The 72,089-nt window shown below is 48.4% G+C and overlaps 1 protein-coding gene across 1 annotated transcript; it reads right to left on the bottom strand.

Moving 5' to 3' along the window:
* Positions 1-45,789: 45,789 nt before the first annotated feature.
* ASMT (acetylserotonin O-methyltransferase) lies at positions 45,790-71,419 on the bottom strand. Its single transcript, NM_001032940.1, is given in 8 exon segments — positions 45,790-46,014; positions 47,496-47,618; positions 54,326-54,466; positions 55,926-56,044; positions 58,478-58,546; positions 61,742-61,871; positions 63,561-63,735; positions 71,315-71,419. Coding segments are annotated over 8 exon segments (1,038 nt in total). The 5' UTR covers positions 71,384-71,419; the 3' UTR covers positions 45,790-45,802.
* Positions 71,420-72,089: the final 670 nt, after the last annotated feature.

The following is a 72,089-nucleotide window of genomic DNA, read 5'->3' as shown; positions in this document are numbered from 1 at the left end:
CCTCCCGAGTAGCTGGGATTACAGGCATGTGCCACCACGTCCAGCTAATTTTTGTATTTTTGGTAGAGGCGGGGTTTCAACATAGCAGCCAGGCTGGTCTTGAACTCCTGGACTGAACTGATCCACTCACCCTCAGCCTCCCAAAGTGCCGGGATGACAGGCGTGAGCCACCGCGCCCAGCCACCATGCATTATATTCCTGAAAACCACTAATAGAGTACATGTCAAGGGTTCTCTCACAAAAACGATAAGTATGTGAGGTTATTCAAATGTTATTTTACTCAATTTAGCCATTTCACGATGTATACATATTTTAAAACATCATGTTGTATGTGGTACATCTGTACAATTGGTGGTCAATTAAAAAGTTAAATCATAAACAGTCCGGGTGCAGTGGCTGACACCTGTCATCCCAGCACTTTAGGAGGCCAAGGCAGTGTGATAGTTTGCTGAGAATGATGGTTTCCAGCTTCATCCGTGTCCCTGCAAAGGACGTGAACTCATCCTTTTTCATGGCTGCATAGTATTCCATGGTGTCTGTGTGCCACGTTTTCTTCATCCAGTCTACCATTGATGGGCATTTGGGTTGGTTCTAAGTCTTTGCTATTGTGAATAGTGCCAAATAAACATACGTGTGCATGTGTCTTTGCAGCAGCATGATTTGTAATCCTTTGGGTATATACCCAGTAATTGGATGGCTGGGTCATATGGTATTTCTAGTTCTAGATCCTTTAAGTTCGTGCTCCCTTGCTAACCTCATGCATCACTTCTCTTCTAACAACAAGCAGCCAGATAAAGCAAACCATAAAACACAAATAAAACAGCTCAGGCCCAAAGGGAGGGAGAAAAATTTCTTGGGTAACCACCAAACTTCAAACTCATACAATGGACCCCAGTAAACAGAGGGCCCTAATAAAAACCATCCCTTCCTTTTAAGTGCACTAAAATTAAAAAGCAGAAAGGATACTTGGGGGTGGGTATGCCTGCAGCTGCAAAAAAAAAAGGAAAAAAACAAACAGGCCTGGCACAGTGTTTCACACCTATAATCCCAGCACTTTGGGAGGCCGAGGCGGGCGGATAACCTGAGGTTGGGAGTTCGAGACCAGCCTGACCAACATGGCGAAACCCCGTCTCTACTAAAAGCACAAAATTAGCCGGGCGCAGTGGTGCGTGCCTGTAATTCCAGCTACTCAGGAGGCTGAGGCAGGAGAATCGCTTGAACCCGGGAAGTGGAGGGTGCAGTGAGCCGAGATCACACCACTGCACTCCAGCCTGGGTGACAAGAGTTAAACTCCATCTTAAAACAAACAAACAAACACAAACAAACAAAAAACCAACAAACACAAAACTCTCCCTCCCAAATAAGCAAAACAAAACAAAACAAAAAAAACAAAAACATTCCAAGCCTGTAATAAGCTCTCCCGCCCTAAACCATTAAAAACTCTTAGTTTGTAACGTGCTCCTAACCAAAATCGCCTCTCAGGTTTATTCACCAAAATAAACGTGACTTTAACTGTTAAGCCGCTTTTCCTGTTTCTTTCCTTTTTTTTTTTTATTATTATACTTTAAGTTCTAGGGTACATGTGCACAATGTGCAGGTTTGTTACATATGTACACATGTGCCATGTTGGTGTGCTGCATCCATTAACTCGTCATTTACATTAGGTATATCTCCTAATGCTCTCCCTCCCCTCTCCCCTCTCCCCACAATAGGACCCGGTGTGTGATGTTCCCCTTCCTGTGTCCAAATGATCTCCTTATTCAATTCCCACCTATGAGTGAGAACATGCGGTGTTTGGTTTTCTGTTCTTGCGATAGTTTGCTGAGAATGGTGGTTTCCAGCTGCATCCATGTCCCTACAAAGGACACAAACTCATCCTTTTTGATGGCTGCATAGTATTCCATGGTGTGTATGTGCCACATTTTCTTAATCCAGTCTGTCACTGATGGACATTTGGGTTGGTTCCGAGTCTTTGCTATTGTGAATAGTGCCTCAATAAACATACGTGTGCATGGGTCTTTACAGCAGCATGACTTATAATCCTTTGGGTATATACCCAGTAATACCATTCAGGACATAGGCATGGGCAAGGACTTCATGTCTAAAACACCAAAAGCAACAGCAACAAAAGCCAAAATTGACAAATGGGATCTCATTAAACTAAAGAGCTTCTGCACAGCAAAAGAAACTACCATCAGAGTGAACAGGCAACCTACAGAATGGGAGGAAATTTTTGCAATCTACTCATCTGACAAAGGGCTAATATCCAGAACCTATAAAGAACTCAATCAAATTTACAAGAAAAAAAACCAAACAACCCCATCAAAAAGTGGGCAAAGGATATGAACAGACACTTCTTAAAAAAAGACATTCATACAGCCAACAGACACATGAAAAAATGCTCATCATCACTGGCCATCAGAGAAATGCAAATCAAAATCACAATGAGATACCATCTCACATCAGTTAGAATGGCGATCATTCTTTCCTCTTTAACTCTTACAGCCAGGGGCTGTGGGAGGGGAATGGGGAGAGACTGGTCTTTTGTTTGTTTGTTTTTGTTTGTTTGTTGAGAGGGAGTCTCACTCTGTCGCCCAGGCTGCAATGCAGCAGCACGATCTCGGCTCACTGCAACCTCCGCTTCCCACGTTCAGACGGTTCTCCTGCCTCAACCTCCCGAGTAGCTGGGATTACAGACACCTGCCACCACACCCGGCTAATTTTTATATTTTTAGTAGAGACGGGGTTTCACCATCTTGGCCAGGCTGGTCTCGAACTCCTGACCTCAGGCGATCCACCTGCCTCGGCCTCCCAAAGCACTGGGATTATAGGTGTGAGCCACTGTGCCTGGCCCTGAGAGTGTTTAATGAGGACGTAGTTTCAGTGGGGAAAGAAACAAGCTTTGGAGATGGAGAGTGCTGAAAATTGCACAATAATGAGAATGTCCTTAATGCTACTGAACGATACGTTTAAAAATGTTTAAAAACAGGAGTTTGAGACCAGCCTGGCCAACACGGTGAAAACCCATCTCTACTAAAAATACAAAAATTAGCCAGGCGTGGTGGCAGGTGCCTGTAGTCCCAGCTACTCAGGAGGCTGAGGCAGGAGAATCACTTGAACCTGGGAGGTGGAGGTTGTAGTGAGCCGAGATTACGCCACTGCACTCCAGCCTGGGTGACAGAGTGAGACTCCTTTTCAAATAAATAAATAAAAATGGTTAAAAAGGTAAATTTTAGGTTATATATATATTTCACTCCAGTAAGAAACTCATTCAAGAATTTCAAAAAATTCAGAACTAAGCAGTGTGTACCACCTCCTTTGTTAACTCCACGTCACGATCTTCTGACCAGCATTCCTGCAACCATCTCCTATCCTACCAGCTTACACAGTTGTTCTCTACAATTTACTCTTTTTTCCCCCGCTGAGACACAGTCTGTCACTCACGCTGGAGTATAGTGGCACCATCTCGGCTCACTGCAACCTCCGCCTCTCGGGTTCAAGCGATTCTCCTGCCTCAGCCTCCTGATTTGCTGAAATTACACGTGTGTGCCACCACACCCGGCTAATTTTCGTATTTTTCGTAGGGACGGGGTTTTACGACGTTGGCCAGGCTGGTCTCGAACTCCCGACCTCAAGTGGTCCACCCACCACCACACCCGGCGAATTTTTGTATTTTTCGTAGGGACGGGGTTTTACGACGTTGGCCAGGCTGGTCTCGAACGCCCGACCTCAAGTGGTCCACCCACCACCACACCCGGCTAATTTTCGTCTTTTTCGTAGGGACGGGGTTTTACGACGTTGGCCAGGCTGGTCTCGAACTCCCGACCTCAAGTGGTCCACCCACCACCACACCCGGCTAATTTTCGTATTTTTCGTAGGGACGGGGTTTTACGACGGTGGCCAGGCTGGTCTCGAACTCCCGACCTCAAGTGGTCCACCCACCACCACACCCGGCTAATTTTCGTATTTTTCGTAGGGACGGGGTTTTACGACGTTGGCCAGGCTGGTCTCGAACGCCCGACCTCAAGTGGTCCACCCACCACCACACCCGGCGAATTTTCGTATTTTTCGTAGGGACGGGGTTTTACGACGGTGGCCAGGCTGGTCTCGAACTCCCGACCTCAAGTGGTCCACCCACCACCACACCCGGCTAATTTTCGTCTTTTTCGTAGGGACGGGGTTTTACGACGTTGGCCAGGCTGGTCTCGAACTCCCGACCTCAAGTGGTCCACCCACCACCACACCCGGCTAATTTTCGTATTTTTCGTAGGGACGGGGTTTTACGACGGTGGCCAGGCTGGTCTCGAACTCCCGACCTCAAGTGGTCCACCCACCACCACACCCGGCTAATTTTCGTATTTTTCGTAGGGACGGGGTTTTACGACGGTGGCCAGGCTGGTCTCGAACTCCCGACCTCAAGTGGTCCACCCACCACCACACCCGGCTAATTTTCGTCTTTTTCGTAGGGACGGGGTTTTACGACGTTGGCCAGGCTGGTCTCGAACTCCCGACCTCAAGTGGTCCACCCACCACCACACCCGGCTAATTTTCGTATTTTTCGTAGGGACGGGGTTTTACGACGTTGGCCAGGCTGGTCTCGAACGCCCGACCTCAAGTGGTCCACCCACCACCACACCCGGCTAATTTTCGTATTTTTCGTAGGGACGGGGTTTTACGACGTTGGCCAGGCTGGTCTCGAACTCCCGACCTCAAGTGGTCCGCCCGCCTCGGCCTCTCAGAGTGCTGGGATGACAGGCACGCACCACCACGCCCGGCTAATTTTTGTATTTTTAGTAGAGATGGGGTTTCACCGTGTTGGTCAGGCTGGTCTCGAACTCCCTGAAGGGGCGGCCTGCCCCTCCACACCCGTGGGTATATCTCGTCAGGTGGCACGAGAGACTGACAAAGGACATAAGACTCAGAGACAAAGTATAGAGAGAAACAACAGTGGGCCCGGGAGACCGGCACTCTGCACACCAAGGACCTGCACCGGCACCGGTCTCTGAGTTCCCTCAGGTTTTTTTTTTATTATTATTATTTTCATTATCTCAGCAAGAGGAATGCGGTAGAAGAGCAGGATCATAACAGGGAGAAGGTCAGCAAGAAAACACAGGAGCAAAAGAATCTGTGTCATAATTAAGTTCAAGGGGAGGTGCTATGCCCGGATGTGCACGTCGGCCAGATTTGTGTTTCTCTCCGCCCAAGCATCTCAGTGGAGCAAAGGATAACAGAGCAGCATTGCTGCCAACGTGTCTCACCTCCCGCCACAGGGCGGTTTTTCTCCTATTTCAGAATTGAGCAAATGTACCATCGGGTTTTATACCGAGACATTCCCAGGGGCAAGCACGAGACAGTGGCCTTCCTCTGTCTTAACTGCAAGAGGCTTTCCTCTTTTACTAATTGTCCTCAGCACAGACCCTTCACGGGTGTCGGACTGGGGGACGGTCAGGTCTTCCCCATCCCACGAGGTCATATTTCAGACTCTCACATGGGGAGAAACCTTGGACAATACCCGGCTTTCCAGGGCAGAGGTCCCTGCGGCTTTCCACAGCGCGTGGTGCCCGTTATTGAGACCAGAGAATGGCGATGACTTTTACCAAGCATACTGCCTGCAAAATTTTGTTAGCACGGCATATCCTGCATAGCCCTAGATCCCTTACACCTTGATTCCATACAACACATAGGTTTCTGTGAGCTCAAAGTTGGGGCAAAGTGGCAAATTAACAGCATCTCAGCCAAGCAATTGTTCAAGGTACAGGTCAAAATGGAATTTCTTACGTCTTCCCTTTCTACATAGACACAGTAACAATCTCTCTTTCTTTTCCCTACACTCCCGACCTCAAGTGATCTGCCCACCTCGACCTCCCAGAGTGCTGGGATTACAGGCATGTACCACCACACCTGGCTAATTTTTATATTTTTAGTAGAGACGGGGTTTCACCATGTTGGTCAGGCTGGTCTCGAACACCCGACCTCAGGTGATCTGCGTGCCTCAGCCTCCCAGAGTGCTGGGATGACAGGTCCGCACCACCTCACCCGGCTAATTTTTTGTATTTTTAATAGAGACGGGGTTTCACCGTGTTAGCCAGGATGATCTCGATCTCCCGACCTCATGATCCACCCACCTCTGCCTCCCAGAGTGCTGGGATTACAGGCGTGAGCCGCCGTGCCCGGCTTCTAATTTATTCTGGACACCGCTGCAAAGGAATCTTTTAAAAACCGTAGTGAAAGACATGTCAATGGTCTACTCAAAAATCGACAACGTGTCCATCCAGCGATGAGTGTAGTGACTAAATGGAATTGATTCACGTATGACTTCATGTAACTTCACGTACCTACCAAAGTCCTCATCTTCAGATAATCATCATGGTGGACATCGCGGCTTCCACATACGAATTTGTGGAGTGGATACAATTCAGTCCACTCGATGGGGTCTCCTCAAAAAGATATAAGCAGGTCCTAATTCCCTAGAACCTGAGAACGGGACCTTGTTTGGTAGAACACTCTTTGCAGATGTGGTCTAGTTAAGGAATTAGGGATGAGAACATCCTGGCTTAGGGTGACGAGTCCCAAGTCCCCTATTTCTGTCTTTTTTTTTTTTAAAGATGGAGTTTTGCTCTTGTAGCCCAGGCTGGAGTGCAGTAGCGTGATCTCGGCGCACTGCAACCTGGCCGCCCGGGTTCAAGCGATTCTCCTGCCTCAGCCTCCCAAGTAGCTGGGATTACAGGCACACACCACCATACCCAGCTAATTTTTGTACTTTTAGTAGAAACAGGGTTTCATCATGTTGGCCAGGCTGGTGTTGAACTCCCGACCTCGGGTGATCCGCCTGTCTCAGCCTCCCAAAGTGCCACCATGCTCAGCCTTTTTTTTTTTTTTTTTTGAGACAGAGTCTTACTCTGTCGCCAGGCTGGAGTGCAATGGCACGGTCTCAGCTCAAGGCAACATCCACCTCCCAGGTTCAAGCAATTCTCCTGCCTCAGCCTCCTGAATAGCTAAGATTACAGGTACCCACCACCACGCCTGGCTAATTTTTGTATTATTAGTAGACACAGAGATTCACCATTTGGCCAGGTTGGTCTTGAACTCCTGACCTCATGATCTGCCCACCTCGGCCTCCCAAAGTGCTGGGATGACAGGCGTGAGACACCGTGCCCAGGCTTTGTTTTTTGTTGTTGTTGTTTTTTTTTTTTTTGAGAGATGGAGTTTTGCTCGTCACCCAGCTGGAGTGCGGTGGCGTGATCTCAGCTCACTGCAACCTGGCCTCCCAGGTTCAAGCTATTCTCTTGCCTCAGCCTCCCAAGTAGCTGGGACTACAGGCGCCCACCACCATGCCCGGCTAATTTTTGTATTTTTAGTAGAGACAAGGTTTCTCCATGTTGGCCTGGCTGGTCTTGAACTCCTGCCCTCAGGTGATCCACCTGCCTCAGCCTTCCAGAGTCCTGGGATTACAGCATCAGCTTCATACCATGCTGTGCCTGGTTTTTTTGTTTTTTGTTTTTTGAGACAGAGCTTCATTCTTGTTGCCCAGGCTAGAATGCAATAGCATGGTTTTGGCTCACCACAGCCTCTGCTTCCCAAGTTCAAGCAATTCTCCTGCCTTAGCCTCCCGAGTAGCTGGAACTACAGGCATGCATCACCCCGCCCAGCTAATTTTTGTATTTTTAGTAGAGACGGGGTTTCACCACATTGGCCAGTCCAGTCTCGAACTCCTGACCTCAGGTGATCCACCCACCTCAGTTTCCCAAAGTATTGGGATTACAGGCGTGAGCCACCGTGCCCGACCCTGGTTGGCATCTTTCTAAGAGACAGGTGAAGAGACACAGACCCACAAAACTCTGGTCAATGTGAGGGGTTGAAGAGTTAAACCCCAAAATTTGTTATGCCAAAGGAATTCGCCAAAACGTACCTCCCTTATCCTGCTCCTACATTTCAAAATTGGACAGTGATGGCTGGGCGCCGTGGCTCACACCTGTAATCCCAGCACTTTGGGAGGTCAAGGCGGGTGGATCACGAGGTCAGGAGTTCGATTCCAGCCTGGTCAACCGGGTGAAACCCTGTCTCTAACAAAAATTAGCCGGGCGTGGTGGCACCTGCCCTGTAATCCCAGCTACTCGGGAGGCTGAGGCAGGAGAATCGCTTGAACCCGGGAGGCGGAGGTTGCAGTGAGCCAAGATTGCGCCACTGCACTCCAGCCCGGGCAACAGAGCCACACTGCATCTCAAGAAAAAAAATGAACAGTGACTCTTGCCAGGAAGTTGAATGGATGACGACCTTCAGAAAGTCCTCAGGTGATCTTTGCAGAACGCTGTATAGCTCTCCAAAGCCTGCCTTCTGATCCCAGGATCTCGGTGTTCTCTGGGTGACATGGCTTCGAATTTTCCTCCTCACTGAAGGAGCCCCAGCTCCCATCTCCAGAACTTCTTATTTACTGATGACTCATTGCGCCGGATTGCACCCGTATCACTGAGATTTTCACTAGGAGAGCAAAGTCTGTTTCAGCGCTTGTCTGAGTATATGTTAATACATCTAGAATTCCACACGTTGCCTAAGTCTTTATCATCAAGAAAAATAGCTGTCCGAGAGCAGAAACCCCTGATGAATTTGTCAGATGCTTTAGGAATATTTCGCCCAGCAGGCATTCGGAGGAGGAGGCAATAGCTTCTTCGAGAGAGCACTGACCAAAACAATGACTTTCTTTCCGATGTGTTTACCTTTGATGTTGCTCAAAACTAGAGCAGATTTTCAGGCAAGACTGAAGTGGAGAAAATAAGTCCTCCTGTGTGGGCTGGTGGTCCCTGCTGTCCTAGGAGAAGAGTTAAATGCACTCTTGAGGACTGCCAAGAAAGCTTCCTGTTCTATGCTGCTATGACTCCTTCCACCGTCAAATAAAAGAGGCAGGGAAAATACGCTCCCTCGAGTGTTTTGTAAACCCCCAAATCCCTGGAGAAATCACACAGTCCCAAGAATAATTCTAAAAATTGGCACGTGCCATGGTGTTACCGTAGAGGAAATCCCAGATGCTCAGAAACAAAATGGACAATGAAAGAAGATAATTATGTGGAAATGGAGTCCAGACAAAGAACGTAACACAGTCCCAGAATAAACCATCGCCCCCGGCTCGCACCGGGCATTCAAGACGTCCACAGACGCGGTCTGAAAATGAAACCCCAGCTGTCTGCCTTCTCTCCTTTCTTTGAAATCTCTCATCCATCAGCAACTCTGTTGGGCCATCCTTCCCAACACAGGCACCTTTTATCTGAGTGAACTCTCTGGGGCTTTTGCTAGACAAGGGATCAAGAGAGCTTTGTCCTCATTCAGAAATGATGAATGTGGCTTTCAGGATTCCTTGGAAAGTATCAAAGCTGTCAACAGGACTTACCGCAAATTAGCCATGATACCTGATACCACAGAGCATGATTCAAGTTCACACCAATGACACGGACACATTCTAGATACATCTGCAGTACTGGCCCAAAACGAAACAGCCACTGAATACCCCACATAGCTCTCTGGTGGGCTAAGACCTGAGACAGACTAGAAAAAGCAGATTGCTAACATCCTGTGAGGAAAAAATTACTACAGAAACCTCCTCCCTCTAGTACCTTCCTGGGGCTACCATAATAATTGAACAAAACTACAGGCTTAAGGCCAGGCGAGGTGGCTCACACCTGTAATCCCAGCACTTTGGGAGGCCGAGGCGGGCGGATCACGAGGTCAGGAGATCGAGACCATCCTGGCTAACACGGTGAAACCCCGTCTCTACTAAAAATACAAAAAAGAAATTAGCCGGGCGTGGTGGCGGGCGCCTGTAGTCCCAGCTACTCCGGAGGCTGAGGCAGGAGAATGGCGTGAACCCGGGAGGCGGAGCTTGCAGTGAGCCGAGATCGCGCCACTGCACTCCAGCCTGGGCGACAGAGCGAGACTCCGTCTCAAAAAAAAAAAAAAAAAAAAAAAAAAAAGATATTTATTTTTAATAAATCTCCAAACCCATATCAGAGGTCATAAATTTCTTTTTCCAAATAATACACTTCGGCATCTCCGTATATAAATAACCTTCGTTATTCAGGAGCCTGAAAACAGCAGCAGGGATGAAATGATTCAAACTCAAACAGCAAAAGAGAAGAAAATGAAAAATGCAGGTTTCAAAGTTTAGAAACTGGAAGAGAAGAAATGCATTGATATATTCTGACCACAAAAGAAACCGAGAAGGAAGACACGTCTGACAATGAGTGTCCACCATCTCTTGAAGTGAACGTCAGAATAACAGAAATCATGCAGCTGCGTGTGAAGCTAACGAGAGGATTGGGTGAGAAGATGACCAACCTCCACCCCCGACTGGCTCCCTGACACGGGGTGGGAGGGCAGCCTCTTTGACTATCTAACCCTTCCCTGGATGATACGTGAAATGGGAATTGGCTGAGACTCATTGTCATATGTAGAAAACTGAAACTGGATCTCTTCCTTACACTTTATACAAAAATTAATTCAAGATGGATTAGAGACTTAAACCTAAGACCTAAAACCATAAAAACCCTAGAAGAAAACCTAGGCAATACCATTCAGGACATAGGCATGGGCAAAGACTTCACGACTAAAACACCAAAAGCAATGGCAACAAAAGCCAAAATTGACAAATGGGATCTGATTAAACTAAAGAGCTTCTGCACAACGAAAGAAACTACCATGAGAGTGAAGAGGCAACCTACAGAATGGGAGAAAAATTTTGTAATCTATCCATCTGACAAAGGGCTATTATTCCAGAATCTACAAAGAACTTAAACAGATTAACAAGAAAAAAACACACAACCCCATCAAAAAGTGGGCAAAGGATATGAACAGACACTTCTCAAAAGAAGACAATTATACAGCCAACAAATATATGAAAAAAAGCTCCTCCTCACTGGTCACTAGAGAAATGCAAAGCGAAACCACAACGAGATACCATCTCACGTCAGTTAGAATGGTGATCATTAAAAAGTCAGGAAACAACAGATGCTGGAGAGGTTGTGGAGAAATAGGAACACTTTTACACTGTTGGTGGGAGTGTGAATTAGTTCAACCATTGTGGAAGACAGTGTGGCGATTCCTCAAGGATCTAGAACCAGAAATACCATTAGACCCAGCAATCTCATTACTGGGTATATACCCAAAGGATTATAAATCATTCTACTATAAAGACACATGCACATGTATGTTTACTGTGGCACTGTTCACAATAGCAAAGACTTGGAACCAACCCAAATGTCCATCAATGACAGACTGGATAAAGAAAATGTGGCACATAGACACCATGGAATACTACGCAGCCATAAAAAAGAATGAGTTCATGTCCTTTGCAGGAACATGGATGAAGCTGGAAACCATCATTCTCAACAAACTATCACAAAGACAGAAAACCAAACACCTCATGTTCTCACTCATAAGTGGGAGTTGAACAATGAGAACACGTGGACACGGGGAGGGGAACATCACACACTGGGGTCTGTCAGGGAGTCAGGGGGCTAGGGGAGGGAGAGCATTAGGAGAAATACTAAAAGTAGATGATGGGTTGATGGGTGGAGCAAACCACCATGGCACATGTATACATACGTAAAAAACCTTCATGTTCTGCACATGTATCCCAGAACTTAAAGTATAATGAAAGAGAGAGACAGAGAAAGAAAGAAGAAAGCTAGCTCCAATTGAAAAAAAAAAAAAAAGATAGACCGATTATTTTTTTTTCCACCTCCTAAACTTTGAAACCTGAACCTTTCACGTTCGCCTCTTTTGGTGTCTCTGTTTGAATTATTCCGTCTGTGCTGCTATTTTCCCTCTCCTGAATCAGGAAGGTTATTTCCATGTTGAAACGCTGAAGCGTATTATTTGGAAGCCCTTAGGTTTGTGGGTTTTCCAGAAGAATTAGCAAAAGTCAGCATGTAGTCACATTCGCAGCTATGATTTATTGTAGCCGAAGCACACGAAGCAAAATGAACAAAGGGAAAGCGCACACTGAGAAAGGTTTGGGGAAAACCGAGGGACAAACTTCACTGTCTCTACGTCGGATCACACACAAAATACCCAGTTCTCCCAGCAACCAGTCCTGATCACACACGTCAAACGCTGTCTACCACGGAAGCTCATCGGAGACTCAGCTTAATTAGGGGCTGTCTATTAGGGGCAGGTGCCATAGGCAACCACCACCGCCAAGTACCTCCCCAAATTCCATGGTCCCACCCAGAAGGAAAGCAGGTGTTCGACACAAATCACATTGTTTGTGAAAAGAGTTTCCACATGGTGAGGCACGCGTATCATTCAGGATAAGCTTCCACACACAAGTTCCCAGACGCCAGCCGGGAGCCAAAGTACCACACTACCCTATCTAAAGAGAGGAGGATTTTTGCTGTTGCTTTTTGTTTGTTTGTTTGTTTGTTTGAGATGGAGTCTCGCTCTGTCCCCCAGGCTGCAGTGCAGTGGCACGATCTCAGCTCACTGCCATCTCCGCCTCCTGGGTTCAAATAATTCTCCTGCCTCAGCCTCCCGAGTAGCTGGGATTTCAGGCACAGGCCAGCACGCCCAGCTAATTTTTGCATTTTTAGTAGAGACGGGGTTTCATTATGCTGGCCAGGCTGGTCTTAATCTCTTGACCTCGTGATCGGCCTGCCTCGGCCTCCCAGAGTGCTGGGATGACAGGCATGAGCCACCAAGCCTGGTCTAAAGAGACCAGTTTTCTATATTCTTTATTTTTTGAGATGAGACGGATCAAACAGATTCTTTGTAGCAATAAGATACCAAATCCTCACAGGACAGATAGCCCTAAAGGAATCAGCATATTTTTCTGCAAAATACATTGTCTCTCACGTATCTTGGAACCTGTCTGCAAAGCCGTCTCTTGTGGGGGGAATTTGCATTCTGTAAAGAATCCCTACACAAAAAGTAACGCGGGGGCAGGTGCCTGTCATCCCAGCTACTGGGGAGGCTGAGGCAGGAGAATGGCTTCAACCCAGGAGGCGGAGGTTGCAGCGAGCCGAGATCGAGCCACTGCACTCCAGCCTGGGTGACAGAGTAAGACTCTGTCTCAAAAAAAAAAAAAAAAAGAAAGAAAGAAAACAAAGAATCCCTGTATTAGTCTGTTCTTATGCTGCTGATAAATACAAGCCTGAGACTTAGTAATTTATAAAATTATTATATTTTTTATAAATTTATATAATAATATAAATATAATAATATATAATATATATTATATATAATTATATATAATAAATATTAAATAATATTAAATAAATATTAAATAAATATTAAATAATATATAATTATATAAAACATAATATTTTATATTATTACATTTTATATTATTTATAAAGGAAAGAGACTCGGTAATTTATAAAATTATATTTTTTATAAATTTATATAATAATATATTATTATATTTTATATTATTTATAAAGGAAAGACTCAGTAATTTATAAAATTATTATATTTTTAATAAATTCATATAATAATATAAAACATTATTACATTTTATATTATTTATAAAGGAAAGAGACTTGGTAATTTATAAAATTATTATATTTTTTATAAATTTATATAATAATATAAAATATAATAATATATAATTATATAATTATATATAAATATATTATATATAATTATATAAATATATAATTTATATTAAATAATATATAATTATATAAAACATAATATTTTATATTATTTATAAAGGAAAGAGACTCGGTAATTTATAAAATTACTATATTTTTTATAAATTCATATAATAATATAAAACATTATTACATTTTATATTATTTATAAAGGAAAGAGCTGTAAAGGACTCACGGTTTCACACGGCTGAGGAAGCTTCGCAATCACACGGTGGAAGATGAAGGAACAGCAAAGGGACGCCTTCCATGGGAGCCGCCAAGACAGAGCTTGTGGAGGGAAACTCCCCTTTCTGAAACCGTCAGCTCTCGTGAGACTTATTCACTGTCATTAGAACAGCCTGAGAAAAACCTGCACCCATGATTCGATGACGTCCCCCCACACCCCTCCCAAGACAGGTGGGGAAAATGGGAGCTAGGATTCAGGGTGAGATTTGTGTGGGGACACAGCCAAACCGCATCCATCGTCTTCCTGGATGAGGTCTCCTCTGGAGAGTCCGACACCTTTGAAGGTCTGAGAAAGACACATTTACCCCAGCCTGGCCAACACGGTGAAACCCCGTCTCTACTAAAAATACAAAAATTAGCCCGGCTGGGTGGCAGGTGCCTGTAGTCCCAGCTGCTTGGGAGGCCTGAGGCAGGAGAATGGGTTGAACCCGGGAGGCGGAGGTTGCAGTGAGCTGAGATTGTGCCACTGCACTCCAGCCTGGGTGACAGAGCAAGACTCTGCCTCAAAAATAAAAAGGGAATGACATTTACCATCCATTCTCTCTAAGCCTGCTACCTGGAGGCTTCATCTACATTGCAAGAACCTTGCCTTCCACAACCTCATGTAAACTGAAGTATTTCTTTCTGCTAAATTGAACAGCATATCAGAAAATCATCGAATTCACATGTGACTGGAGGCCCCACGTGGAGATGTCCTAACTTTCTGGACCAAACCACCGTACGCCTTCTATGTATGGATGTATGGGTTCGTTGCAACGTCTGTCTCCGTAAAATGTATAAAATCAAGCTGTAACCTAACCACCTGGGGGTAACTGTTCTCCAAACCTCTGCCACGATCCTTAACCTTGGCACAATAAATGTCATTATTGATGACACCTGTCTCAGATAGTTTTCGATCTACAGTTTGTAGATGGCTGCCTTCTCCCTATACCTTGATAGGATTTTATCCCTCCGTGTGTGAGCTCCAATGTCCTTTTTTCTTCTTCTTCTTCTTTTTTTTTTTTTTTTTTTTTTTTCTGAAACAGAGTTTCACTCTGGTCGCCCAGGCTGGAGTGCACTGGCGCCATCTCCGCTCACTGCAACCTCTGCCTCCCGGGTTCAAGCGATTCTCCTGCCTCAGCTTCCCGACTAGCTAGAATTACAGGCACGCACCACCACGCCCAGCTAATTTTTGTATTTTTAGTAGAGACAGGGTTTCACCATGTTGGCCAGGATGGTCTTAATCTCTTGACCTTGTGATCCGCCCGCCTCGGCCTCCCAAAGTGCTGGGATTACAGTCGTGAGCCACCGCGCCCAGCCGTTTTTGTTTGTTTGTTTGTGGGTTTTTTTTTTTTTTTTTTCCGAGAAAGTAGTGTTGCTCTGTTGCCCAGGCGGGAGTACAGTGGCACAATCTCGGCTCACTGCAAGCTCCGCCTCCCGGGTTCAAGCATTTCTCCTGCCTCAGCCTCCTGAGTAGCTGGGACTACAGGTGCCCACCACCATGCCGGGCTAATTTTTGTATTTTTAGTAGAGACAGGGTTTTGCCATGTTGGCCAGGCTGGTCTTGAACTCCTGACCTCGGGTGACCTGCCCACGTTGGCTTCTCAAAGTGCTGGGATGACAGGCGTGAGCCACCGCGCCCATTCCCAATATCCTCTTACAAGAACGTCAGTCCTATTGAATCAGGGCCCACCTTAATAACCTCATTTTACTTGAATAACGTTATTTTACCTTAATAACCTCATTTTACCCTAATTACCTCTTTACATACCCTATCTCCAAATAAAGCCACATTCTGAGGTCCTGGGGTTAGAGCTTCAACCTAGGAACTTTAGAGGGGACACAGTTTAGCCCGTAAACAAAAGAGGATCGGCCGGGCACGGTGGCTCACGCCTGTCATCCCAGCAGTTTGGGAGGCTGAGACGGGCAGATCATGAGGTCAGGAGTTCGAGGCTAGCCTGACCAACATGGGGAAACCCCACCTTTACTAAAAATACAAAACTTAGCCAGGCATGGTGGCGGGCGCCTGTAGTCCCAGCTACTCAGGAGGCGGAGGCAGGAGAATGTGTTGAACCCGGGAGGCAGAGGTTGCAGTGAGCCGAGATCGTGCCACTGCACTCCAGCCTGGGCGACAGAGCGAGACTCCGTCTCAAAAAAAAAAAAAAAAAAAAAAAAAGAGTATTACTCTGCTTTACCATCGAATCACCTGAATCACGGAGGAACTCCTGGCCACACCGCAGGCTTCTGAACTGGATTCTCCCGGGCAGGCCTGGGAATCTGCATTGGAACATGTCTCTCTAGAGAGTAATTCTCCTGGAAAGAACCCAGCCCCAGCCTGAGGAACGCTGCTCTAGAACTCCTCCCCCCCGGCCCCCACCCACCCACAGGGGCCAGGCTGGCGCTCGGGGCCCGCAGGTTCTCCTGTCTTCCCGAACTTTCACCCACAGTGCAGATAAACGCTGAGTGCCGAGGCTCATTGCTACCACTGCCACCTGCTGTGGTTGGCGCTGATGCTCACACAGGAGGATATGCTTCTCCTCGTCCTTCTGTGTGCTGGGTCGGGGGCAGAGAGGCAGTTGAAAGCTCCCGGCCTCCCATGGGAGGGAAACTCTGAGTCCTCCCGTCCCTTCCCGGAATCCAGGCACCCATAAGTCGTCTGTGACTGTCCCAGTCACCCCGCAAACCCTCTTGTTCTCTCTCCTTGGGTGGGGGCGGATATCAGACAGGGAAACAGAACCAATAAGATGGAAAAAACCAATAGGAGGTAGATAGGGTTTTTTTTTTTTTTTTTTTTTTTTTTTTTTTTTTTTTTTTGCTTTGTTTTGTTTTGTTTTGTTCTGTTTTGAGATGGAGTCTCACTCTGCGGCCCAGGCTGGAGTGCAGTGGTGCGATCTCGGCTCACTGTAGCCTCCGCCTCCCACGTTCAAACGATTCTCCCGCCTCAGCCTCCTGAGTAGCTGGGACTACAGGTGCCCATCATCACACCCGGCTAATTTTTTTTTTCATTTTTAGTAGAGATGGGGTTTCCACCATGTTGGCCAGGCTGGCCTCGAACCCCTGACCTCGTGATCCGCCCTCCTTGGCCTCCTAAAGTGCTCCGAGCTTCATTGCTACTGCTGCACCTGCTGTGGTTGGCACCGATGCTTACACAGGAGGATATGCTTCTCCTCGTCCTTCTCTGTGCTGGGTCTGGGATTACAGGTGTGAGCCACTGCACCCGGCCTATAGGTAGATGTTTTATACATACGTATCGACAGATATGTAAACACACGTGTAGATAGGTTACAGAAAGATTTTAAGAAATTGGCTACTGGTTTTATACATACATATAGATATTACATATATACACACACACACATACACATACACACACAAAGAGAAATGTAAAGAAATTGTCTATATAGGAGATACATATTGGTTTTAATCATACTTACATAGACACAGGTAAATAGATGATAGATTAGATAGATAGATAGATAGATAGATAGATAGATAGATAGATAGATAGATAGATAATAGAGAGAGAGAGACAAAGAGATTTTAAGGAATTGTCTATGTAGGAGGTATATATATATTTTTTACATACATATAGATATATAATGTCTATATAGCTATATATATATAAATATACACGAAGACAGATATATTAAGAAATTTTCAATATAGGATGTACATACTGGCTTTATCCATACAAATCTATATAGAGATATATAACAGCTACGTATCTATATCTAGGCCTGGCACGGTGGCTCACACCTGTAATCCCAGCATTTTGGGAGGCCGAGGCGGGCAGATCACCTGAGGTCAGGAGTTTGAGACCAGCCTGGCCAACGTGGTGAAACCACGTCTGTCCTAAAAATACAAAAAATTAGCCAGGCGTGATGGTGGGTGCCTGTCATTGCAGCTACTTGGGAGGCTGAGGCAGGAGGATCGCTTGAACCCGGGAGACAGAAATTGCAGTGAGCCGAGACCGTACCATTGCACACAGCATGAGCGACAGAGCGGGACTCCATCACAGAAAAAAAAAAAGAGAGAAAGAGACAAAGAGATTTTAAGGAATTGTCTATATAGGAGGTATACGTTGCTTTTTTTTTTTACATACATATAGATATATAATGTCTATATATGTGTATATATAGATATACACAGAGAGACGTTAAGGAATTGTCAATATAACAGGTACATGATGGTTGTATCCATACATATCTCTGTATAGATATATAATATCTATATATCTATATCTATATATACACACAGAGAAAGAGAAAGATTTTAAGGATTTGTCTATATAGGAGGTATGTATTTCCTTTATACATGCCTATCTATATGAAGACATACAATATATCTATATGTCTATATAAATCTGTATACACAAAGAGATTTTAAGAAATTAACTATGAAGGAAGTATATGTGGGTTTTATACATACCTCTAGATATTTGAGGAAGAGACATTTTAAGGACTTGGCTAAGTAGGAGGTATATATTGGTTTTATACAGACATCTATAGGTCTTGAGAGAAAGGGAAAGAAATTTGTAGGAATGGTCTCAGTAGGAGGCATATGTTGGCTTCATACAAACATATATTGATATTTGAGAGAGATTTTGAAGAGATTGGCTAAGTAGGAGGTTCATGTTGGTTTTCTACCTGCATATATAGATATGTCAGAAAGACAGATTTTAAGAAATTGGCTATGAAGGTGGTATATGTTGGTTTTATGCATGCATATAGGTATTTGAGAGAGATTTTAAGGAATTGTCTAAGTAGGAGGTATATGTTGGTTTCATATATACATATATTGATATTTGAGAGAGAGAGATTTTAAGAAATTGGCTAAGGCCAGGAGTGGTGGCTCATGCCTGTAATCCCAGCAGTTTGGGAGGCCGAGGCGGGCAGATCACCTGAGGTCAGGAGTTCCAGACTAGCCTGGCCAACATGGTGAAACCCCGTCTCTACTAAAAATACAAAAATTAGCCAGATGTGGTGGTGGGCGCCTGTAATCCCAGCTACTCGGGAGGCCAAGGCAGGAGAATTGCTTGAACCCAGGAAGCAGAGGTTGCAGTGAGCCGAGATCGCACCATTGCACTCCAGCCTGAGCAACAGAGCAAGACTCTGTCTCAAAAAAAAAAAAAAAGAAAAGAAAGAAAAAGAAACTGGCTAAGTAGGAGGTTTATGTTGATTTTATGCATGCATATAGATATTTGAGAGACAGAGATTCTAAGGAATTGGCGATGTAGGAGGTGTATGTTGGTTTTATGCATGCATATAGATATTTGAGAGACAGAGATTTTAAGGAATTGGCCATGTAGGAGGTGTATGTTGGTTTTATGCATGCATATAGATATTTGAGAGACAGAGATTTTAAGGAATTGGCGATGTAGGAGGTATATGTTGGTTTTATGCGTGTGTATATAGATATCTAAGAAAGGGAGGTTTTAAGGAATTGGCTCAATGATTCTGGAGGGGAAACACTAAAATTTTCAGGTAGACCAGCAGCCTGCACATCCCAGGAAGAGTTAAGGCTGCAGCTGGAACCTGAATCCCAGGAGGCAGAATCCCCTTTGTCCTTGGAAAACCTGGGTCTTTGCTCTTCAGACCTTCAACTGATTGGACGAGGCCCACCCACACTGTGCGTGGTCACCGGCTTCATCCAAACTCTGAACAAAACGTTCATGTCATCTGAAAGATACCTTCACAGCACCGTGTAGCCCAGTGTCTGACCACATCCCAGGTGCTGTGGACACAAACTTCACTGTTTCAGGAGGTTCACACTTCAAGATGCCTCATGTGGCTGGCGCCTCACCACCGCCACCTGGTGTTCATCGAGAATATTACACCCAGGAATGCACCTGCCTCCTTCATACGTTTGTGGGGGTTGGGTTTTGTTTTGTTTTGTTTTTGTTTGTTTGTTTTGTTTCTATTTTTTGTGTGTCTGTTTGTTTTCTGAGACGGACTCTCACTCTGTCGCCCACGTTGGAGAGCAGTGGCGCAATCTCAGCTCACTGCAACCTCCACCTCCCGGGTTCAAGAGATTCTCCTGCCTCAGCCTCCTGAATAGCTGGGATTACAGGCGTACACCACCACGCCCAGACGATTTTTGCATTTTTAGTACAGACAGGTTTCATCAGGTTAGCCAGGCTAGTCTCGAACTCCTGACCTCGTGATCTGCCTACCTCGGCCTCCCAAAGTGCTGGGATTATAGGCGTGAGCCACCGCGTCTGGACCCCTTCATACTTTTCAAAGCATTTGCAAGTTCCCAGAAGAGCTGAATCTCATCTCAGCCTGAGCTCAAACCCTGCAATGGAGATTGTGACTTCCCTTTGGACACAAAGTGAGGGGAGAGGTGATGCAATTCTGTGGTAGGCAGGATTCTACTAAGATTTATTTTTATGAAAGGCTGGGCATGGTGGCTCACATCTGTCATCCCAGCACTTTGAGAGGCCGAGTCGGGTGGATCACTTGAGGTCAGGAGTTTGAGACCAGCCTGGCCAACATGGTGAAACCCTGTGTCTACTAAAAATACAAAAACTTAGCTGGGCTTGATGGCACATGCCTGTAATCTCAGCTATTCTGGGCGGCTGAGGCAGGAGAATCACTTGAACCCAGGAGGCGGAGGTTGCAGTGAGCTGAGATGGTGCCACTGTACTCCAGCCTGGGTGACAGAGTGAGACTCCGTCTCACACACACACACACACACACACACACACACTCACACATGAATTGTTCTTATGAAAGTTAGGACTCAGGGCCAGCACACTGGCTCACACCTGTAATCCGAGCACTTTGGGAGGCCGAGGTGGGAGGCTCACTTGAAGGCCAGGAGTTTGAGACCAGCCTAGGCAACATAGCGAGATCCTGTCTATAAAAAAATTATTTTATTAATTTTATTTAAATGTTATTGCAGACAGGGTCTTGCTCTGTCACCCAGGCTGGAGTGCAATGCCATGATCCCAGCTCACTGCAGCCTCGATATCCTGGGCTCAGGTGATCCTCCCAACTCAGCCCCCTGAGTAGCTTGGACCACAGGTATACGCCACCACACCCAGCTAACTTTTGTATTTCTTGTAGACATAGGGTTTTGCCATGTTGCCCAGGCTGGTCTCGATCTCCTGGGCTCAAGTGAGTGATCCACCCGCCTCGGCCTCCCAAAGTGCTGGGATTACAGGCGTGAGCTACCGCACCGGGCTGTTTGTTTTTGAGATGGAGTTTTCCTCTGTTGCCCAGGCTGGAGTGCACTGGTACGATCTTGGCTCACCGCAACCTCCGCCTCCCGGTTTCAAGCGATTCTCCAGCCTCAGCCTCCCAAGTAACTTGGATGACAGGTGCCCGCCACCCTTCCCGGCTAATTTTTGCATTTTTAGTAGAGATGGAGTTTCGACATGTTGGCCAGGCTGGTCTCGAACTCCTGACCTCAGGTGATCCACCCGCCTCAGCCTCCGACGGACAGCCTGTCCCAAAGACAGGTTATACCTTTCTTAGCCTTTTCCTGCTCACAGGCAAGTGTCCAGAAAGCCTCCTAAACGTTGCTGGAAATGAAAATCATCTTTCTTAGCTTCAAAAAAAGAGAAGCCAGAGGGAGTGAAAAGTGAAGGGTCCGCCACGCCCCGGGGTCTGTGGTGAATGACATGTCAGGCTTCCAGGTGTAAACCGGTCCCCTGCGGACATCAGAAACCATCTGTCCACCCCTCAGCCTGCAAATGCTCAATCAGACAAACAGAACGTTGGGGCAGCTTTGATCTTTCTCTTTAATGGTCATTGAACATCACGGCCTTTGATTTTAAAAGTCCAGGACCTGACTTTCATCCCAGGAGATGTCACAAGCAAGATAAAAATCCTGTAATCCATGCCAAGGGAAGCATGCCGATTCACCAGGCACAGAAATAATGAATTTCTCTAATTGTTATTAGGATCCTTATTATTATTTGAGACGGAGTTTCGCTCTTGTCGCCCAGGCTGGAGTGCACTGGTGGATCTCGGCTCACCGCAACCTCTACCTACTGGGTTCAAGCGATTCTCCTGCCTCAGCCTCCCGAGTAGCTGGGATGACAGGTGCATGCACCACTATGTCTGGCTAAGTTTATATTTTTAGTAGAGATGGGGTTGGTTTCTCCATGTTGGTCAGGCTGGTCTCAAACTCCTGACTTCACGTGATCCGCCTGCCTCAGCCTCCCGAAGTCCTGGGGTGTGTCTAAATTATAAAGCACAGAAGGTAGAAACCACTATGGACAGGTTTGTTCAACAGCTCTCAGAGCTCCTCACTCGGCTCGGGAACATTTTAGAGAATGCTTGATAAACAGGAGGAATGATCAATTCTATGAATGAAACGACCTCACTTCCTTCCCTAATCCAGACACTGTACTGGGTGAAAACATACCCCCCCTTCCAAAAAAATTCGCATCTACCCAGAACCTCAGAGTGTGTCCTTAATTGGAAGTGGGGTCTTTCTCCATGTGATCTAGTTAAATATCTGGAAATACGATCATCTTGCATTTAACGTGGGTCCTAAATCCACTGACAGGTGTCCTTGTAAGAGACAGAAGAGGAGACACAGACACAGAGGAGGAGGCCATGTGGAGACAGAGGCAGAGACTGCAGTGATGTGGCCACAAGCCCAGGGACGCCTGGAGCCCCCAGGAGCTGGGAGAGGCAGGAAGGAGCCTCCCCTAGAGCCTCCGGAGGGAACCGAACATGACTGCAAAGGTTTGAATGGTGATCCCCAAAAGAAATGTCCACATCCTAATCCCCAGAACCTGTGAATCAGGCTTCATCTGAAAATAAGGTCATTGCAGATGTAATTAGTTAAGGATCTGGAGATGAGATCATCCTGGAGTAGGGTGGATCCTAAATCCAGCGACAGGTGTCCTTGTAAGAGACAGAAGAGGAGACACAGACACAGAGGAGGAGGCCACTTGGAGACGGAAGCAGAGACTGGAGTGATGCGGCCACAAGCCCAGGGACACCTGGAGTCCCCAGGAGCTGGGAGAGGCGGGAAGGACCTTACCCTAGAGCTTTATAAAGGAACTGGATGCAATTAAAGTGGATTGAACTAGAGTCCAGCAAAAGATACGTGGCAATCCTTCACGCACGGTCCCTCTGTGCATCTTGAAAGCCAGCCGCGTAGCCTCTGCCCATCTGTCAGTCTGACCATGCCACCTCCTCTTCTAAGGACCCTGTGAAGACACTGGGTCCGCCCAGTCATACAGGATCATGTCCCATCTCAGGATCCTTACCTTCATCGCACCTGCAACGTTCATTTTGCCATGTGAGGTCACACGTTCACAGGGGCGGGGATCCAGGAATTAGGATGTGGCCATCGTCACGGGTGTCATTTTCGCTACCGTCCTACCCTAATCTGAGGAATGAACGACAGCTCTGAAGTCAGTGATGATGACAAGATTACCACCTACCCTTAAAAATGTCACATGTATTGACTTTTAGAGCTTGCAGGGGACTATTCCCTCAAGTCCAAAGACACAAAAAAAGGGTCCTTGTCTTGACAAACCCCATCATCCTTGCCTTTTGGAGGGTTTTTTGTTCGTTTGTTAATTTGTTTGTTTTTATTGAGACGGAGTCTCGCTCTTGTTTCCCAGGCTGGAGTGCAGTGGCATGATCTCAGCTCACTGCAACCTCCGCTTCCCGGGTTCCAGCGATCCTCCTGCCTCAGCCTCCCCAGTAGCTGGGATGACAGGCACCCGCCACCACACCCGGTTAAGTTTTGGATTTTTAGTAGAGACGGGGTTTCACCGTGTTGACCAGGCTGGTCTTGAACTCCTGACCCTAAGCGATCCGCCCACGTTGGCCTCCCAAAGTGCTGGGATCGCAGGCGTGAAGCACCACGCCCGGCCAGTTTGAATGTTAATAGCTGTATTTGTGGTATTTGAAGATGTATTTTTTGTGAAGCTGACCTGCAATTCCCTACAGCATTTTTTAAAAGCCTGCTTTATCAAATCTGAAGTCGTATGGAGGACGGTGATCTTTTGGGTCCTTGCTGCAGGTGTTTTTTATTTTTTAATGTCTCTCAAACTGACACACAAATGCCCCACTTTAAAAGGATTGAATAGTGAAATGTTCATGAACGCAAAATACAAATACTCCTTGACCTGAAATGGCTTACGTCCCGATAAACCCAGTGTAATTGAAAAGATCCTTTGCTGGAAAAGGCATTGAACACAGCTAACCTTCCAAATATCATCGCGTAGCCCGCCTTAAACACAGTACTCACGTTTGTCTACAGCTGGGCAAGATCACCCAACACAAAGACGGTTTCAGAACACAGTATTGACTGTCTCACGTAATTTATCAAATGCTGTTCATAACATCAATTTTTTGTTGGTTTGTTGGTTTGTATTGAGACAGAGTCTCTCGCTCTGTCGCCCAGGCTGGAGTGCAGTGGTGTGATCTCGGCTCACTGCAACCTCCGCCTCCCGGGTTCAAGCGATTCTCCTACCTCAGCCTCCCAGGAGCTGGGATTACAGGTGCCCACCCGAGTTCACACCATTCTCCTGCCTCAGCCTCCCGAGTAGCTGGGACTACAGGCGCCGCCACCACACCCAGCTAATTTTTTGTATTTTTAGTAGAGACGGGGTTTCACCATGTTCGCCAGGATGGTCTCGAACTCCTGACCTTGTGATCCGCCTGCCTCGGCCTCCCAAAGTGGTGGGATTACAGGTGTGAGCCACCGCGCCTGGCCGGTAGGGTCTCCCTTTGTTATCCAGGCTGTGATGCAGTGGCAGGATCATGACTCCCTGTAGCTTCCAACTCCCAGGCTCAACAGATGCTCCCACCACAGCCTCCTGAGTAGCTGGACCATAGGCACCACACTTGGCTATTTTTTAAAAAAAAAATGTTAGTAACTATGGGGTCTCACTGCATTGCCCAGGCTGCTTTTTTTGGTGGTTGTTGTTTTTGGAGACAGAGTCTCACTCTGTCACCCACGCTGCAGTGCAATGGGATCTCGGCTCACTGCAACCTCTGCCTCTCAAGGTCAAGTGACTCTCCTGCCTCAGCCTCCCAAGTAGCTGAGACTACAGGTGCCCACCACCATGCCCAGCTAATTTTTGTATTTTAGTAGAGACAGGGTTTCCATGTTGGCCAGGCTGGTCGTGAATTCCTGACCTCAGGTGATCCCCCCCACCTCGGCCTCCCAAAGTGCTGGGAGTACAGGCGTGAGCCACCGCGCCTGGCCTTTTTTTATTTTTAGACAGAGTCTCGGCGGGGCGTGGTGGCTCACGCCTATAATCCCAGTACTTTGGGAGGCTGAGGCGGGCAGATCGTGAGGTCAGGAGATCAAGACCATCCTGGCTAACACGATGAAACCCCGTCTCTACTAAAAATACAAAAAAAATTAGCCAGGCCTGGTGGCAGGTGCCTATAGTCCCAGTTACTCAAGCGGCTGAGGCAGGAGAATCGCTTGAACCTGGGAGGCAGAGGTTGCAGTGAGCTGAGATCGCGCCACTGCACTCCAGCCTGGGCAACAGAGTGAGACTCTGTCTCAGAAAACAACAACAACAAAAAGACAGAGTCTCACTCCAGAGTGCAGCGGCTGGAGTGCAATGGTATGATCTCCGCTCACTGCAACCTCCGCCTCCCAGATTCAAGCGATTCTCGTGCCTCAGCCTCCTGAGTAGCTGGGATTACAGGCACTTGCTACCACGCCCGGCTAATTTTTTTGTTGTTGTATTTTTAGTAGAGACAGGGTTTCACTATGTTGGCCAGGCTGGTCTGGAACTCCTGACCTCAGGCGATCCACCCACCTCGTCCTCCTAAAGTGCTAGGATTACAGGCATGAGCCACCACACCCAGCCTGCATAAAGTTTTGACAGCATTACTGATTACTGTTCTGAGTGACATTTATTGTTTTTTTTTTTTCTTCCTGGAGAGCTATTATGTCCATATGAAAACAATTATTGAAGCATACAAAATTACAGCTAGACAGCTGGAATAAATCCTAGTGTTCTAAAGTCCTGTAGAATGATGATAGTTAACAATAATATATTCTACAATTTCAGATAGTTGGAAGGATGATATTAAATGTTCCCTACACAAAGAAATGATAGGCTGGGCATGCTGGCTCACGCCTGTAATTGCAGCACTTTGAGAGGCCAAGGTGGGTGGATCGCCTGAGGTCAGGAGTTCTAGACCAGCCTGGCCAACATGGCGAAACCCTGTCTCTACTAAAATTACAAAAATTAGCCAGCTGTGGTGGCTCATGCCTATAATCTCAGCTACATGGGAGGCTGAGGCAGGAGAACTGCTTGAACCCTGAATGTGGAAGTTGCAGTGAGCTGAGATCACGCCATTGCACTGCAGCCTGGATGAGAGAGGGAGAGAGAAAGAAAGACAAAGAAAGGAAAGAAAGGCTGTTTGACATGATGGATGTGCTATCAATCATCTCATTATAGATTATATGGATCTGATCATTAATTATACATTGATCTGATCATTATACGTTATAAGGATCTGATAATTACACACTATATGGACTGAAACATCACTATGTATCCCATGAACATGTGTAATTTTTCTCAATTAAAAAGAAGAAAATAAGGCCGGGTGCAGTGGCTCACGCCTGTAATCCCAGCACTTTGGGAGACCGGGCGGATCACGAGGTCAGGAGTTCGAGATCAGCCTGACCAACATGGTGAAACTCCGTCTCTACTAAAAATATATATATACCAAAAAATTAGCCTGGCGTGGTGGCGCTCGCCTGTAATCCCAGCTACTCAGGAGGCTGAGGCAGGAGAAGCGCTTGAACCCAGGAGGTGGGGGTTGCAGTGAGCTGAGATGGCGCCACTGTGCTCCAGCCTGGTTGGCAGAGTGAGACTCTGTCTTAAAAAAAAAAAAAAAAAAAAGAATAAAAAGCACAGAATTTTTATAACTCATTCTGACAAATAAAATTCACCCCTTTTTTTTTTAATGTAATAAATGGAGACGGGGTCTTGCTATGTTGCCCAGGTTGGTCTTGAACTCCTGGGCCCTAGAGAGTCTCCCACCTCAGCCTCCCAGAGTGCTGGGATTACAGGCGTGAGCCACTACATACGGCCTAAAATCACTTTTTTTTTTTTTTTAATATGGAGTCTCACTCTGTTGCCCAAGCTGGAGTGTAGTGGCCCTATCTCGGCTCACTGCAACATCCACCTCCCAGGCTCAAGTGATTCTCCTGCCTCCGCCTCCAGAGTAGCTGGGATTACAGGCACCCCCACCACGCCAGGCTAATTTTTGTATTTTTATTAGAAACGGGGTGTCACCATGTTGTCCAGGCTGGTCTCGAACTCCTGACCTCAGGTGATCCTCCCACCTCGGCCTCCCAAAGTGCTGGGGTTACAGGCGTGAGCCACTGCGTTCAGCCTAAACGTCACCTATTTTTAAACCAAAACCAAAAGAACTATGTGACCGAAGAGAACAGCAGTAAATGACACAGAACGCACTCTGCTGTTTACACAAACCCTCCACGCCCCGTGTCCCACGGGATCCCTGGAAGCTGGTGGCCCCAGACGAATTTTTAAGCTTCCTTCCTGCCAATGCTTCGTGCAAGTGCACCCCGGGCCAAGCCCATCGAGAAGCCGAGTTGCTTCTGCTGCCTCCCCTCTAAGCGCTGTTGAAACTTGGCAGCAACGTGCCAGGGGCGACCCCTTCCCACTGTGCAGGTGCTGAGGTGATTCACAGGGTCCGCCACATTCGCACTCAACTCATCTCTGGGCTGTTGTGGGCCCTGTGTGATTGACAGCTGCCTGGCTCTGTAGCTGGGTGACTTCAACAGGGCTCAGCCAATGGGGAGCAGGTGCAGGAGCTAGGGGGCGGGAAGAGAGAGAAGGCCCTGTGTGATTGACATCCGCCTGGCTCTGATTGACATCACCCTGGCTGGGTGACTTCAGCACGGCTCAGCCAATGGGGAGCAGGTGCAGGGGCTAGGGGGCGGGAAGAGAGAGAGAGAGAAGGCCCTGTGTAATTGACAGCCGCCTAGCTCTGATTGACATCACCCTGGCCGGGTGACCTCGGCAGGGCTCAGCCAATGGGGAGCAGGTGCAGGGGCTAGGGGGCGGGAAGAGAGAGAAGACCCTGTGTGATTGACATCGGCCTGGCTCTGATTGACATCACCCTGGCTGGGTGACCTCAGCAGGGCTCAGCCAATGGGGAGCAGGTGCAGGCGCTAGGGGGTGGGAAGAGAGAGAAGGCCCTGTGTAATTGACATCCACCTGGCTCTGATTGACATCACCCTGGCTGGGTGACCTCAGCAGGGCTCAGCCAATGGGGAGCAGGTGCAGGGCTAGGGGGCGGGAAGAGAGAGAAGGCCCTGTGTGATTGACATCTGCCTGGCTCTGATTGACATCACCCTGGCTGGGTGACCTCAGCAGGGTTCAGCCAATAGAGAGCAGGTGCAGGCTCTAGGGGGCGGGAAGAGAGAGAAAGCCCTGTGTGATTGACATCTGCCTGGCTCTGATTTACATCACCCTGGCTGGGTGACCTCCGCAGGGCTCAGCCAATGGGGAGCAGGTACAGCTAGGGGGCGGGAAGAGAGAAAAGACCCTGTGTGATTGACATCTGCTTGGCTCTGATTGACATCACCCTGGCTGGGTGACCTCAGCAGGGCTCAGCCAATGGGAAGCAGGCGCAGGGCTAGGGGGCGGGAAGAGAGAGAAGACCCTTTGTGATTGACATCGGCCTGGCTCTGATTGACATCACCCTGGCTGGGTGACTTCAGCAGGGCTCAGCCAATGGGGAGCAGGTGCAGGCACTAGGGGGCGGGAAGAGAGAAAAGACCCTGTGTGATTGACATCGGCCTGGCTCTGATTGACATCACCCTGGCTGGGTGACCTCAGCAGGGCTCAGCCAATGGGGAGCAGGTGCAGGGCTAGGGGGCGGGAAGAGAGAGAAGGCAAAGAATGGATTCCTTCTCTTCTACCTGTAGCCCTGGGCGACAGGACTTGATAGAACAGCCCCTCCCTAGCCCCTTGAGGTCTGGGATTTGCATCAGCCTCCCTGGGGTTTTCTTCTTACTTGACCCAGCCCTCCCACCTTCTCAGTGACCCCCCTTTTCTCCAAGGCTCTGACGCCACAGAACAAGGAGTCAATTTGCCGCCTGCATACTGACCTATGTAGGCAGATATTATTATTATATTTTATTATTATTATATTTATATTTTATTTTACTCTATTTTATTTTACTTTACTTCATTTTACTTTATTTTATTTTAGAGACAGAGCCTCGCTGTGTTGCCCAGGCTGGAGTGCAATGTTGCAATCTCCGCTCACTGTGTAGCAGGATAAGCTGCAGACAAAACTCCTCAGACACCGAGTTAAAGAAGGAAGTGGTGGCATCGGCAAGACTCCTGTCTCAAGAGCCGAGCGAATGAGCAATTCCTGTCCCTTTTAAGGGCTCACAACTCTAAGGGGTGTGCGTGAGAGGATCGTGATTGATTGACCAAGCAGGGGGTACGTGACTGGGGGCTGCATGCACCGGTAATTAGATCGGAACAAAACAGGACAGGGATTTTCACAGTGCTTTTCCATACAATGTCTGTAATCTATAGATAACAGAACCGATTAGATCCGGGGTCGATCTTTAACTACCAGGCCCAGGGTGTGGCGCTGGGCTGTCTGCTTGTGGATTTCATTTCTGCCTTTTAGTTTTTACTTCTTCTTTCTTTGGAGGTAGAAATTGGGCATAAGACAATATGAGAGGTGGTCTCCTCGGTTAACTGCAACCCCTGCCTGCCGGGTTCAAGCGATTCGCCTGACTCAGCCTCCTGAGTAGCTGGAATTACAGGCATGCACCACCAACCCTGGCTAATTTTTTGTATTTTTTAGTGCAGATGGGGTTTCTTCGTGTTGGCCAGGCTGGTCTCGAACTCCTGACCTCAAGCTATCTGCCCGCCTCGGCCTCCCAAAGTGCTGGGATGACAGGCTGAAGTGTCATTTTTAAGAAGACTCCTTGTTCAAGGAAGTCTGCTGAGCAGTGAGTTTGTGCCAAAACAGCTTGCAAAGCTCTGAGAGGAGAATGTTCGCATGGACAATGGCACGTGCAGCTCAGACCCATCGATGCCGGACAGTGGTCAACAAGATCAGCCCCAGGCCGCTTCCGGTCTGTAAATGGGGTCTGGTGGTGCCCGAGGTAGGGAGTGACAAGGGCTAGATTCCCGGAGATCGTGCATGGGCTCCTGGGAGGTAGGAAGATCTCTGGTGCCCTCCAGGTGCACACTGAGTGTGAGCACTAACCAGCAAGCCCGCTGGCCTGCAGGGATGGCCTTTCCTCCACCCCTCAGGTCACCTGTGAGGAATGCACCTGTGGCCCGAGAAGCCGAGGTGGCCCAGACTGCAGGGTTCTCTCTCGGGGCAGGTTGTGCTTTTTCACACCTTGGACGCTGCCCTGCTGTTCCCTCTGCTACCACATCCACCCAGGGCTGAACACCCTAGGCTCGTTGTCACCAAGCCCCACCTGGGACCACACAGAGAGGGTCTGCCTGTGCCCCCTCCCCTCACACACACAAATCAGCATGTGCCTATACACATACACACATGCACATACATGCACACACATATAGATGCACATATGCAGACACACGTATGCACACACATATGCAAACGCACACATGAACATACACAAACACATACAAATGCATACAGACACTAACAGGCGTACACACTCATCCATATCCATATCAACACACACAAATGCACAGAGGCACATATGCACAAACACACAAAAATATAGACATGAATAGACATACACACTCATCCATATCCATATCAACACACACAAATGCACACAGGCACATATGCACAAACACACAAAAATATAGACATGAATAGACATACACACTCATCCATATCCATATCAACACACACAAATGCACACAGGCACATATGCACAAACACATACATACACACAAATGCATACAGACACAGGCATACACGCTCATACATATCCACGTCTACACACAAATGCACTCAGGCACATGTGCACACATACACACAAATGCATGCAGACACTAATACACATGCATGCTCATACATATCCATATCAATACACTCAAATATACCCATGCATAAACACATAGCCACAAATGCATACAGTGTGGCTCCATATCCATATCTACACACACAAATGCACACATGCACATATGCACAAACACACAAAAATATAGACATGAATAGACATACACGCTCATCCATATCCATATCTACACACACAAATGCACACATGCACATATGCACAAACACACAAAAATATAGACATGAATAGACATACACGCTCATACATATCCATATCTACACACACAAATGCACACATGCACATATGCACAAACACATACACAATTGCCTACACACTGGCATGCATACACACACACACACATACACACATGCACACCCAAATATACACATGCACAAACACATACCCACAAATGCATACAGACACTAACAGGCGTACACAGTCATACATATCCATATGTACACACACAAATGCACACATGCACATATGCATACACAAACAACTGCAAACACACTAGCATGCATATACGCACACATGCACACACACGTGCACACACATGCACACCCAAATATACACATGCACAAGCACATTCACACAAATGCATACAGACTCTGACAGGCAAACATGCTCATACATATCCATATCTACACACACAAATGCACACATGCACATATGCACAAATACATACAGAAACAATTGCATACACACTAGCATGCATACACACACACACCCAATTATACACATACACAAACATATACAAATGCACAGATACTAACAGGCATACACACTGACACATATCCATATCTATACACACGAATGCACACATGCACATATGCACAAATATATACAGAAACAATTGCATACACACTAGCATGCATACACACACACACCCAATTATACACATACACAAACTTACACAAATGCACAGATACTAACAGGCATACACACTGATACATATCCATATCTACACACACAAATGCACACATGCACATATGCACAAATATATACAGAAACAATTGCATACACACTAGCATGCATACACACACACACCCAATTATACACATACACAAATATATACAAATGCACAGATACTAACAGGCATACACACTGATACATATCCATATCTATACACACGAATGCACACATGCACATATGCACAAATACATACAGAAACAATTGCATACACACTAGCATGCATACACACACACACCCAATTATACACATACACAAACTTACACAAATGCACAGATACTAACAGGCATACACACTGATACATATCCATATCTACACACACAAATGCACACATGCACATATGCACAAATATATACAGAAACAATTGCATACACACTAGCATGCATACACACACACACCCAATTATACACATACACAAATATATACAAATGCACAGATACTAACAGGCATACACACTGACACATATCCATATCTATACACACGAATGCACACATGCACATATGCTCAAATACATACAGAAACAATTGCATACACACTAGCATGCATACACACACACACACCCAATTATACACATACACAAACATATACAAATGCACAGATACTAACAGGCATACACACTGATACATATCCATATCTACATACACAAATGCACACATGCACATATGCACAAATGCATAAACAACTGCACACACTAGCATGCATACACACACATGCACACACACATATACATACACACATGCACACCCAAATATACACATGCACAAACACATTCATATATAAATACATAATACGCATACACACAGACACAAATACACAAATACAAACACACACATTCACATGCATACACGACCAGACAAGCACACACAGAGCCACACATATACAACACACAAAGACACATGCATATGTACAGACACAAACATAACATACAAACACATACACACAGAGACACACGCATACACACATTCATGAAGCTCTCCACCTCTACCAACCAGACAACCATATGCACACACATACACATTTCTTAGCTAAGAAAAATAGAAAGGCCAGGCGCAGTGGCTCACACCTGTAATCCCAGCAGTTTGGGAGGCCGAGGTGGGCGGATCACGAGGTCAGGAGATGGAGACCATCCTGGCTAACACGGTGAAACCCCGTCTCTACTAAAAATACAAAAAATTAGCCGGGCGTGGTGGCGGGTACCTGTAGTCCCAGCTACTCGGGAGGCTGAGGCAGGAGAATGGTGTGAACCCAGGAGGCAGAGCTTGCAGTGAGCCGAGATGGGGCCACTGCACTCCAGCCTGGGCGACAGAGCGAGACTCCATCTCAGAAAAAAGAAAAGAAAAGAAAAGAAAAATAGAAAAACACATCTTTAGAAACTACAAACTGCAAACTGCAAACAACAACAAAAGAAAACCAACTGTGCCGGGGCTTGGATACCACGAGTGACAACCTAAATTATTGGGGTAGAAAACTGCCTAGAAGAGGTAGAGAGATTTCCAGCTTTGAAATCAGGGCCCGGCCGTGAGAACCATCCCCTGCCTTGTTTTTACAGTTTCATTAGCCACATCCCTCGGGGAATCTCACGGCTGGTCTCCGGGGCTCTCTCTAATCTTGTTAACCTTCTGCGTCTCTCCTCCCGGAGTGCAAACTAATCTTTCTTAATGCAAGAGGACAGTGCAGCTCTGGAAAGGCCAGGGCGGCCGTCACCAGGCAGCCAGCGTCCCCCGTCCTCAGAACTGGACCATGGAGAGCTTTGGTTGATGGAAACCGACTCCCCTGGGGGTGGGACGTTGAAACCCTGACAGACGGTATCACTGAGCTGAGAGTTCATGTCTCTAGAAAAGGCAAAACAGATGCAGTGTCTGATGATGAAGCTTCATGTGGGGTGTGCGCTGAGCAGGAATTATTTAAACTGATCCCTTGATGGATTTGTCTTTAAGGAATACGTCCTTTCTCCAGAGAGTCGCTCAGTCTTCCTGACACCTGCCTGCCAGCCCTCACTGAATCTTCCCAGGGGCTCCTCATGTCTGCTGCCTGACAGTTTTCTCCAGGGTGTGCAAATGCAGAGGACACGGCTCTGCTCTCAGACTGCTGGAGGGACGTGGGGACTCACCGCATGGCTGACGCTCTCAGGTTCCAGCCAGAGTGAATGACCTAAAATGCACCCAAAACAGACAGGACTGGGTCCAGACGGCCAGGGGAGGGCTGCCCGGGCTTGTCTGAAGAGCCCGGAAAGGGGAGGAGGAGGTGAACAGAGGAAGGAGGAAGGGTGATGGGGCCGGCAGGGTGTGATATGACCTGAGTTATCACCTCCGTTTGTGCTGCTTTGTTTCTTCCTGGGGGAACATGCACATCACACAGAGTTTGCCATTTTAAAATTGCACAGTGACGACACAGTTCAGCGCACTGAGCGTTTTACACAACAACCAACCCTATTTAGTTTCAGAATACCTTCATAACCCCCCCCCCCAAAAAAAAAAAGACCCCTTGCCCATGAAGCCATCACTCACCGGTCTCCCTGCTCTCAGCCTTAAGCCATCACCCATCTGTTCTCTCACTCTGGCCACGGCCTTATTCTCCAGACAGTTCATGCAAATGATATTGTGCCGTTTTGCACTTTTGTACCTGAGTTTTTTGTTGTTGTTGTTGTCGTGGCTGTGTTGTGGTTTTTGTTTTTACTGCGTTACTTCCACACCAACCTAATTCAGTGAAAGGCTGATCAAGGACTCAAAAAAATACAACTTTTTTTTTTTTTTTTTTTTTTTTTTGAGACGGAGTCTTGCTCTGTTGCCCAGGCTGGAGTACAGTGGCCGGATCTCAGCTCACTGCAAGCTCCACCTCCCGGGTTCACGCCATTCTCCGGCCTCAGCCTCCCGAGTAGCTGGGGCTACAGGCGCCCGCCACCGCGCCCGGCTAGTTTTTTGTATTTCTTAATAGAGACGGGGTTTCACCGTGTTAGCCAGGATGGTTTCGATCTCCTGACCTCGTGATCTGCCCGTCTCGGCCTCCCAAAGTGCTGGGATTACAGGCTTGAGCCACCGCGCCCGGCCAACTTTTTTTTTTTAAGACGGACTCTCGTTCTGACACCAGCCTGGAGTGCAGTGGCGTGATCTTGTCTCACTGCAACCTCCACCTCCCGGGTTCAGGTGATTCTCCTGCCTCAGCCTCCCGAGTAGCTGGGATGACAGGTGCCTGCCACCACGCCTGGCTAATTTATTTTGTATTTTTAGTAGAGATGGGGTTTCACCATGCTGGCCAGGCTGGTCTCGAACTCCCGACCTCAGGTGATCCGCCCACCTCGGCCTCCCAAACTGCTGGGATGACAGGCGTGAGCCAGGGCACCTGGACATGTCTCTTATTTACCTATGATGTCAAAGTCCCACTTTGAGTTGTCCCATGAACCCATGTACACATTGGCTGCTGTCCCCTGTCTCCCTATACATGTAGATGGGTGTCTCTTGTCATATGGATGACATATTGATTTATGTCTCATGTCTATACATATTGATTGCTGTCTGTCATCTCCCTAAAATGTATCAAACCACACTGTGCTCCAACCACCTTGGGCACGTGTCATCAGGACGTCATGAGGGCTGTGTCATAGCTTTTTCGTTAAGGGTGGCAAAATAAACTTTCTAAATTGATTGACACCTGTCTCTCACATACTTTAGGCTCACAGGCATTACATTATGGCAACCCCAACCCACATGGTAGCCCTTTTTTTTGTTTGTTTCTTTGAGACAGAGTCTATCTGTCACCAGGCTGGAGTGCCGTGGCGAGATCTCAGCTCACTGCAACCTCCGCCTCCTGGGTTGAAGCAATTCTCCCTCAGCCTCCCGAGTAGCTGGGACGACAGGTGTGCGTCACCACGCCCAGCTAATTTTTGTATTTTTAGCACAGATGGGGTTTCACCACATTGGCCAGGATGGTCTCGATCTCTTGACCTCGTGATCCGCCCACCTTGGGCTCCCAAAGTGCTGTGATGACAGGCGTGAGCCACCGCACCCGGTCCCATTTTTATGGTTATTTCTTAATGATATGCTAAAGTAGGAGTGGATTATTCATGTCTCCTCTTTTTAGACCATATAGACTGTATTACTCAGGGTTCCCTAGAGGAATAGAACTAATAGAAGGTATATATATATATATATATATATATATATGGGTGGATTATTCATGCCCCCTCCTTTATAGACCATATAGGGTAACTTCCTGATGTTGCCATGGCATTTGTAAACTGTCATGGTGCTGGTGGGCGTGTAGCAGTGAGGCCGACCAGAAATCAGTCTTGTGGCCATCTTGGTTTTGGTGTGATTTGTCTGGCTTCTTTACCGCAACCGGTTTTATCAGCAAGGTCTTCATGACCTGCATCTTGTGCCAACCTCCTGTCTCATCCTGTGACTTAAAATGCCTTAACCATGTGGGAACGCAGCCCGGCAGGTCTCAGCCTCATTTTACCCAGCCTGTACTTAAGATGGAGTTGCTCTGGTTCAAACACGTCTGATACTTTCAGGATGAACATCCACACAGACCTTCAGTCTGGTAAGATACATCTGGAGTCTCTGGTCGGGAGCACGCCTCTAATCCCAGCACTCTGGGAGGCCAAGGCGGGCGGATCATGAGGTCAAGAGATTGAGACCATCCTGGCCAACATGGTGAAACTCTGTCCTACTAAAAATACAAAAATCGGCTGGACGTGGTGGCGGGCGCCTGTCATCCCAGCTACTCGGGAGGGTGAGGCAGGAGAATCGCTTGAATCCGGGAGGTGGAGGTTGCAGTGAGCCGAGATCGCGCCACTGCACTCCAGCCTGGGCAACAAGAGTGAAACTCCATCAAAAAAAAAAAAAGAAAAAAGGAAAAAAAACATTTTCAGTCTCTTCTCTTGGAAGCAACCTGGGAGGCTTCATCTACTTAATAAAACCTTGGTCTCTACAACACCGTCATAAGCCAGACATGCCTTACTATGGATACTAACTCTTTCAACCGACTGCCAATAAGGACGTTTTTGTTTGGTTGTTTGTTTTGAGACAGAGTCTCCATCTGTCGCCCAGGCTGGAGTGCAGTGGCATGATCTCGGTTCACTACAACCTCCGTCTCCCGGGTTCAAGCCATTCTCATGCCTCAGCCTCCCTAGCAGCTGAGATTACAGGCATGTGCCACCACGCCCTGCTAATTTTTTGTATTTTTAGTAGAAACCGGGTTTTGCCATGTTGGCCAGGCTGATCTCAAACTCCTGCCCTCAAGTGTTCAAGTGATTCTCCTGCCTCAGCCTCCCGAGTAACTGAGATTACAGGCTCGCACCACAACACCCAGCTAATTTTTTTTCCTTTTTTTTGGACAGAGTCTCACTCTGTTGCCCAGGCTGGAGAGCAGTGGCCTGATCTCGGCTCACTGCAAACTCCACCTCCCAGGTTCATACCATTCTCCTGCCTCAGCCTCTCGAGTAACTGGGACTACAGGCGCCTGCCACCACCCCTGGCTAATTTTTTTTGTTTTTAGTAGACACGTGGTTTCACCGTGTTAGCCAGGATGGTCTCGATCTCCTGATCTCATGATCTACCCGCCTCAGCCTCCCCAAGTGCTGGGATGACAGGCGTGAGCCACCACGCCTGGACTAATTTTGTATTTTTAGTAGAGACGGGGTTTCACCATGTTGGCCAGGATGGTCTCGATCTCCTGATCTCATGATCCACCTGCCTCGGCCTCCCAAAGTGCTGGGATGACAGGCGTGAGCCACCGCACCTGGCCCAGAAAATGTTTAAGTCTACCCCCAGTCTGAGTCATCCTGCCCTTCCAGATGGAACCAAAGTACATGTTATGTGTATTGGTTGATGCGTCATGTCTCCCTAAAATGTGTAAAAGCAAGCTGCACCCCAACCGCCTTGAGCCCACGTCATCAGGACCTTCTGAGGCTGTGTCATGGCGTCCTCAACCCTGGCAAAGTCAACTTCCTCGACTGACTGACACCTGCCTCAGATCCTTCTCGGTTTACCCTTCGAAGAGAGAAAAGGATGCTCGCTCCTCCTAGTGGCCATCAGGACAATTGCTTCCATTCAAGGCAAAGTTCTTCCAGAGAAATCTGTTCTGGATGTGGCTTACCAGGATCTATATACTAGAGAAAAAAATGCAGAAAAAAGGGCCTGCATAACTTCTGACATTAGAGTTCACGGTGGCCGGGCGTGGTGGCTCGCACCTGTCATGGCAGAACTTTGGGAGACCAGGGCGGGCGGATCACCTGAGGTCAGGAGTTCGAGACCAGCCTGGGCAACATGCTGAAACCCCGTCTCTACTAAAAATATACAATTAGCCTGGCGTGGTGGCTCAAGCTTGTAATCCCAGCACTTTGGGTGACCAAGGCAGGTGGATCATGAGGTCAGTCGTTTGAGACCAGCCTGGGCAACGTGGCGAAACCCCATCTCTACCAAAAATACAAAAATTAGACGGGCGTGGTGTGTGCCTGTCATCCCAGCTATTCGGCAGGCTGAGGCAGGAGAATCGCTTGAAACCGGAAGGCGGAGGTTGCAGTGAGCTGAGATCAGGCCGTTGCACTCCAGCCTGGGCAACAAGAACGAAACTCCATCTCAAAAAATAATAATAATAATAATAATAAAAGAGTTCATGGTCCAACAGTGGAGTGTGATAAAAAAGGAAATGGTCTAGGCAATCGAATCAAAACATAAAGCTGACATGATGAACACCCCAAGCCATACATCTTCAAGGTGTTAGGGAAATGACAGAATTAAAAAGCAAAATCTCTACCAGGAATGATGGTTCACGCTTGTCATCCCAGCACTTTGGGAGGCCGAGGCGGGCAGAACGCTTGAGGTCAGGAGTTCGAGACCAGCCTGAGCAACACGGCGAAACCCTGTCTCTACAAAAAAATACAAACTTAGCCCAGCGTGATGGTGGGTGCCTGTAATCCCAGCTACTTGGAAAGCTGAGGCAGGAGAATCGCTTGAACCTGACAGGCGGAGGTTGTGGTGAGCTGAGATTGCGCCATTGCACTCCAGTCTGGGCAACAAGAGAGAAACTGTGTCTCCGAATAAAATAAAATAAAATAAAATAAAATAAAATAAAATGCAAAAATTAGCCAGGGATGATGGTGCACACCTGTAATTCCAGCTACTCAGGAGGCTGAGGCAGGAGAATCACTTGAACCCAGGAGGTGGAGGCTGCAGTGAGCCGAGATCATCCAGGGCACTCCAGCCTGGGCGACAGACATTCTGTCTCATAAAAAAAAAAAAAAAAAAAGCAAAATCTCCTACCAATCCAGGAACTCCTTCCTCCTCCTTCCAATCCAGAAACCCCCCTCCTCAAGGGTAGAAGAAAAACAAAATCTTTTTTTTTTTTTTTTTTTTACAAAACAAGCATTGTATTAGAGTGTGATGTACATCCCAGACCATCCGTGAAAGGGATCAGAAACACAGAAAGAAATCTCACCCTTTTATGGGCCGGGTGTGGTGGCTCACACCTGTCATCCCAGCACTTTCGGAGGCCGAGGCGGGCGGATCACCTGAGGTCGGGAGTTCAAGACCAGCCTAACCCACATGGAGAAACCTTGTCTCTACTAAAAATGCAAAAAATTAGCCAGGAGGTATAGGCTTTGCAATTTGGAGTCAGGTGACAGCTTAAATGAAGCTCTTCTCCTCTGTGGCTTTTTCCTTCCCCCTTGGGGACCACATTTCAAAGAGATTCCTCCCAGACACTGCAGGAAACATTCTTGAGCTATGATATGGGTGGTACGGGTTTCTTAAAAAGATTTACATACATTTGAAAAAGGCAGAGAAAGAACTTGCAGCTACCAGTTTTGAGTTTTGCTGGGTGGGGTGGGTGGGGGAGTGGGAAAATATCCCTCCCCTCATTTTTCAGCAAGAGAAAATTTAAGCCTCTGATTTCTTTTCTTTTTTTTTTTTTTCTTTTTTTTTTTTTTGAGTTGGAGCTTTACTCTTGTCGCCCAGGCTGGAGTGCAGTGGCACAATCTCGGCTCACTGCAACCTCCGCCTCCCGGGTTCAACCGATTCTCCTGCCTCAGCCTCCCTAGTAGCTGGGATTACAGGCGACTACCACCACGCCCAGCTAATTTTGTGTTTTTTAGTAGAGATAGGGTTTCACCCTGTTGGCCGGGGTGGTCTCAAACTCCTGACCTCAACTGATACACCGCTTTCAGCCTCCCGAAGTGTAGAATTACAGGCACGAGTCACTGCACCAGGCCAGCCTCTGATGTTTTAGTGTATCTGCCCTTGATGGGGGAAAATAATGAAAAAATCTTTTTGGATGTGGAATTGTTTTTAGTGAAACCTAACATTTAAAAGGGCAAAGCAGACCGGGCGCGGTGGCTCACGCCTGTAATCGCAACACTTTGGGAGATGGAGGCGAGCGAATCACGAGATCAGGAGTTCGAGACCAGCCTGGCCAACATGGTGAAACCCCATCTCTACTAAAAATACAAACAAATGCCAGGCGTGGTAGCACGCACCTGTAATCCCAGCACTTTGGGAGGTCGAGGCAGGCGGATCACCTGAGGTCAGGAGTTCAAGACCAGCCTGACCAACGTGGCGAAACCCCGTCTCTAGTAAAAATACAAAAAAATTAGCCGGTCGTGGTGGTGGGCACCTGTCATCCCAACTACTCGGTAGGCTGAGGCAGGAGAATCGCTTGAACCCAGGAGGCGGAGGTTGCAGTGAGCCAACATCGTGCCTTTGCACTCCAGCCTGGGCGACAGAGCAAGACTCCGTCTCAAAAAGACAAAAAATACAAAAAAATTAGCCGGGCGTGGTGGCAGGTGCCTATAACCCCAGCTACTGGGAGGCTCAGGCAGGAGAATCTCTTGAACCCAGGAGGTGGAGGTTGCAGTGAGCCAAGATCTTGCCATTGCACTCCAGCCTGGTGACAGAGCAAGACTCCGTCTCAAAAAAAAATAATAATAATACAAAAAAAATACAAAAAAATTAGCCAGGCGTGGCGGCAGGTGCCTATAACCCCAGCTACTGGGAGGCTGAAGCAGGAGAATCACTTGAACCCAGGAGGTGGAGGTTGCAGTGAGCCAAGATCGTGCCATTTCACTCCAGCCTGGGCGACAGAGCAAGACTCCATCTCAAAAAAACAAAAAATACAAAAAAATTAGCCGGGCGTGGTGGCAGGTGCCTATAACCCCAGCTACTGGGAGGCTGAAGCAGGAGAATCACTTGAACCCAGGAGGCAGAGGTTGCAGTGAGCCAACATCATCATGCCTTTGCACTCCAGCCGGGGGGACAGTGCGAGACAACACCTCAAAAAAAAAAAAAAGGTGGCAAAGCAATAGGGTCGCGGTGGCGGTTTGCTTTTCCCCCATTCGTGGTCCCCCCAGCCCTGCCTGCCTCTGACGGTGCAATCTTGGAGCGAACGGAGCTGGGTTCCATCGGCTGCTCCATGCTGCCACCTGCTGGCGGGCGCCGGTGCACGCTCTTCCGGCAGGGCCCACCTGTTGCCATGGCAACAAGAGGGTTTGCCTGAAGAAGTGGGCTGTCCAGTTCTCACCTATATCTACAAACACCAATTCCAGCCCAGGCGGGCTGCACGCACGAGCCTGCTGCACTTTAGGGGTGGCCACAGCGCTTACAATGTTTTTTTAGAGGGTGAGGAACCTATATACACACACAGAGGGAGGCTCACTTGACTTCCAGTGGGGTGACCTCCCCACGAGTCCATCGTGGTTCCACATCCCCTAACTCAAAAATGCACTGAGTATCTTGATGCACGGACCGTAAAGCTGAAAAGTTGCAAAATCAACCATCGTAAGCTGGAAACCATCGGTATATATTCACGTCTACACACACTTTTTAAAAATTCATTTATTTTGAGACGGAGTCTCGCTCTGTGCCCCAGGCTGGAGGGCAGTGGCACGACCTCGGCTCACTGCAACCTCCGCCTCCCGAGTTCAAGCGATTCTCCTGCCTCAGCCTCCTGAGCAGCTGGGACTACAGGCGCCCGCCACCACGCCCGGCTAATTTTTTGTATTTTTAGTAGAGGTGGGGTTTCACCTTGTTAGCCAGGATGGTCTCGATCTCCTGACCTTGTGATCCGCCCACCTCGGCCTCCCATAGTGCTGGGATTGCAGACATGAGCCACCGCGCCCGGCCTACACACGCTTTCATTATTAAAATATTGCAGGCTAGGTGCGATGGCTCACGCCTGTAATCCCAGCACTATGGGGTGCCGAGATGGGTGGATCACAAGGTCAGGAGGTCCAGACCAGCGTGGCCAAGATGGTGAAACCCTGTCTCTACTAAAAATACAAAAATTAGCTGAGTGTGGTGGCATGTACCTGTAATCCCAGCTACTCAGCAGGCAGAGGCAGAAGAATTACTTGAACCCAGGAGGCAGAGGTTGCAGTGAGCTGAGATCATACCACTGCACTACAGCCTGGGCAACAGAGTGAGTCTCCATCTCAAAAAAAAAAAAAATTGCAGTTTAATATAGAATAAACAAATGTATAAAGACAGAGAAAACAATGGTTACCACCCAAATGCCCATCAAGGATAGATTGGAGTAAGAAAATGTGGTAGATACACACCATGGATTACTATGCAGCCATAAAAAGGAACGAGACCATGTCCTTTGCTGGGACGTGGATGGAGCTGGAAACCATTATCCTCAGCAAACTCACACAGGAACAGAAAACCAAACACCGCATGTTCTCACTCATAAGTGGGAGTTGAACAATGAGAACACATGGACACAGGGAGGGGAACAACACACACTGGGGCCTTTTGCAGGCACAGAGGGCAGGAGAGCATCAGAAAAAAAAGAGCTAATGCATGCTGGACTTAATACCTAGGTGATGGATTCATCCAGGCAGCAAGCACTATGGCATACCTTTACCCAGGTAACAAACGTGCACATCCTACACGTGCCCCCCACAACTTGAAATTGAAATTAAAATGAGAAAAATAATCATTGGACTAGACTTACAAAATGATTTTGGGGAGAAAAAAAGAGAAAGAAAGAACACTAGCTACCCATGGTTGGGGGTAGGTGAAATGGGGAGTTATTCCTTAAGGGCTGTGAGTTTCTGTCTGGGGTGATGAAGAAAAGTTGAGACAGCTGTAGAACATTATGAATGTATTTCAACGCTGCCATAAAAAAGGATGAGTTCATGTCCTTTGCAGGGACGTGGATGAAGCTGGAAACCATCATCCTCAGCAAACTGACACAGGAACAGAAAACCAAACACTGCATGTTCTCACTCATAAGTGGGAGTTTAACAATGAGAACACATGGACACAGGGAGGGGAACATCACACACCAGGGCCTGTCAGAGGGTAGGGGGCTGGGGGAGGGAGAGCATTAGGAGAAATACCTAATGCATGTGGGGCTTAAAACCTACATGACAGGTTGACAGGTGCAGCAAACCACCATGGCACATGTAAACCTATGTAACAAACCTGTACATTCTGCAAATGTATCCCAGGACTTAAAGTAAAATCAATAAAATAAAATAAAAAACATTATGAATGTATTTAATGCCACAGAACTGTATGCTTAAAAATGGTCAAAATGGCAAATGGTATATTATGTCTACATTACCACCATAAACATATAAGAATTGATTGCAATTTCTTCCTTAAGGCTAGAACAAAACAAATCCAATCGTTAGAAATCAAAGGCAAAAACAACCTGCCCTAATTGCTAATGTAACATGAGAGTGTAAAGGAAAAAAATGCTGGCTCGTTGAAGTGGTATAATATGCCAGTATGGACACCTTTGTCCTGCCTCTCACTGTGATACTCGGTGTCAGAAAAGAATTCAAGCCCAACCAACCAAAGAGAAACTTTACACTGGGGAGTCTTTGGAAGGATAAAAAAAAAATCCCGAAAAGATGCATCGACACAACTTTACTGCAAGGCCGGGCACGGTGGATCACACCTGTAATCCCAGCACTTTGGGAGGCCGAGGCAGGCAGATCACGAGGTCAGGAGATCGAGACCAGCCTGGCCAATATGGTGAAGTCTCCTTCTCTATTAAACATAATAAAATTAGCTGGGCATGCTGGCGCGCGCCTGTCATCCCAGCTACTTGGGAGACTGAGGCAGGAGAATCATTTGAACCTGGAAGGCAGAGGATACAGTGAACCAAGATAGCGTCACTGCACTCCAGCCTGGATGACAGAGTAAGACTCTGTCTCAAAAACAAAACAAAACAAAACGACTACAACAAAAACTTGACTGTAATAGAAGGAAACATACGAGCCTCCTGTAGGTGTTATCACTCATAAGTTTCACTTCACAAATGGCCATTTTGAGGGAGCCCCAAAGACAGCAATTATTCTTAAATTATAGAGTTGATCAACCAAAGGTCAATCATAGTAGTGTCAGCAATGCTGAAAAAATGGTGGCGTTTTTTGTTTTGTATTGTTTTGTTTTGTTTCTGAGATGGAGTTTCACTCTTGTTGCCCAGGCTGGAGTGCAATGGCACGATCTCGGCTCACCGCAACCTCCACCTCCCGGGTTCAAGTGATTCTCCTGCCTCAGCCTCCCAAGTAGCTGGAATTACAGGCGTACCCCACCACACCCGACTACTTTTTTGTATTTTTAGTAGAGACGGGGTTTCTCCATGTTGGTCAGGCTGGTCTCGAACTGCTAACCTCAGGTGATCCACCTACCTCGGCCTCCCAAAGTGCTGGGATTACAGGCGTGAACCACCACGCCTGGCCGTCTCTTTTTTTTTTATAAGTACATCAGTCATATTGGATTTTGAGCTCACCCTAATGATCTCATCTTAACTTGATTTCATCAGCAAAGATCTTACTTTTTTTTTTTTTTTTTTTTTTTTTGAGACAGAGCTTCACTCTTGTTGCCCAGGCTGGAGTGCAGTGGGACAATCTCAGCTCACCAGAACCTCTGCCTCCCAGGTTCAAGCGATTCTCCTGCCTCAGCCTCCCTAGTAGCTGGGATTACAGGCATGTGCCACCATGCCCAGCTAATTTTGTATTTTTAGTAGAGACAGGGTTTCTCCATGTTGATCAGGCTGGTCTCAAACTCCCAACCTCAGGTGATCTGCCCTCCTGGGCCTCCCAAAGTGCTGGGATGACAGGCATGACCCACCGTGCCCGGCCGATCTTACTTCTCAATAAGATCCCATTCACAGGTTCCAGGAGCCACAGCCTGGACAGATCTTTTGGGGGACAGAATTCAACCCACGACAACTTGCTTTGACAATTATTCCATTTGTTTTGTTTTCTCATCTTTTTAGTTGGAAGAAAAAAAAAAAGTGTTTAGACTGAGAGTAAAGAAAGTACCAAAATCATCTAAAACGTACACTAGAGGAAAACAAGAAGTAGAAAACCTTGTTGACATCACGGAAGAGGCCCAGGGAGAGATGGGTACGAGATTGGTAGGAGGGAAATCTTTTCCTCCTCAGTAACATCTTCTGCTGATTTCTCTGTATCCACAGATGGGGCGTGATCTAATCCGACGGCAAATGCCTGTGTTCTCATGGCGGCTGCATGGAAAGATTTGAGTACAGATCCATATAGGAGAGACAGACAGGACTGTCTGAGGCAGAAAGAGAGACAGAAAGCTTGTCTCACGGTTGAACACTTCTCACTGTTGAAATGGCATCACTAATACATCACAGAGCTGTGCAAGGCAGCCTGAAAGGAGAACCTCATATTTCATAGACACCCATTGTTGCTACATCCATCACTGGTGCCAAAGTTCTGTTCAGGATGAAGCTTCTAACAGACACCTCTCAAGGTGAACACTGCAGCCCCACCTTAAAGCATGAAGAGGACCCAAACATTGCCTACGGTCAATGTCAAAGCTGAGCTCTCCCACCCCCATCAGTGTGGTCCTCAGTAAAGCCCGGGAAACAATCTACAAAGTAGAGGCAGTCCAACCCTGTCCATAGAAACCTCCAGTCACTTATCGTGTGAACACCAAGAACAAGAAGCCACTGGAGATACATCTCTTTATTATTATGTCTTGTGTGCTTTGACAGTAGTTCCAGATCACAAGAAAAAGTTATTTCCTGACTAAAATGGCATCATAAATGGCTCCTGTTTTCTTAAACTGGAAGTCTCTGAAGCCAGCAGAGGAGAGGAGCATGTGGTAGTGGGTGGGGGTCCTCTCCTGCCCTTCTGTCTGCACAAGCATGTTCAGAGAGTAGAGCTGCGTGAGCAGAGGGCCCCGCCTGTCTTCATCCAGGAGGCTTTCAATTACCAGAATGCCACCACCTAGAAAGGGAGGGGCACAGTCCACATCACACACACAGACTGTGCCAAAGTCCCAGTGAACCATAAGGACAACCAGACTTCAGAGGACAGTCAGGGCACTGTCTCCATCACACACTCAGAGGCTGTGCCCACGTCTTTATGGAATATCACAGAATAGACGGACCTCACAGAACAGACAGCAGGGACACTGTCCCCTTCACACACACACAGAGGCTGTGCCCACATCCTCATGAACCACCAGATGGGTGGACCTCACAGGAGAACTGGGACACTGTCTCCAACACAGACACAGAGGCTGTACCCACGTCCTCATGAACCATCAGGATGAGTGGACCTCACAGGAGAACTGGGACACTGTCCCCAACACACACACAGAGGCTGTGTCCACATCCTCATGAACCATCAGGACGAGTGGACCTCACAGGAGAACTGGGACACTGTCCCCATCTCACACACAGAGGCTGTGCCCACGTCCTCGTGAACCATCAGGATGAGTGGACCTCACAGGAGAGCTGGGACACTGTCCCCATCTCACCCACAGAGGCTGTGCCCACATCCTCATGAACCATCAGGATAAGTGGACCTCACATGAGAGCTGGAACACTGTCCCCATCTCACACACACAGGCTGTGCCCATGTCCTCATGAACCATCAGGATGAGTGGACCTCACAGGATAGCTAGGACACTGTCCCAATCTCACACACAGAGGGTGTGCCCACGTCCTCATAGACCATCAGGATGAGTGGACCTCACAGGAGAGCTAGGACTCTGTCTCCTTCACACACACACAGAGGCTGTGCCCACATCCTCATGAATCATCAGGATGAGTGGACCTCACAGGAGAGCTGGGACACTGTCCCCATCTCACACACAGAGGCTGTGCCCACATCCTCATGAACCATCAGGATGATTGGAGCTCACAGGAGAACTGGGAAACTGTCTCCTTCACACACACACACAGAGGCTGTGTCCACATCCTCATGGACCATCAGGATGGGTGGACCTCACAGGAGAGCTGGGACACTGTCTCCTTCACACACACACACAGAGGCTGTGTCCACGTCCTCATGGACCATCAGGATGGGTGGACCTCACAGGAGAACTGGGACACTGTCCCCTTCACACACACAGAGGCTGTGCCCACATCTTCATGGACCATCAGGATAGGTGGACCTCAGAAGTCAGTGAGGCACTGTCCTCATGACACACACAAATACTAGCCTAATTCTGAAACAGTTTCACCAAAGTGAGGCCACTGAAGTTTCAGAGGACCTTTCACTTTTTCCATCTTTATGTGGTTTTATCAATAGAAGAGAAATTAGGACTCTATTTCTTGTAGGTAGTTATCTAAAAGGAAAGCCTTTTGGCAGGATGTCTACACTTACCTGTGGGATGATTCCAGTGCCTGCCTTCTCAATGTGACTCGTGTAGTTCTGCCCCGAGTCACAAGCACAGCTGATATGCAAACCCTACAGCTTACCTGGCTTGCAAGTATGGTAGACCCTCTCCAGCAGGTGTGAACATTTTCCATCTGCCCAGTCATGGAGGATCCTGGCCAGGATGTACAGATCTGCTTCCGGAAGAGGGTCTTTAAAGAAATCCCCTGGAACACAGGGCAATAGGACAGGCACCCTGAGGTCAGCCTGCCATCCAATCCCATTTGACTAAACCTATTTCAGGTACAAAAGGTCACCGGGATGGGTCATACCTTTCCCAGGTCTTCCAGGCTAGTGACCTGCAGATCTAGCCTTGAAAAACAAAAAGGCTCAGGAGAAAGATAAGAAAATACTGAATGATATGTGTCTCCAACACACACACACAGAGGCTGTGCTCACGTCCTCATGAACCATCAGGATGGGTGGACCTCACAGGAGAACTGGGACACTGTCCCCTTCACACACAGAGGCTGTGCTCATGTCCTCATGGACCATCAGGATACATGGACCTCACAGGAGAGCTGGGACACTGTCCCCAACACACACACAGAGGCTGTGCTCACGTCCTCATGGACCATCAGGATGGGTGGACCGCACAGGAGAACTGGGACACTGTCTCCTTCACACACAGAGGCTGTACCCACATCCTCATGGACCATCAGGATGGGTGGACCTCACAGAAGAACTGGGACACTGTCCCCAACACACACACAGAGGCTGTACCCACATCCTCATGAACCATCAGGATGGGTGGACCTCACAGAAGAACTGGGACACTGTCTCCTTCACACACAGAGGCTGTGCTCACGTCCTCATGGACCATAAGGATGGGTGGACCTCACAGGAGAACTGGGACACTGTCTCCTTCACACACAGAGGCTGTGCTCACGTCCTCATGGACCATAAGCATGGGTGGACCTCACAGGAGAACTGGGACACTGTCCCCAACACACACACAGAGGCTGTACCCACATCCTCATGAACCATCAGGATGGGTGGACCTCACAGAAGAACTGGGACACTGTCTCCTTCACACACAGAGGCTGTGCTCACGTCCTCATGGACCATCAGGATGGGTGGACCTCACAGAAGAACTGGGACACTGTCCCCAACACACACACAGAGGCTGTACCCACATCCTCATGAACCATCAGGATGGGTGGACCTCACAGAAGAACTGGGACACTGTCTCCTTCACACACAGAGGCTGTGCTCACGTCCTCATGGACCATCAGGATGGGTGGACCTCACAGGAGAACTGGGACACTGTCTCCAACACACAGAGGCTGTACCCACATCCTCATGGACCATCAGGATGGGTGGACCTCACAGGAGAACTGGGACACTGTCTCCAACACACACACAGAGGCTGTACCCACATCCTCATGGACCATCAGGATGGGTGGACCTCACAGGAGAACTGGGACACTGTCTCCTTCACACACAGAGGCTGTACCCACATCCTCATGGACCATCAGGATGGGTGGACCTCACAGAAGAACTGGGACACTGTCCCCAACACACACACAGAGGCTGTGCTCATGTCCTCATGGACCATCAGGATGGGTGGACCTCACAGAAGAACTGGGACACTGTCTCCTTCACACACAGAGGCTGTGCTCACGTCCTCATGGACCATCAGGATGGGTGGACCTCACAGGAGAGCTGGGACACTGTCTTCTTCACACACAGAGGCTGTACCCACGTCCTCATGAACCATCAGGATGGGTGGACCTCACAGGAGAACTGGGACACTGTCTCCAACACACACACAGAGGCTGTACCCACATCCTCATGGACCATCAGGATGGGTGGACCTCACAGAAGAACTGGGACACTGTCTCCTTCACACACAGAGGCTGTGCTCACGTCCTCATGGACCATCAGGATGGGTGGACCTCACAGGAGAGCTGGGACACTGTCTCCTTCACACACAGAGGCTGTACCCACGTCCTCATGGACCATCAGGATGGGTGGACCTCACAGGAGAACTGGGACACTGTCTCCTTCACACACAGAGGCTGTGCTCACGTCCTCATGGACCATCAGGATGGGTGGACCTCACAGGAGAGCTGGGACACTGTCCCCAGTACACACAGAGGCTGTGCCCACGTCCTCATGGACCATCAGGATGGGTGGACCTCTCTCCTTCTCCTTTAAAAAATCATGTTATGATTTCTTTTTTGTTTTGTTGTTTTGTTTGAGATGGAGTTTTGCTCTTGTCGCCCAGGCTGGAGTGCAATGGCCCGATCTCAGCTCACCACCACCTCCACCTCCTGGGTTCAAGCGATTCTCTTGCCTCAACCTCCCAAGTAGCTGGGATTACAGACATGCACCACCACACCGGGCTAATTTTTGTATTTTTAGTCGAGACAGGATTTCTCCACGTTGCTGAGGCTGGTCTCGAACTCCCAACTTCAGGTGATCCGCCCGCCTCAGTCTCCCAAAGTGCTGGGATTACAGGTGTGAGCCACCATGCCTGGCCCGTGTTGTGATTTCTTTCTTTCTGATGTCTCCTGCAAAAGTACACCTGCTATTATGACTCAAAGCCGTGGATTCCAGGAGGCCCTGGGAATGCGGTCAGCACCTGCTATCTGATGTGTTGAACCGAACCTCCAGTCAAGACCCGTTCCCAGATTTGGAGTAAACACCGAAGAGTCACCCTGTATCTTTTACGTGTGTGATGTCAAACACTCAAGTCTCGTCATACGTTTCCTGCAAAGTCATAAGGTGCCAAACTTGGGAGAGATCTTGGTGAGCTCTGTGCAGGAAAGAGTTAACTCAGGCCAGGCGCGGTGGCTCACGCCTGTCATCCCAGAACTTTGGGAGGCCGAGGCAGGTGGATCACAAGGTCAGGAGATCGAGACCATCCTGGCTAATACGGTGAAACCCTATCTACTAAAAATACAAAAATTAGCTGGGCATGGTGGTGGGTGCCTATAATCTCAGCGACTTAGGAGGCTGAGGCAGAGAACTGCTTGAACCGGGAGGCAGAGGTTGCAGTGAGCTGAGACAGCGCCACTGCACTCCAGACTGGTCGACAGAGCGAGACTCCACTTCAAAAAATAAATAAATAAATAAATTTCTTTTAAAAAAAAAGGCCGGACACGGTGGCTCACACCTATAATCCCAGCACTTTGGGAGCCTGAGGTGGGCAGATCACAAGGTCAGGAGATCGAGATCATCCTGGCTAACACGGTGAAACCCCGTCTCTACTAAAAATACAAAAAAATATTAGCCGGGCCTCGTGGCGGGCCGCTGTAGTCCCAGCTACTCGGGAGGCTGAGGCAGGAGAATGGCATGAACCCAGGAGGCAGAGCTTGCAGTGGGTCGAGATCGCACCACTGCACTCCGCCTGGGTGACAGAGCAAGACTCCGTCTCAAAAAAAAAAAAAAAATTAGCTGGATATGGTGGCACATGTCTGTAGTCTCAGGTACTCGGGAGGCTGAGGCAGGAGAATCTCTTGAATCTGGGAGGTGGAGTTTGCAGTGAGCCAAAATCCCGCCACTGCACTCCAGCCTGGGCGACAAGAGCGAAACTCAGTCAAGAAAAAAGGGGGGGCTGGGGGGGAGGGGAGGGGGGAGGGGGAGGGAGGGGGAGGGAAGGGGAGGGAAGGGGAGGGAAGGAAAGGGAAGGGAAGGGAGAGAAAAGAAAAGAAAAAAGAAAAGAAAGAAGGAGGGAGGGAGGGAAGGAAGGAGGGAGGGAGGGAAGGAAGGAAGGAAAGAGACAGAGAGAAAGAAAGAAAGAAGAGAAAGAAAGGAAAGAAAGGAAAGAAAGGAAGGAAGGAAGGAAGGAAGGAAGGAAGGAAGGAAGGAAGGAAGGAAGGAAGGAAGGAAGGAAGGAAGGAAGGAAGGAAGGAGAAACGATGTGACTATGTGTCACAGAAAGCAGGCAGTTTGCCTGGGGTCTCATGGTAAATGGAACTCACGTGCAGCTTCCAGATTCCAACCCTGGGTGCTTCCCATTAAACCATAAGGTATCCTAACAGTTGTTCAGGTTGCAAAACCATGAACAAAAAAAACATTTTCTCTCAGGTCCTATCCAACCAACAAGTGTTGCTACAAACTCTTTCATTTTTTTTATTTTTTTATTTTTGAGATAAGGTCTCGCTCTGTCGCCCAGGCTGGAGTGCAGTGGCACGATCATGGCTCACTGCAGCCTGCACCTGCCACGCTCAGGCAATCCTCCCATTTCGACCTCCGGAACAGCTGGGGCCACAGCTGTGCATGGCTACACCTGGCTAATTTTTTTTTTTTTTTTTGTAGAGACAGGGTCTCACCATGTTACCCAGGCTGATGGTAAACTTCTGAACTCAAGTGAGCCACCCACCTCGGCCTCCTAAAGTGCTTGGATGACAAGCAGGGGTCACTGCCCTGGGCCTTACCTCTTTTTTTTTTTTTTTTGAGACAGAGTCTCACACTGTCGCCCAGGCTGGAGTGCGGTGGCACCATCTGGGCTCACTGCAAGCTCCGCCTCCCAGGTTCATGCCATTCTCCTGCCTCAGCCTCCACAGTAGCTGGGACTACAGGTGCCTGCCACCTCGCCCGGCTAATTTTCTTTTTTAATTTTTAGCAGAGACGGGGTTTCTCCGTCTTAGCCAGGATGGTCTCGATCTCCTGACCTCGTGATCCACCCGCCTCGGCCTCCCAAAGTGCTGGGATTACAGGCGTGAGCCACCACAGTGGGCCTGGACCTTAACAATCTGAGAAAGTAGCATGAAAACAGGACAATGGACGCTGTAATAGGAAATCTTAAAGCCTTCTTCATCCAACTCAGGACCTTGGCATACGCTGATTGCTCCTAAAACAAGGCTTTATTTTTTTAAGATGTCCTGGATCTTGGCTCACTGCAACCTCCACCTCCCAGTTCAAGTGATTCTCCTACCTCAGCCTCAAGTAGCTGGGACTACGGGTGCACACCACCCTCCCCAGCTAATTTTTTGTATATTTAGTAGAGACGGGGTTTCACCGTGTCAGCCAGGATGGTCTCGATCTCTTGACCTTGTGATCCGCCCACCTCGGCCTCCCAAAGTGCTGGGATTACAGGCGTGAGCCACCGCGCCCGGCCAGCATGCTGTTTCTTTCACATAAACCAGGTTCTTCTCATCCTTCAGGTCTCATCTCAGCCTCTCGTGACCAAGCTAGTTCGATTTAATGTTTTTTCCATGGAATACAACTCAGTCATAAAACGGAAAGAAATAATGCCTTCGCAGCAACTTGGATGGAGCTGGAGGCCACCGTTTTACATGAAGGAACTCAGGAATGAAAAAAAAAATTGGATGTTTTCACTTACAAGTGGGAGCTAAGATACGAAGATGCAAAGACATACAAATGAGACAAAGAATTTCGGGGACTCAGGGTGAAATGTGGGAGGTGGGTGAGGGATAAAAGACTCTCAAAAAAAAAAAAAAAAGAAAAGAAAAGAAAAAGAAAAGTCGGGCACGATGGTTCACGCCTGTCATCCCAGCACTTTGGGAGGCTGAGGCGGGCAGATCGCCCGAGGTCAGGAGTTTGAGACCGGCCTGTCCAACATGATGAAATCCCACCTGTACTAAAAAGTACAAAATTTAGTCAGGTGTGTGGTAGCAGGCACCGTCATCCCAGCTACTCAGGAGGCTGAGGCAGGAGAATTGCTTGAACTGGGGAGGTGGTGGGTGCAGAGAGCCGAGATGGTGCCACTATACTCCAGCTTGGGCGACAGATGCAAACTTTGTCTCAAAAATAAATAAATAAAATAAAATAATTTTTTAAAAACAGTACATATTGAGTACAGTGCACATGGCTCGGGGGATGGGTGTAACAAAATCTCAGAATTCACCACTAAAAAACTCACCTGGTTGGGCACGGTGGCTCACACCTGTCATCCCAGCACTTTGGGAGGCCGAGGTGGGTGGATCACCTGAGGCTGGGAGTTCAAGACCAGCCTGGCCAACATGGTGAAGCCCCGTTTATACTAAAAATACAAAACTAGCCGGGCGTGGTGGGGGGCACCTGTAATCCCAGCTACTTGGGAGGCTGAGGCAGGTAAATCACTTGAAGCCGGGAGGTGGAGGTTGCAGTGAGCCGAGATTGCACCACTGAACTCCAGCCTGTAATCCCAGCAGTTCAGGAGGCCGAGGTGGGCAGATCACCTGAGGTCGGGAGTTCGAGACCAGCCTGGCCAACATGGGGAAACCCTGTCTCTACTAAAAGTTCAAAAATTAGCCGGGCGAGGTGGCGGGCGCCTGTCATCCCAGCTACTCGGGAGGCTGAGGCAGGAGAATCGCGTGAACCTGGGAGGTGGAGGTTGCAGTGAGCTGACATTGCACCACTGCACTCCAGCCTGGGGGACAGAGCAAGACTCTGTATCAAATAATAATAATGATAATAATAATTGTAAGAAAGCTGTATACCTACACACAGCTTTCCATCCATCATGAGTAACAGACAGTGTGGAGTTGAGGGTGTTGTTGGGAGCAAGAAGAAAACCACAACAGGCCAGGCGCGGTGGCTCACACCTGTCATCCCAGCACTTTGGGAGGCCGAGACGGGCGGATCATGAGGTCAGGAGATCGAGACCATCCTGGCTAACATGGTGAAACCCCGTCTCTACTAAAAATACGAAAAACTAGCCGGGCGAGGTGGCGGGCACCTGTAGTCCCAGCTCCTCGGGAGGCTGAGGCAGGAGAATGGCATGAACCCGGGAGGCGGAGCTTGCAGTGAGCTGAGATCCGGCCACTGCACTCCAGCCTGGGTGACAGAGCGAGACTCTGTCTCAAAAAAAAAAAAAAAAATCGCATGACGTCTTCATCATCTCCCAGAAGCGTCCAGCCACACCCCGTGCTCGGAGAAACCATGAGACATGTCTCTGCTTCCCTGACAGACACCAACACACCTTCCTGGAGGTGAATCTCTTCCTCCTCTGGGAATGAGAAGTGCTGCTTTGCCGTCCGCACCACTTCTGGGACGTCGAAAACGGTGACCTTACATCCAGGATACAGAGACAGGCATTCCTTTGCCAGAGCTCCAGGGCCACCTGGAAGAGGACAAAGCGTGTCTGGCCCCCAGAGATGAACCGGGAAGACGTCACTCGCCCTCCACGCTCCGTGGACCCATGAAGGGTTCAAACCAGGAACTTGGGTCCTTCCACCGTGTCTGGTCTTCGACACCAGCCTGGCCAACGTGGCAAAACTCCGTGTCTATCAAAAAAATACAAAAATTAGCCTGCCGTGGTGGCGGACGCCTGTGATCCCAGCTACTCGGGAGGCTGAGGCAGGAGAATCGCTTGAACCCGGGAGGCGGAGGTTGCAGTGAGCTGAGATCACACCACTGCACTCCAGCCTGGGCGATAGAGCAAGATTACATCTAAAAAATAAAATAAAATATAGGGGCTGGGCACGGTGGCTCACGCCTGTCATCCCAGCAGTTTGGGAGGCCGAGGCGGGTCAATCACGAGGTCAAGAGATACAGAGCAGCCTGGCCAATATGGCAAAATCCCGTCTCTATTTAAAAATCCAAAAATTAGCCTGGCATAGCGGCGTGCACCTGTAATCCCAGCTACTCGGGAGGCTGGGGCGGGAGAATTGCTTGACCTGGGAGGCGGAGGTTTGCAGTGAGCTGAGATCACACCACTGTACTCCAGCCTGGGCAATAGAGCAAGATTACATCTAAAAAAAAGATAAAATATAGGGGCCAGGCATGGTTGCTCACACCTGTCATCCCAGCATTTTCGGAGGCCAAGGCAGGTGGATCACGAGGTCAAGAGATACAGACTAGCCTGGCCAACATGGCAAAACCCCGTCTTTATTTAAAAAATCCAAAAATTAGCCTGGCATAGTGGCGGGCACCTGTAATCCCAGCTACTTGGGAGGCTGGGGCAGGAGAATTGCTTGACCTGGGAGGCGGAGGTTGCAACGAACTGAGATCGCACCACTGTACTCCAGCCTGGGCAATAGAGCAAGATTACATCTAAAAAAAAAGATAAAATAGAAATAAAAGAAAAGCGTGCTTGCGGCGGAGATGTTTGCTGACTCTAGGAAGTGTCCAGTGCCGGGAGGAATGATTCCTCCAAGACCAGAAATCCCCTACATGTCAAAGCATCAGAATGCAGAAAATAAAAGCCATTGTTAGGCCGGGCGCGGTGGCTCACACCTGTCATCCCAGCACTTTGGGAGGCCGAGGCGGGCACAGCTCATGATGTCAAGAGATCGAGACCAACATGGTGAAACCCTGTCTCTACTAAAAATACAAAAAATTAGCCGGGTGGGGGAGCTTGCACCTGTAGTCCCAGCTACTCTGGAGGCTGAGGTGGGAGAATTGCTTGAACCTGGGAAGCGGAGGTTGCAGTGAGCTGAGATCGTCCCACTGCACTCCAGCCTGGGTGACAGAGCGAGACTCCATCTCAGAAAAAAAAAAAAAAAAGACATTGCTAACACGCTCCCTACAGAGAACAGGAGACACGGCTGTGAGGTATTGGGGGTTGGGGGGGTACCTACCACCAAGGTCGCACATAAGTGGGAACCCCGAAAGGTCAAAGGCGGTGAGCACGCTTCTCCCGTTGACGCTCCAGACCTCCTGCAGAGCTTGCATGAACTGCAGCCGCTCACCCTCAGACCTGGCGTGCAAAGCCACGCTCGTGAAGACGGTGAAGATCCGGGCAAGCGTCCAGAGCAAGGGCGTACATAACCCCCTGCTGAGAACAGAGCTGTATCCCACAGGTGCACCTGAGGGCTTTGTATGTGTGAAATGGAACACGGAGTCATTTGGGATGGGGGAACCAAAGACAAAGAGGTCGGCCACCAAAGGGTACGCAGCTCTGGGAAACCCGGGGTCGAGTCAGAACGCATCACTGTTCTCTGGATGGGAAGGGATTTCCCCGCTCGATGGGAAGGGATTTCTATCCGAAGAGGAGTTTAGATGTTTTCTAAGGGGAAAGTCGATAATATGTCCCCCCACCCACAGAGCTCAGCTCCAGAGGACAAATCCAGGAAGCGGGGGGGTCCACATATCCTGGGGCAGGGGCCCCAGAAGGTGGGAATTCAGGTGGTGGGGGAAGAGGCTAGAGAAAAGGCAGGAACTAGTAAGGGAGGGAGGTGAGATGGAGCCAAGGACAGCTGGACACGGAGGCGGACAGAGCTCATGTGTTGCAAGCTCCCTCTCTCCTCCTGTCCTCTTTAAAGAGCCTGCTGCGGGGGTTTGCCTCAGAGTAATGAGGGCTGAAAAACTGCCTCTTAGGTACCGGAGTCACTATTCAGGTGATGACCACACTAAAAGCCCAGGCTCCACACCGCAACACGTAAGCATGGAACAGACGGGGACTTGTGCCCACTAAACAGATACATATATACACATATACGTACACATGTATACATATATTCACATATGTATGAAGAAAGGAAGGAAGAAGGAGAAAAAGAAAAAAGGAAAGAAGAAAGGAAAGGAGAGAAAGAAAGAAAGAGAGAGAAAGAAAGAAAAGAAAAAAGAAAGGAAATGAGGAAGGAAGGAGGGAAGGAAGGAAGGAAGGAAGGAAGGAAGGAAGGAAGGAAGGAAGGAAGGAAGGAAGGAAGGAAAAGAAAGAAATGGGTGAGGGACGGAGGAAAGGAGAGAGGGTGGGTGGGAGGGAAGGAAGGAAGGACTAAGGGAAGGGGGGAAGGAAGGAAGTGAGGGAGGGAAGTAGAGAGGGTGGGAGGGAGGGAAGGGAGGAAGGAAGGAGACAGGGAGGGAGGAAGGGAGAAAGGAAAGAAGGTAGGAAGGAAAAAAAAGAAACAAGGAAAAGAAAGAAAGAAAGAGAGAAAGAAAGAAAGACTGAAAGGAGAAGAGAGGAGGAAAAAAGGAGGGGAAATATGGGGCATGAAAACGGAAGACGAGAGAAAGGAGAAGACGGGAGAGGAGAAGGAGAGAGGCAGGCGAAGGGAGGCGACGGGAGAGGTAGAAATGAAAAGAGAGGAGAGAAGGGAAGAGAAAGAAAGGAGGAAAGAGAGGAGAAAGGAAGAGGAAAAGAAGAGAAAGAGGATGAAAGGGGATGGGAGGGAAAAGGAGAGGAGAGGAAAGAAGAGAGTGAAGAAGAGAGAAGGGAGAGGAGACAAGAGAGGGAAGATGGGAGAGAGGAGGGGGGAGGTGGAGAGAAAAAGAGAGGAGAGAAGGAAAAGGAGAGAAAGAGAGCAGGACAGAAGAGGAAGAGAGGGAACAGGATGGAAGGAGAGGAGAGGGGAGGGGAATAGAGGGGAGAGGAGGGGAGGAGAGGAGAGGCTGGGGGGCAGGCAAACCCCTTAGGCATCCCCTTGTCCTTCATACGCTTCTCTACTGCATGCCTCAGCTGGAACACTGGACCGGCCCATCAATCCACCTCCACCTTGGAATTCCAGGTAAGAGCTTCAGGCAAAGGCCAAAGCTGTGTCCACGTCCACAAAGCAAAGTGAAGAACTGGGGTCTCCCCTGGCCTCACCTTCACCTCTGACCAAATCAAAAACTGGGCCTCTATTTTCTTTCTTTCTTTCTTTCTTTTTGAGATGGAGTTTCACTCTTGTTGCCCAGGCTGGAGTGCAATGGCGTGATCTCAGCTCACTGCAACCTCCACCTCCCAGGTTCAAGCTGTTCTCCTGCCTCAGCCTCCCGAGTAGCTGGGATTACAGGTGCACACCACCACACCCGGTTAACTTTTGTATTTTTAGTAGAGACGGGGTTTCACCGTGTTGGCCAGGCTGGTCTCGAACTCCTGACCTCAGGTGATCCGCCCACCTCGGCCTCCCAAAGTGCTGGGATGACAGACGTGAGCCACCGCGCCTGGCCGGTGCCTCCATGTTCTACATAAACACTGAGTTTGTGAGTAGTCCTTTGGAAGGAAGGGTCAAGTTGCACCCACTCAACAACTGGATCCATTCGAACATCAGAATCTGGGATGGTAGTGGGGGTGGGGGGTGTTATTTTAAACTAAATGGTGACTTCCTCCTGGGTTATCCCGTTTGAGTACATTGATTGGGTCTCCTAAGTCCTTTAGAAATAAACACAATCTTATCTGAGTTGTTGGTTTCAAAGTGATGGGTGTTACCTGTAGATGGCTTTAAAAAGGTCTTCAGCGGGAACGCCAAACGTCTGCAGGTACTGGTTCTTTCCTTCTCTAAGAAAAGAGAGGGAAGGCTGCTGTTTAACTACCTCATCTCATCTCATCATCTCATCTCACCTCATCATCTTATCTCATCATCTCATCTCACCTCATCATCTTATCTCATCTCATCATCTCATCTCATCTCATCTCATCTCATCATCTCATTTCATCTCATCTCATCATCTCATCATCTCATCTCATCTCATCATCTCATCATCTCATCTCATCATCTCATCTCATCTCATCATCTCATCTCATCATCTCATCTCACCTCATCATCTTATCTCATCATCTCATCTCACCTCATCATCTTATCTCATCTCATCATCTCATCTCATCTCATCATCTCATCTCATCATCTCATCTCATCTCATCATCTCATCTCATCTCATCATCTTATCTCATCATCTCATCTCACCTCATCATCTTATCTCATCATCTCATCTCATCTCATCATCTCATCTCACCTCATCATCTTATCTCATCATCTCATCTCACCTCATCATCTTATCTCATCTCATCATCTCATCTCATCTCATCTCATCTCATCATCTCATCTCATCTCATCTCATCATCTCATCATCTCATCTCATCTCATCATCTCATCATCTCATCATCTCATCTCATCTCATCATCTCATCTCATCATCTCATCTCACCTCATCATCTTATCTCATCATCTCATCTCACCTCATCATCTTATCTCATCTCATCATCTCATCTCATCTCATCATCTCATCTCATCATCTCATCTCATCATCTCATCTCATCATCTCATCTCATCTCATCATCTCACCTCATCATCTCATCATCTCATCTCATCTCATATCTCATCTCATCTCATCATCTCATCTCATCATCTCATCTCATCTCATCATCTCATCTCATCTCACCTCACCTCACCTCACCTCACCTCATCTCATCATCTCATCTCATCTCATCTCATCTCATCTCATCTCATCATCTCATCTCATCTCATCATCTCATCTCATCATCTCATCTCATCTCATCTCATCTCATCATCTCATCTCATCTCATCTCATCATCTCATCTCATCTCATCATCTCATCTCACCTCATCATCTCATCTCATCATTTCATCTCATCTCATCATCTCATCTCATCATCTCATCTCATCTCATCATCTCACCTTATCTCATCATCTCATCTCATCTCATCATCTCATCTCATCTCATCATCTCATCTCATCATCTCATCTCATCTCATCTCATCATCTCATCTCATCTCATCTCATCATCTCACCTCATCTCATCATCTCATCTCATCTCATCATCTCATCTCATCTCATCATCTCATATCATCTCATCTCATCATATCTCATCACATCTCATCTCATGTCATCTCATCATCTCATCTCATCTCATCATCTCATCTCATCATCTCATCTCATCATCTCATCTCATCATCTCACCTCATCATCTCATCTCATCTCATCATCTCATCTCATCATCTCATCTCATCATCTCATCTCATCATCTCATCTCATCTCATCTCATCTCATCATCTCACCTCATCTCATCATCTCATCTCATCATCTCATCTCATCTCATCATCTCATCATCTCATCTCATCTCATCATCTCATCTCATCATCTCATCTCATCTCATCTCATCATCTCACCTCATCTCATCATCTCATCTCATCTCATCATCTCATCTCATCTCATCATCTCATATCATCTCATCTCATCATATCTCATCACATCTCATCTCATGTCATCTCATCATCTCATCTCATCATCTCATCTCATCTCATCATCTCATCTCATCATCTCATCTCATCATCTCATCTCACCATCTCATCTCATCTCATCATCTCATCTCATCATCCATCTCACCTCACCTCATCTCATCATCTCATGTCATCTCATCTCATCATCTCACCTCATCTCATCATCTCATCTCATCATCTCATCATCTCATCTCATCATCTCATCTCATCTCACCATCTCATCTCATCTCATCTCATCTCATCTCATCATCTCATCTCATCTCATCTCATCTCATCATCTCATCTCATCTCATCTCATCTCATCATCTCATCTCATCTCATCTCATCTCATCTCATCTCATCTCATCTCAGTCGCCCAGGCTGGAGTGCAATGGCATGATCTCGGCTCACTGCAACCTCTGCCTCCAAGGTTCATGCTATTCTCCTGCCTCAGCCTCCCGAGTAGCTGGGACTACAGGCGCCCGCCACCGCGCCCGGCTAATTTTTGTATTTTTAGTAGAGACGGGGTTTCACCATGTTGGTCAGGCTGGTCTTGAACTCCTGACCTCTTGATCTGCCCGCGTTGGCCTCCCAAAGTGCTGGGATTACAGGTGTGAGCCACCGTGCCCGGCCTTATCTTATTTTATGAGATGGAGTCTCGCTCTGTCGCCCAGGCTGGAATTCTATGGCACTATCTTGGCTCACTGCAATCTCCGACTCCCGGGTTCAAGCGATTCTCCCGCCTCAGCCTCCTGAGTAGATGGGACTATAGGCACCCGCCACCACACCTGGCTAATTTTTTGTATTTTTAGTAGAGATGGAAGTTTCACTGTGTTGGCCAGGCTGGTCTCGAACTCCTGACCTCAAGTGATCTGCCCACCTCGGCCTCCCAAAGTGCTGGGATGACAGGCGTGAGCCACCGCACCCGGCCACACCAGGTGATTTCTACCGTCTGCTCTGGGTGAGCAACTCTAGCAATTCCATGATTGGTTCTGCAAGAAATCTGCCATTTCAGGCTGGGTGAGGTGAGATGGTGCCACTGCACTCCAGACTGGTCGACAGAGCGAGATTCCATTCAATAAATAAATAAATAAATATATATATATATATATATATATTTTTAAAAAGGCTGGGTGCGGTGTCTCACGCCTATAATCCCAGCACTTTGGGAGGCTGAGGTGGGCAGATCACCGGAGGTCAGGAGATTGAGACCATCCTGGCTAACATGGCGAAACCCCGTCTCTAGCTGGACGTGGTGGCAGGTGTCTGTAGTCCCAGCTACTCGGGAGGCTGAGGCAGGAGAATGGCTTGAACCCAGGAGGCGGAGGTTGCAGTGAGCCAAGACTGTACCACTGCACTCCAGCCTGGGTGACAGAGCGAGACTCCGTCTCAAAAAAAAAAAAAGAAACTTTCCCTTTCACCTCCTCCAATGCCCCTTCACCAGCCCCCCGGGGGTACCACCTGGATGCAGTCCCCACCTCACAGCATCTGCCAGGTGGCCCCAGCACCTGTAACTGGTCCTGCCCATGTACTTTAGCAGGTTGCATTGTGAGGTCGGGCTGACCCTGGTCAGGTAGGCGCTGGACAGCTCTGTGTTTTGATAGAAAGCTGAAACACACAAAAAAGAACAGGGAGAAAGCAGTGAGATTCCGAGTCCCTGCTGGCGGACGCTCCCCAGCTCACCAACGTGGTGATTTCCACATGATTCCTGCCTGGGAGCGCCAACACCCGCATAGCTGGGGCGTTCTGTGGAAGGCACAAAGGTGACCTGGGGCAGCTGGCACCCCCGTCAGGTTCGGTTTAGACAAATCCCATCAAGAGTTTTGGGTGGAGGAAGTACAAATGCAGTTGAACCACGAGAGAAAACACACATTACATTTCCCAGAGTGTCTAAAATAACATATTGAGGCTGGGCACGGTGGCTCACGCCGGTCATCCTAGCACTTTGGGAGGCCGAGGCAGGTGGATCACCTGGGGTCAGGAGTTCGAGACCAGCCTGGCCAACAGGGCGAAATCCTGTCTCTACTAAAAATACAAAAACTAGCCTGGCCAGGTGGTGGGTGCCTGTAATCTCAGCTACTGGGGAGGCTGAGGCAGGAGAATCGCTTGAACCCGGGAGGCAGAGGTTGCAGTGAGCCGAGATTGCACCGCTGCAGTCCAGCCTGGGCAACAGAGCGAGACTCTGTCTCAAAAACAGAGCGAGAGGGCCGGGCATGGTGGCTCACTCCTGTAATCCCAGCACTTTGGGAGGTCGAGGCAGGTGGATCACCTGAGATCAGGAGTTTGACACTAGCCTGGCCAACATGCTGATACCCCGTCTCTACTAAAAATACAAAAATTAGCCAGGTGTCGCGGCTCACGCCTGTAGTCCCAGTTACTCAGGAGGCTGAGGCAGGAGAATCGCTTGAACCGGGGAGGCAGAGGTTACAGGGAGCCAAGATCTCACCATTGTACTCCAGCCTGCGGACAGAGTGAAACTCCGTCTCAAAAAAAAAAAAAAAAGAAAGAAAGAAACCCCATCATTCGCATAACATCTCTGGCTGTTTTTTTTTTGTGTGTGTATGGTTTTGTTTTTTGTTTTGTTTTGTTTTGACACAGGACCAATCCTCCTGCCTCAGCCTCCTGAGTAGCTGGGACCACAGGCGTGTACCACAACTCCCTGTTCATTTTTGTATTATTATTATTATTATTATTTTATTATTATTATTATTATTTTGAGATGCAGTCTTGCTCAGTTACCCAGGCTCACCGCAACCTCTGCCTCTCAGGTTCAAGCAATTCTTCTGTCTCAGCTTTCCGAATAGCTGGGACCACAGGTGTATACCACCTCTCCCAGTTAATTTTTCTGTCTTTTTTAGAAATGGGGTCTTGCGACGTGGCCCAGGCTGCCCTCGAACTCCTGGGCTCAAGGAATCCCCCAGCCTGTGCCTCGCACTCTGGCAGCTTTGACGTCCCCAGGGCAGACCTCGGTAGCTACGACACAAACCACATGAACCCCCAAACCTGCAAATACAGACGGAATCTCGCTCTGTCACCCAGGCTGGAGTGCAGGGGTGCGATCTCGGCTCACTGCAACCTCTGCCTCCCGGGTTCACGCCGTTCTCCTGCCTCAGCCTCCCCAGTAGCTGAGAAGACAGGCGCCCGTCACCACGCCTGGCTAATGTTTTGTATTTTTTTAGTAGAAATGGGGTTTCGCGGTGTTAGCCGGGATGGAGACGGTCTGGCTTTGTACAAAACACATGGGCTGCAGAGGGTGGCCCGCTTAAAATGCCTCCTTCAAAACACCCATGTCCTCACCTTTTCCTGCCCTCGTCTCCACTTTCAACAGCTTCAGGGACACGCAGGTGTCCAGCAGGAGCTCTGTCCCGTGGGAGCTGGCCTCCACACCTGCAGCCACTGCTGCCACGTCCAGGGGCCCTGGGGCCTCGGCGAGAAGGTCGAACACCCCCAGCTCGCAAGCGGCGAAGAGAACCTCGGAGGAGGATCAGAAATAAAAGGTCAGCACTCAGCCTGACCCTGGGAACCCATGGCCACAGAAACACCCCATAGGACGCCAGGCTGGGGAGGAACGCATTGTTTTATTTACATTTTTATTCATTTCTTTCTTTCTTTCTTTTTTTGAGACAGAGTCAAATGAGGTTGCACCACTATGGAAAACAGGCATTTTTATTTATTTATTTATTTATTTATGTTAATTTATGTATGTATTTTGAGATGACGTCCCACTACATCGCCCAGGCTGGAGTGCAGTGGCGCCATCTCGGCTCACCGTAACCTCCGCCTCCCGGGTTCAAGCGATTCTCCTGCCTCAGTCTCCCGAGTAGCTGGGATTACAGGCCTATCCCACCATCCCCGGCTAATTTTTATATTTTTAGTAAAGACGGGGTTTCACCATGTTAGCCAGGCCGGTCTGGACCTCCTGACCTCAAGTGACCCGCCCTCCTCAGCCTCCCAAAGTGCTGGGATGACAGGCATGAGCCACCACGCATGGTCCTCTCTCTCTCTTTTTGAGACAGTCTTGCTCTGTCGTCCAGGCTGGAGGACGGTGGCGCGATCTCAGCTCACTATAACCTCAGCCTCCTGGGTTCAAGTGATTCTCCTGCCTCCCCGTCCCGAGTAGATGGGATTACAGGCGCCCACCACCACACCCAGCTAAGTTTTCCATTTTTAGTAGAGACGGGGTTTCTCCATGTTGGCCAGGCTGGTCTTGAACTCCTGACCTCAAGTGATCCACCCGCCTCAGCCTCCCAAAGTGCTGGGATGACAGCCGTGAGCCACTGCGCCCAGCAGCTCTTGTTCTAATAACTTTGTATTAACTAATTTTTTCTGTTAAGGGTAGAGAAAGTTTTATTCTATTAAGGTTGGATTAATAATAATTAATAATTAATTAATAATAATTCTATTAAGATTGTGTTAACTTGTTTCGTTAAGTTTTTATGGTTGTTATTCTGTGAATTATATTAAGGTTGTCTTAGCTCCTGTTTTATTTGTATTAATTAATTACTCTATTAAGGGTGTGTTAGGTTATTCTGTTAAGGTTTTATGAGTTCTTGTTCTTATGAAGCTTGTATTAAGATGTATTCTATTCAGGTGGTATTACCTTTTTTGTTAATCTGTTATTAATTCCTGTTTGCTTAAGATTGCATTGACTGCTTGTTACAGTAAGTCTGCATCAAGTTTATTCTACTAAGCTTGTATTAGCGCCTTTTCTATTAAAGCTAGATTAGGCCGGGCGCGATGGCTCACACCTGTCATCCCAGCACTTTGGGAAGCCGAGGCAGGCAGATCACTTGAGGTCAGGAGTTCGAGACCAGCCTGGCCAACACAGAAAAACCTTGTCTCTACTAAAAATACAAAAAGTAGCCAGGCCTGGTGCATGCCTGTAATCCCACCTGTTCAGAAGGCTGAGAATGGCATGAACCCAGGAGGCGGAGGTTGCAGTGAGCTGAGATCGCACCACTGCACTCCAGCCTGGGCGACAGAGCGAGACTCGGTCTTTAAAAAAACAAAAAAGCTATATGAATTCTTGTTCTTTAATGTTGTATTAACCTTTTAAAACTAGCATTGTGTTCTGTTTTATTCATTAAAGTTGTATTCATTCCTGTTGGGGATGGGTGAATTAATTGTTCTTTTAAGGGTATATTAAATGTTATCTTCTTACGTCTATGTTCACTCTTGGTCTATGAAAGTTGCATTAACTAATTGTTTCTGTTAAGGGTGTACTAAACTTGATCTTTTTTTTTTCTGCTCCCAAAAAGTTTTATTATTATTATTATTATTATACTTTAAGTTCTGGGATACATGTACAGAACATGCAGGTTTGTTACACTGGTATACATGTGCCATGGCGGTCTGCTGTAGGTATACACCTGCCATGGTGCTCTGCTGTAGGTGTACACCTGCCATGGTGGTCTGCTATAGGTATACACCTGCCATGGTGGTCTGCTGTGGGTACACACCTGCCATGGTGGTCTGCTGTAGGTGTACACCTGCCATGGTGCTCTGCTGTAGGTGTACACCTGCCATGGTGGTCTGCTGTAGGTGTACACCTGCCATGGTGGTCTGCTGTGGGTACACACCTGCCATGGTGGTCTGCTGTAGGTGTACACCTGCCATGGTGGTCTGCTGTAGGTGTACATCTGCCATGGTGGTCTGCTGCAGGTGTACACCTGCCATGGTGGTTTGCTGTAGGTATACATGTGCCATGGTGGTCTGCTGTAGGTATACACCTGCCATGGTGGTCTGCTGTGGGTATACACCTGCCATGGTGGTCTGCTGTGGGTATACATGTGCCATGGTGGTGTTCTGTAGGTATACACCTGCCATGGTGGTCTGCTGTGAATATACACCTGCCATGGTGGTTTGCTGTAGGTATACACCTGCCATGGTGGTCTGCTGTAGGTATACACGTGCCATGGTGGTCTGCTGTGGGTATACACCTGTCATGGTGGTGTTCTGTAGGTACACACCTGCCATGGTGGTCTGCTGTGGGTATACACGTGCCATGGTGGTCTGCTGTGGGTATACACCTGTCATGGTGGTCTGCTGTGGGTATACACGTGCCATGGTGGTCTGCTGTGGGTATACACATGCCATGGTGGTCTGCTGTGGGTATACACGTGCCATGGTGGTGTGCTGTAGGTATACATGTGCCATGGTGGTGTTCTGTAGGTATACACCTGCCATGGTGGTCTGCTGTGGGTATACACCTGTCATGGTGGTCTGCTGTGGGTATACACGTGCCATGGTGGTGTGCTGTAGGTATACACCTGCCATGGTGGTTTGCTGTAGGTATACACGTGCCATGGTGGTTTGCTGTGGGTATACACCTGCCATGGTGGTCTGCTGTGGGTATACACGTGCCATGGTGGTCTGCTGTGGGTATACACGTGCCATGGTGGTTTGCTGTAGGTATACATGTGCCACGGTGGTCTGCTGTGGGTACACACCTGCCACGGTGGTCTGCTGTGGGTACACACCTGCCATGGTGGTCTGCTGTGGGTATATATCTGCCATGGTGGTCTGCTGTGGGTATACACATGCCATGGTGGTCTGCTGTGGGTATACACGTGCCATGGTGGTTTGCTGTAGGTATACATGTGCCATGGTGGTTTGCTGTAGGTGTACACCTGCCATGGTGGTCTGCTGTGGGTATACACGTGCCATGGTGGTCTGCTGTAGGTATACACCTGCCATGGTGGTGTGCTGTGGGTATACACCTGCCATGGTGGTGTGCTGTGGGTATACACCTGCCATGGTGGTTTGCTGCACCCATCAACCTGTCACTTACATTAGGTATTTCTCCTAATGCTATCCCTCCCGTAGGCCCCACTTTTTTTTATTTTTTGAGGATACTGGGTCTGGGTCTGTCTGCCAGGCTGGAGTGCTATGGTGTGATCTCGGCTCACTGCAACCTCTGCCTCCCAGGGTTCAAGAGATTCTCCTGCCTCAGCCTCCTGAGTAGCTGGTACTACAGGCACCTGCCACCATGCCCAGGTAATTTTTGTATTTTTAGTAGAGATGGGGTTTCACCATATTGGCCAGGCTGGTCTCGAACTCCTGACCTTGTGATCCACCCGCCTCGGCCTCCCAAAGTGCTGGGATGACACGCGTGAGCCACCGCACCCAGCCAAGGGGATACTCAATGTTATCTTCTTATGTCTGTGTTCACTCTTGGTCTATGAAAGTTGCATTAGCTAATTGTTTCTGTTAAGGGTGCACTAAGTTTGATCCTCTTAAGGTGGTATTAACTCTGCCTTAACTCTGGTTCTGTTCAACTGCTGACAGCTCCCATGACATGGTATCATGTGCCCTAAAGTGATTGTTCTTCCAAGATTTCGGACCCAGCAAACCCCCTGTGAACCAGCGACAGGCTTCGAATGAGCAGTCAGTAGCCCCAGCAGGCTGGGTCAAAGGAGGCAAAGGGAGCAGGTGACTGTTGTCTGGGACAGTAACAAAAACCCACCTCTACTAAAAAATAGAAAAATTAGCCAGACGTGGTGGCGCGTGCATGTCATCCCAGCACTTTGAGAGGCCAAGGCGGGCGGATCACGAGGTCAGGAGATCGAGACCAGCCTGGCTAACACGGTGAAACCCCGTTTCTACTAAAAATACAAAAAATGAGCCGGCATACAAAAAATTAGCCGATCGCGGTGGCGGCGCCTGTAGTCCCAGCTACTCAGGAGGCTGAGGCAGGAGAATAGCGTGAACCCGGGAGGCGGAGCTTGCAGTGAGCCGAGATCGCGCCACCACACTCCAGCCTGGGGGACAGAGCGAGACTCCGTCTCAAAATAAAAAAAAATAAAAATAAAAAAGAAAAATTAGCCAGACGTGGTGGCGTGTGCCTGTCATCCTAGCACTTTGAGAGGCCAAGGTGGGCGGATCACCTGAGGTCAGGAGATCAAGACCAGCCTGGCTAACACGGTGAAACCCCGTCTCTACCAAAAATACAAAAAATGAGCCAGGCGTGGTGGTGGGCGCCTGTAATCCCAGCTACTTGGGAGGCTGAGGCAGGAGAACTGCTTGAACCTGGGAGACAGAGCTTGCAGAGAGCTGAGATTGTGCCATGGCACTCCAGCCTGGGCAACAACAGTGAAACTCCATATCAGAAAAGTAAATAAAAATAAAAAATAAATTAGCTGGGCTTGGTGGCAGGCACCTGTAATCCCAGGTACTCAGGAGGCTGAGGCAGGAGAATCGCTTGAACCCGGGAGGCTGCTCCACGTATGGGTGGCTGGGGAATAGGTATTTCCAACCCTTGGGGGCCTAGGGATAAAATTCAGGGGCTCTACAAACAAGGAACGAGAAGAGATTTCACTCTGATTTTCACTACCTCTTCCTAAGATGGGCTATTCCCGCCAACCATGAGCGTACTTCAAGCCACAGCTGTGATACAAGAGCCTGAGGGAGCCACCGGGTGCGGTGGCTCACACCTGTCATCCTAGCACTTTGGAGGCCGAGGTGGATCAACTGAGGAGTTGGGAGTTCGAGACCAGCCTGACCGACCTGGAGAATCCCCGTCTCTACTAAAAATACAAAATTATCCGGGCAGCACCGGGCGTGGTGGTGGGAGGCGGAGGTTGCGGTGAGCCAAGATCGTGCCCCTGCACTCCAGCCCGGGCAACTAGAGTGGAACTCTGAAAAAAAAAAAAACAATAACAAAAAACCAAAAAATCCTGTGGCTTGCTGACAGAGAACCCACAGATATTTTCATGTCACATGAGAGCTGCTGCGGACGTCTCAAAATACCACCAGCACATGAACCCCTTGCACAATGCTGCTGGTTTTTCTGTTTTTGTTTTGAGACAGAGTCTCACTGTGTCGTCCAGGCTGGAGCGCAGTGGCAGGATCTCGGCTCACTGCAACCTCCGCCTCCCGGGTTCAAGGGATTCTCCTGCCTCAGCCTCCTGAGCAGCTGGGATGACAGGCACCTGCCACCATGCCTGGCTAATTTTTGTATTTCTAGTAGAGACGGGGTTTCACCGTGTTAGCCAGGATGGTCTCAAACTCCTGACCTCAGGTGATCCTCCCGCCTCAGCCTCCCTAAGTGCCGGGATGACAGGCGTGAGCCACCGTGCCCGGCCAAGATCTGCTGGTTTCAGTATCCTCATCGCCACCACCTGCAGCCATCATCTTGGTGTTGCTGTCACGAAGCAGTGGAGTTTTGTGTTGTCAAAACTGCAGTTTTACTCAAGAAAAAAAAAAACGGCGATTGCATGAGAGAAGCCCATTCCCTCAGCCCATGAAGTCAGCCACAGACGCTTTCATTCCAATCGCCTCTTTAGATCTTTGGAAACTGCAGTTGTTCAACATCTGGGCTCACCTCATCAAGACCACTGTACTGTTTAATACCGTTACCCAACGCACTGAACACCCATTCGTGGAGGAAGCTTTAAAAAAAATAAACGTATCCCGGCCGGGCGCAGCGGCTCACGCCTGTCATCCTAGCACTTTGGGAGGCCGAGGCCGGCAGATCCCTTGAGGTCAGGAGATCGAGACCAGCCTGGTCAACATAGTGAAACCCCCCCCACCTCTACTAAAAAATAGAAAAATTAGGCCGGGCGCGGCAGCTCACGCCTGTAATCCCAACACTTTGGGAGGCCGAGACGGGTGGATCACGAGGTCAGGAGATCGAGACCATCCTGGCTAACACGGTGAAACCCCATCTCTACTAAAAGTACAAAAAATTAGCCGGGCGAGGTGGCGGGCGCCTGTAGTCCCAGCTCCTCGGGAGGCTGAGGCAGGAGAATGGCGTGAACCCGGGAGGCGGAGGTTGCAGTGAGCTGAGATCGCGCCACTGCGCTCCAGCCTGGGCGACAGAGCGAGACTCTGTCTCAAAAAAAAAACCAAAAAAAAATAGAAAACTTAGTTGGACGTGATGGCACGTGCCTGTAATCCTAGCACTTTGGGAGGCCGAGGCGGGTGGATCACCTGAGGTCAGGAGTTTGAGACCAGCCTGGTCAACATGATGAAACCCCGCCTCCACCAAAAATAGAAAAAATTAGCTGGGCGTGGTGGCAGGTGCCTGTAATCCCAGCTATTCGGGAGGCTGAGGCAGAACTGCTTGAACCCGGGAGGTGGAGGTGGCAGTGAGCTGAGATCATACCACTGCATTCCAGCCTAGGCAACAAGAGTGAAACTCCATATCAGAAAAATAAATAAATAAATAAATAAATAAAAATTAAAAATAAAATAATTAGCCGGGCTTGGTGGCGGGCGCCTGTAATCCCAGCTACTCGGGAGGCTGAGGCAGGAGAATGGCTGGAACCCGGGAGGCAGAGGCTGCAGTGAGCCGAGATCACACCACTGCACTCCAGCCTGGGAGACAGAGCAAGACTCTGTCTCAAAATAAAAAAAATAATAAAGAATAAATAAAAAAATAAATCTCTGACTTATCTCTATGTTTGCATTAAAGTAAAATTCATAAAATTCACCATTAACCATTCTTGTTTTGTGTGTGTGTGTGTGGGGTTTTCTTGTTTCTGTTTTTTCTTTTTTCTTTTTTTTTTTTTTTGAGACAGAGTCTCGCTCTGTCGCCCAGGCTGGAGTGCAGTGGCGCGATCTCGGCTCACTGCAACCTCCGCCTCCCGGGTTCACGCCATTCTCCTGCCTCAGCCTCCCGAGTAGCTGGGATTACAGTCATGTACCACCAAGCCCAGCTAATTTGTGTATTTTCAGTAGAGACGGGGTTTCACCATATTGGCCAGGCTGGTCTCGAACTCCTGACCTCGTGATCTGCCCGCCTCAGCCTCCCAAAATGCTGAGGTGACAGGCGTGAGGCACCGCGCCCGGCCCAATGTACTCACATATATTGATTGACGTCTCATGTCTGCCTAAAATGTCTAAAACGAAGCTGCCCCCAGACCACCTTGGACACACATCCTCAGGACCTCCTGAGGCTATGTTGCAGGTGCACGTCTCTCCCGGTGGGAAATAAACCTCCTGAAACGATGGAGACTTGTCATTTTTCTCGATCGACACCCCCCACAGTGGAACGTGAGTGTGATGAACGGAAGTCTACTCCCCTGCTTGTCCCACAGAGCGTATCCTACCTGGGACACCATGAAGCCGTTGGTGTACTCATTGAGGAGCCGATAGCCGTCGTCCCCTGAGGAACCCATGTCGTCTCCAATCCAGCCGCGGCGTCCGGAGCCTCTGGAGCGTTTGCTTCTAGGAGCACGGAGCCTGCTGGCAAGGTGGGAAAGAGGGACCTGCTCACGGCTGCTGTCTGAATCTCCCTGCTGGCTGCCCAGTACTCAAAGACAGATCACTCTAGAAACTCGCATTAACCTTATTAGGGGATCACAAAGCGTGTCGGAATTCCCTGGCTTTCTGCGCGGGCCCTTCCGCAGCCCTAAAATAGTCTGCCTGAGGCCTCCCCTGAGCCTTGGAGTCATCAGCTGTAGAACTGATCCCAGACCAATACGCTCACCCCTCATTAGCACTAAACAAATCGTCTCACTGGGTGGCTCAAAAAACAGTTCTGTCACACTTCTGGAGGCTGGAAGTTCAACATCAAGATGCCAGCAGGCCAGCCTGGGCAACATACTGAGACCCTTTTTGTTGTTGTTGTTGTTGTTGTTGTTGTTGTTGTTGTTGAGATGGAGTCTCGCTCTGTCACCAGGCTGGAGTGCAATGGCACAATCTCAGCTCACTGCAACCTCTGCCTCCCAGGTTCAAGTGATTCTCCTGCCTCAGCCTCCCAAGTAGCTAAAATTACAGGCACCTGCCACCATGCCTGGTTAAATTTTTGTATTCTTACTAGAGATGGGGTTTCACCATGTGGGTCAGGCTGGTCTCGAACTCCTGACCTCGTGATCCACCCGC

Source organism: Macaca mulatta, chromosome Y (assembly GCF_049350105.2).
Source record: "Macaca mulatta isolate MMU2019108-1 chromosome Y, T2T-MMU8v2.0, whole genome shotgun sequence".
Classification (NCBI taxonomy): domain Eukaryota; kingdom Metazoa; phylum Chordata; class Mammalia; order Primates; family Cercopithecidae; genus Macaca; species Macaca mulatta.
The sequence above is the reverse complement of the archived record's forward strand: the minus strand, read 5'-3'. Positions and strand labels throughout refer to the sequence as shown.